The sequence below is a fragment of the Rutilus rutilus genome (assembly GCF_951802725.1).
Source record: "Rutilus rutilus genome assembly, chromosome: 18".
NCBI classification, from domain to species: Eukaryota; Metazoa; Chordata; class Actinopteri; order Cypriniformes; family Leuciscidae; genus Rutilus; species Rutilus rutilus.
In genome coordinates this window covers 23,092,063-23,163,910 of record NC_140231.1, presented here as the reverse complement: position 1 = coordinate 23,163,910, position 71,848 = coordinate 23,092,063, and the positions used below count along the sequence as shown (strand labels likewise).

Genomic DNA, 71,848 nt, shown 5'->3' with positions numbered 1-71,848 from the left:
AATTGCGTGTTATAAAGTCCGAATTCTGACTTTTTTTCTCGCAATTGCGACTTTATATCTCGCAATTCTGACTTTATAACACGCAATTGCGAGTTTATATCTCACAATTGTGAGATATAAAGTCCTTTTTTTTTTTTTTCTTAGAATAGTTTATCTCACAATTCTGATTTTATAACACGCAATTGCGACTTTATATCATGCAATTCTGACTTTATATCTCCCAATTGCGTATTATAAAGTCAGAATTGCGTGATATTAAGTCGCAATTGCGAGAAAAAAAGTCAGAATTCTGACTTTATAAGACGCAATTGGGACTTTATTTCACGCAATTCTGACTTTATATCTCGCAATTCTGACTTTATAACACGCAATTGCGACTTTATTTCACGCAATTCTGACTTTATATCTCAAAATTCTGAGAAATAAAGTCAGAATTGCGAGAAATGTTTTATTCTGTGGCGGAAACAAGCTTCCATAATATAGTACTATGAATCAAGGCAAATATATGTACTATGAATGTATTTCTTGGATCTTAAATTTATTGTGATTGGAGTTTTCACCCCTAATAGTCTAATATCCTTTTTACTTAGTTGATTAGCTACAGAAATACTGCTGGTTTAATCACTTGGGCAAAACTAAATTTTTCAGGGTAATGATATGATGATAATTTCAGGGTTTCTCCTAATCTGTAATATTATTATTAAGATTCCCTCCATCCTCTCTTGATGGATATTCCAGCAAACCTTTTCCAGATCTGACTAGTTAACTTGATAACCAGCCTTTGCAGTATGCTACTGCAGGGAAATCTGGGTTTAAACTTTATACAAAGCAGCAGCAGTCGTACAAATCCAATTGTTGTCATTTACAAGCAAAGGACAGCTTTTTCTCAAGGAACCAATCTGTTCGACGCTTGAAAAGCAGATTTTTGATCAGATCGAAAAAGTGTTGCTGGCAGGCAACGTTCTCAAGACTCATGCAGTGTGTAATTAGAGATTGTACTGACAGCAGACTAATGAGGAACATCTCAAAATTGCAGCCATGGAATGAGGCATGATACGTTCTGGAGAGCAAGCGGCATGGTGCAAATATTATTATTCTTATTAGACAGTTATAGTACACGATCACTCTTTGCATTCCTTAAAATAAAATGTGGTCTTTCAAAAGCTACTGTCTGCTGATGGATAAAGGTCACCTCCCTGAAATCTGTTCTATGAGTGAATAGGTGAGTGAGTTTAACTGTTACAGTTTCAGTGAATTTTCTGACCTTTTTAAAACACCCCATCTGCAGCTTTTCCATGCTCACACTCAGAAATCTCAAGATGAATTCAGCAGTTCATTTCCGTTCTCTTTTTTTTTCTACTAAAAAATGTCTAGCCTGTAAATGGCATCCAAAACCAAGGGTTTTGATAACAGCCTTCACCCACTTAAATTAGAGAGCTGGTTGTCCAATGATAGTTTTCAAGCTCTCATTTTGCTGAATTAAATGTAGTTGCTTTGTTATATATATCATCGGCATAATATAAATGCTGCATTTAAAAATACACATGAAATTGCTTCAATAACAGCAGCACTTGAGCTGCATAACTCCACAAGCTGAAGTAAAACCTGGTGATCATGTGATCCAGCATGAAATGAGAAGAACCAAAGAGTTTCATTCAATGGAAGCAGAACATCTAACCATCTGTACAAAGGAGTTTAACATGATTAATGTCACAAATTTGCTTATTTAATTGGTGAGAAATGGCAGAATCTTCGTATTTGTTTAAATGTTTTTCAGATTTTCAAAGTGGTCTCAGATTTCAGGCCCCCACAATGTGTGTGTTTAGCATACAACAAGATCGTTCCAAGCATCATAAAAGAGCTCATTTGTGCTTTTTCCAAGTAAAATTGACTCTAAATGCTCTGAAATCGAGGATGGTTATTAACAACAGCATGCAACAATCGCCATGCCAAAATGAATTACCCGTTTGTAGAGTCCTGTTGTGATAAAAAGTTCTCACCAGGGTTAATTCGCCAAAACAAGATGAGCATGGCCAGCTGTGATCTATACTGCAACTAAGGCTGCTGTATATGGTCTTTCAAGCTACTCCTAAAAAAAAAAGAAAAAAGTAGCATTTTAGCAGATGGCATATAAAAACCGTGCATATAAATGATGCATCTCTCTCTCTCTCTCTCTCTCTCTCTCTCTCTCTATATGTATATATATATATATATATATATATATGTATACTGTATATAAACAAAAACAGCCCACACTGATTGAGCATTTGGAAGCAGATTTCAAAACGAAGCCACTGTGATTTTGCTATATCGCTGGTTTGAAGCGGGCCATCTAGATGTATACAGTCACCTCAATAACAAAAAAACTGACAAAACCAGAGAAATATGGCTTTTCTTTTAAACAAATGACTTAAGAATCATATCTGTTTGCGTATTCCCATAGCTCCTTGTCACAGCAGCGTGTGGCCATTCAGAAAAGCACTATTTGCTTATGGAAACTGATTGCGATTCATTGCGAGCCCTACATGAGTGAAGATGGTGTTTACATTGTGAAGAAGCTTCAGGCTTGTGTGGAAGTTAAAAACCACAGACCTCTTCAAAGTCTTCAGTGACCCCAAAACTCATTGAGTCACCGACAAATAGTTTACCTCATTAAGAAATCTACCCATAAAGAAATAGGCTAAATATACTTAAAGTTTTAAAATGATGTACACTAAAAGGTATTGTCTCAACAACAAAAAATTAACGTCACAGTTTGCATGATTTTTTTTAGTTATGTCAACTTCAAACGAAATTGTGTTCAACCAACAAACTATATTGAATTTGAGGAACTTCACATGTAACATAAACACACATTTTTAAGTTGATAACCCATTGATGTCACACGTCTGTGGCTGTAAAACGCGAACGACGAAGAAGATTATTTGAAATACAGTCTTTAACCCTCATGTGGTGTTCAAAACCCTATAACACTTGTGGTGTTCCCGGTCAAAAATGACAGGCCCATAAAAAAAAGCTTATAAATCACTCATTATACCATATTTTCACCCAATCTTGGATTCAATCTTTTTGTCAACTTGTTCTCTTTCAATTAGGACTGGTTTTATATTTCTGTTTGCATCTGATTAATCATGGGCCTCATTTATCTGAGAGTAGGCATCTCATTTTTTGAGTAAAAAACAAATAATTTATGAGTAAATTTGGAAATATGGAAAAAAAAAATGAAAAAATGGCTACTGTTGATCACACTAGTCTACTCTAATATTTCACCAGGAATTTTGTTTTGAAACTTTTGTTTTGTAAAAAATATGGCACATAGTCACACTTGTGGTGTTCCCGGTCAAAAATGACCGGCCTATAAAAAATAACTTATAAATCACGCATTATACCATATTTTCACCCAATCTTGGATTCAATCTTTTTGTCCACTTGTTCTCTTTCAATTAGAACTGGTTTTATATTTATATTTGCATCTGATTATTCATAGGCCTCATTTATTTGATAGTAGGCATTTTTCTCAATATTGCCAAAATTATTAACAAATAATGCTTTTTTCACTCAAAAACTGAGGTGCATAAGCTCGGATAAATGACTCCTACAATTAAACTGTTTGAAAATTGAATACAAAACCAGTCCTAATTAAAAGAAAACAAGTTGATAAAAAGATTGAATCCAATTTTTGGGGATAATATAGCATAACGAGGGATTTATAAGCTATTTTGTGTAGGCCTGTCATTTTTGACCGGGAACACCATAAGTGTAACAAGGTGAAAAAAACAACACAAAAAAAGTACAAAAAAAAAAAAAAAAAAAAAAAATGGACAAGTTGTTATAGTCTCTGTGAACAAAGTCACTAAGTTTCAGTTCAATGCGATAACATTAACTAGTATTTTCAGGAAAAAGAAAATCTTCTCCAGTCAAAAATGACATGAACACCACATGAGGGTTAATGAAGTAGCAAACTCAAGGGAATTTAGGGAATCACAAATACATTCAACACAAACAATAATTTGTTTGTACACATAGTAAATGAGGAAACTAAACAGGAACAGCTGGAAGAAGATTAACTAATCAGAAACCATAGTAACTAAGGAGAACATATACAGACATGACAGAAAAGACTAAACAACTTGTGACACTTGAGCCCTGGATCAAATTAATCTTCTCTATTTCAGTTAAAATCAATCATTGCGCATGCTATATTTTACTTATTTACCATGTATATTTCATGAACAAGTACTCTCGTGGGATGAAGAATGCAGTCATATTAGTGTATTTAAAACCGATAAACCAATAAACATTTTTGTCTTATGGCCAAATAACACTCAACAGTAATGGCCAATATTAATTTCTATACTTACGATAAAAAAAGAAAAGAACATTTAAACACTAAAAAGTTCTTAATCGGAAAAGCACAGTAAAAAAAAAAGTAAAAAAAAAGACATTTGTAAAATAAAATGGAATAAAAAAATATTTAGTCAGTTAATGATATGAACTACAGTACAGTACTCAGTACTGCTAATAACCCATGTAGTCATGTGGCAAAGTACATTTAAGCACTCAAATTAGGAAAATACGGTTAAACAGCATTGCAAAAGAAGGCAAGAAAAGTGAAGTTTAATTTGTTTGCAGATGCCACATTTTACACTGTAAATTAACATAATTTTTAATTGCACATGAAGTGTCCAAATACTTTTATATTTGAGGCATTACAGTGTATAATTAGTGGAGAAAGAATATAAATGGTAGTTGTTTAGAGTAAAGTTGTTGCTGTGATGAGCAATTAAGCTGCAATGAGCAAGTTAAAAATCAAATGATGAATATGTTTCCATGGGAACACTCATGTTTCATGTTGTCTCCCTGTACTCCTCTTTACCACCTCTCCCTCTGGCTTTCATGAAACATGGAGACAAAGAGATTCACTAAGTAGCCTAGTTATAAAAATGTATATGCCCAATCTTTCCATTACACTACATGTCAAATCTTCCAAGTAAAGCTGCACAATTCTGGATGAATTGAGAATCACAATTCTTTTATTTCTGTTTCAAACAGAGATCGTGATTCTGAACAGACAACTAAAAACACAGCCTAAAATGTTAAATGAATCTGAATGAATTATTTTTAAAGAAATCGGTTTGAATGAATGATTCAAACACTCACTCATAAATGAGTTCAAACACTCACTCATAAAAAAGTTTTTGGAATACAATCTCTTGAATGAATGAAATCAGGCACATACAAATGTCAGGAAACACAATTCTTGACTTCTTTGGTAAGTTGTAAGGAACACTATTGAGTCCAAACTTTAGTTTAAACTGATAATCGTTTGTTTTACTAGCGTTTTCGCAGTTTCCTCCATTAAATCCAGTCATGCAACAGCTCTTTCGCCACTCAATCTGGCTGAGGGGGTGTGTTCCGGCGGGAAAGTGACGTCAGTACATACCCTCTATAACAACGTCTGACGTTTACGCGGCCTGAGAAAAGGCTTGTTTGAGATGAGCAAAATCTGCGCAGAAACGATCACCGGTGATCACCGCGAGATGCATGCCGGTTAGAAAAAGCTAATTTTTCATTCATAAATGCAAATGTATGAAGACGAAACCTTATTTTTCTGCATTTAAAGGGATAGTTCACTTTGAAATTAATTTTTGATATGTTTTAGCTTACCTCAAGGGCATCCAAGATGTAGATGTCTTTGTTTCCGCAGTAGTTTCAATTTTGATATTTTTAGGTCAAACCGTTCTTGTCTGTCAGTCATATAATGCAGGTCTATGGTCACTGGCTCAAAACACAAGCACAGAGTCCAAATTAAAACAATTCCCCATCGTCCAAATGAAACAATTCCCCATCATAAGTACACATTGATGGCCTAAGACACGAAACGAGCGGTTTGTGTGAGAAAACGAACAGTATTTATATCGTTGTTATCTCTTGAAAACAGCACACGTCCAAATGATCTGACGGCGCGGGCGGGTATAGATATATACATAGATGTCGCCTTGGCTACTGCAGTTCATTGGAACGAAACCGTAGCCAAGCGACATCTAGTGTATATATCTATACCCGCCATGTATACACTAGATGTCGCCTTCGCTACTGCAGTTCATTGGAACGAAACCGTAGCCAAGGCGACATCTATGTATATATCTATACCCGCCCGCGCCGTCAGATCATTTGGACGTGTGCTGTGTTCAAGAGATAACAACGATATAAATACTGTTCGTTTTCTCACACAAACCGCTCGTTTCGTGTCTTAGGGCATCAATGTGTACTTATGATGGGGAATTGTTTCATTTGGACGATGGGGAATTGTTTCATTTGGACTTCTCTGTGCTTGTGTTTTGAGCCAGTGACCATCGACCTGCATTATATGACTGACAGACAAGAACGGTTTGACCTAAAAATATCAAAATTGAAACTACTGCGGAAACAAAGACACCTACATCTTGGATGCCCTTGAGGTAAGCTAAAACATATCAAAAATTAATTTCAAAGTGAACTATCCCTTTAAAAGAGACTTTATTTGTAATTTCTTTCCATCGTTGGAATGTATGAAAAGTAAAAAGGCCCAGAAATTGGCTGGAATAGCCTAATAAGAGACCTTGATCTCTTAGAAGAGGAATGAAGAGACCCCTTCTTAGTGTTTTTTTTTTTTTTTTCTATCTCCAAATATATGTAATTTTCTTTTATCATTATCTATTTATTTAACTGATATATGTGTCTTGCTTAATACTCATTTATCTGTATTTACCAGTGCCATTGTAGATTATATTCTGTTTTTGTTCCGTTCTTGGTGTTCAATAAAAAAAACTTCCCTAGACATTTCCCCTCGGGGGAATCCCTGCCGCCATTTTGAAGTGCGTTCCACTTCGTGAAGTGGACGAGGGATTTTTACCGATTTGACCTTCATACAGGTATGTAGCTTCAGGCAGCTCCATATACCACAATGCAACACGATTGTGACGTCAACGTATATTGCGTTTAATTTAGGCCTACCCCACCACAAATAACTCTATTATTTATTTATTTATTAATTTAAACAACTCAAACACACCTATATACATATAGAATGCTGCCTTAAACAATTTCGTAAGAAAAAAAAATAAAAAAATCAACCCCATAGTGGATTCTAAGTGATCAAGGGCTTAGGATGTTCCAATTCAGCCTATTGCAAAGGTTTCGCCAGTAGTGGGCACTAGTGCAACGTAAGCAATGACGTATATCCGAGTGAACAAAAGGGAGGGAAGTTAGCAAGTGCAGTAACGTGCGGTGAAATCTTGTCATGGGTAGGCTGTGACCTATCAATGTGGCATATATGTTTATATATTCATTCAGTTAATGTAGCAACCCAAGTTCATATCAGGCATCATCACATCGCTGCCTGCATACAGCAAAGTCAGTCATATGTGAGGCTAATGCACAATCAAATCTAATAATCAAATTAATGGACACATCTATCTTATGACTTATACAACAAACAAATGTTTTGTGCGGGACACAGTAACGTTAAGAGAGGGAGGCGGCGCGGTGTCAGCGAACCGACAAGCAGCCTAGTCACTATTGTAGTTTGTATTAATGCCATGGTTCAACAAATAATGTAAAGGTTAAATAATAATTCACTTAGACTTTATAAGAAGCAATTGCGACTTTATTTCACACAATTCTGACTTTATATCTTGCAATTCTGACTTTATAACATGCAATTGCGACTTTATTTCACGCAATTCTGGCTTTATATCTCGCAATTCTGACTTTATAACACGCAATTGCGACTTTATTTCACGCAATTCTGAGAAATAATGACAGAATTGCGAGATGTAAACTCGCAATTGTGAGATAAAAAGTCGCAATTATCTTTTAAAATGTTTTATTCTGTGGCGGAAACAAGCTTCCATACCTCCTGGCCTCTTCCTCCCATCCATCCTCCCTGACGCGTTATGGTAGGGCCGGCCCAGCTATCGGTACGCGCCGGCGGTGCCGCGGTAGCCTACTCCTGAGAAAACGTTTTGGAAAAGACGGGCTATGGACCCAACCAACTCTATAGGAGGGGAGAACTCCCTCACATGGTACAACCCATGCAGAGGCTGCGCGCTGCGGTGTCAGAATGCGGAACGTCCGATCGTGTGTAGCCTAATGTAACTAACGTGACAAATGTGAAAAAAGAAAATCCTCGACCGGCCCAAAAGTGAAGCGGCCCACCGGGAATTCTCCCGATTACCCACCCCGGGCCTGTTGACAGCCAACGCTAGGCGCCGCTAGATCGGGAAGCGCGGATTGAGTGAGAGCGAGTGGATCACGTGACATGAAGCAAGCTCGGTCTCTGCCTCAATGTTGATAATTCAAGACAGCATGAGAACTGACTGCGCATGCGCAAACCTACGTAAACTACGTTCTATGGACCAAAGAGGCACTGCTAACCTCTGCCTCAATGGCCATGGCCTTGCATTTCCTGCATGAAACAATGGTTTTAGGAGCAAACAATGGCAAAATGAGTATATTATATGTGTATTCCTGAATTTTTTTTTTACAAAAATTTATATTTGGAATAAAATAAATGCAATTAATAATGTGGTGAATTAATAAAGTTCTTGGAATTAATAAATGTAATGTCAACATTTCCTTTGGTGAGGCACTGCCTACCCTGCCTACCCTGACCGCACGTCCCTGAGCAAGTGATGGGCATGACAATTTTGGACTGGGGATGCGTTCCAGTCCACTTTTAGACACACAGTTGCGAACTTCCCTAAGCACTTCCCCTCGGGATAATCCCTGTCGCCATTTTGAAGTGCGTTCCACTTTGTAAAGTGGACGAGGGAAGTTTATATGGACAGACCCTCGTTCCCTCGATTTTGACAGAGGGAGCAGGTCTACTTCATATGTACACTTCAGGCACCTATATGTCCCACAATGCAGTACGATTGTGATGTCACCACAGACCTCGTCTAATCACCACCACAACAAACAACTCTATGATATATTAATTATATATTTTTTAAAACAACCCAAACACACCTATTTACATTTGGATGCTGCATTAAACAAATTCTTAAAGAGGAAAAAAATAAAAGAATAATACATCAACTCCACAGCTGATTCCAAGTGATCAAGGGCTTAGGACGTTCCAATTCAGCCCATTGCAGTTTCCGCCAGTAGTTGGCACTCGTGCAACGTAAGCAATGACGTACATCCGAGTGAACGAGACCGAGGGAAGTTAGCAATTTTGGACTGGAACGCAGCCCCAAACGCAGCCCTAGTACTCTCGCATAGGCCTACATTTCAGGCGAGGCCCATCTCAAACAAGCCTTCTGTCACATAAACCAGCTGAAATCCGCAGACATGAATTTCCATTTCATGTGATTTTTTGCCAATCACACTTGCTAAATTTGATCGGATTTCAGTCGGATATGCACAAAAGTAGGATTTGGACTTACAGTCTGAACATAGCCTTTGATCGTGTCCGGCGTAGACATTAGTGTTTATTTTCGAATTATAAACTTTATCCCAGTTCTTCTGTGAGCTAGCCTATTATGAATATTTTCAACACAGAAATAATTACACTGTCATATATGACAACTGCTCTCTCTGGGTCAGCGGCAGCATTGACGCAGATTTGAATGTTCGGTGTGATTTTGTCAAAGTATTAATAGACCGACGAATAGTTACGTGGATGTTTGAATCGAGGTCGCGATCTTTTAACGATTAATCGTGCAGCTCTACTTCCAAGCTATCAGTCCATTCATATGAGTGACTAATATCATATTTGAGCCCTTCTTGATTTTTACGAATGAATTGCATATCCAGAGACTAAAAAGCATAAACAAAAATAGACCCAAACACACTCTGACTGGAAATCTTTCTGTAAACTTTGATTAATTGTGGTTAGTCAGTAACTTGGTTTTGGGTGAAGCGGTTTGTGTTCAGAGCTCAGGGAACATAATTAGTCTGGCAAGATCTAGAGATAGATTACATTTGTGTGTGTGTAAGAGAGAGAGAGAGAGAGAAAGAGAGAGAGAGAGAGAGCTGACCAAATGTGCAGAACATCCCGTTTGATAGCAGTGCTTTCTCTGTTCCTGTACAAAAGACAGATAAACATTTTTGACAGCAGAGATTCGTGTTGTATCATAGAATAATCATGTAGCCTACTTGGATGTCTGTTTGCCTGCTGTCAGGGACTTTGATACTTTGAGATGTTTAAAAAAAAATTATAAGCACTGCATTGCATCAGATCAAGGTTGCACCAAAACACTGCAGAAGAGAACTCAGAGAAGATAAAGAAGCAGAATAATTTTCGATGCCAATTAAAGTCATGGCATTTTAACATTTAAAACAAATGACAATAAATAAAATGTCAATTCTTACTGGATATTTATTATCTTAAATACCATTTTTAAAAGTACATTAAAAAAAGTGAGAATGAAATTAATGCTGACTCCAATGATATTATTATAATTTTGACCCAATATTCTTGGCACTGTTGTAATGTTCAGAGTTCTCATTTTCATAAAAATAGCATTTAAATGCACGTGCATGCTCAATGCAAACTGATTTGTGAACTCTTGAGTTTATTTGATCACAGCATATTCTGTTTAGGTGGGAGGTTACCCCTGCCGTTACAGAGTAAAGCAGAGTTCAACCTCTCTACATTTTGGCAAAATCTAACCTTTTAAAGAAGTCTTATGCTTTGTCGATCTCCAGCTGAGCATGTACCTGCGGTACAGAGAGCAGCTCTGTAAAGGTAAACCAGCAAGATATCTCACACAACCCATCAATGAGCTTTCCTACCCATACAATCATTTCCATATAGCAAACCTCCTTCAAGGCATCCTGAGGGGTAGAATCCATTTACTCGCTTACACTGTGCAACACCTGATCAGAAGTCAGAGTCAGTCCAGAGTCCTACAGAATTCACACACGCAGAAAGAACAATGAGTGGGCCTGAAAACTGGTGTGCTGCATCGAAAAAAGAAAGGGGAAAAAAGCCTGCTTCTTCTTAATCTTGGTGCTTTTTTATGTGTTGACAGCTTGAAGTTGGCATCAGAGCTGGAGTCAGTCTCTTTGATGCATGAATATACAAATTGAGAATCTGTTTAAGTGTTTCTCATGAAAACATTATTGAATCTTTTGTTCTGCTCTCGGAGGGATGATAGTCATTTTGCTCCTTTGAAATACTGGAAGTAGGTCATATGTTGGGATGAATCATGGCCATTTTATGGCCACATAAATGCACTCTGCAAAACAAAACAAAAATCAGAAGTAATGTGCTCCTGTGTCTCATCCATGATTGCTCACTTATTTGTGGATTCCAGGGCTATCAAACTTCCGTTTGGGAGAAATAACGTTAGCCTATATGTGGCTTGAACAACTGAGTGTAAACCAATAATGTAACACATTATATTTTTATTTACATTATGATATTAGCCTATTGTTATGTTCAGTTTGTCTTATGCCGAGTTCACACTGCACGATTTTCAAAGTAGTCGGTTCACTGTTGGGGTAACATTCAGTTGCTGCTGTGTGCACACTGCACGATGCATCGGCGACAGGGGGTTTCACACCGCATGGCTTTACACAAGAAAGAATCGCCGGCAACTTCTAGGTTTCACAAACAAACACACACTTTGTTAGAAGTGATAAATAACGCAAGATCACGCGTGCGTGAGAACGGAGTTCTTGTGCGAGACTGAAATTGTTATTAAAAATGATAGCCTGCAATAAGATTGCGATTCAACTGTCTGTGCGCTGATTTGCAGCGAAAAGGAGAAAAAAAAAAAAACAATATGCAGGAGGAAATGGTTGGGGAGATGCGGGGAGCAAGGTTTGTGTGTGTGTTCTGCAAAGAGAGTTGGGGGTAAATAAATAATTTTGCAATGTGCTGCTGGTCAAGCAACTGTTTGTGCTTTGTTTCTGTTTGATATAATTATAAATATATCTATTAAAATACTGATATTCTGGTCTATAATTCTTCCCCGAACTTCCCGCAGCCCTGTTTCTTGCTCTCTCGTTAGCTGTAGGCCATCGCCCATGTAGTTTTCAGTGAGAACACTCTAGGCTTGTTTTAGATGCGCTTCGCCTGAAATGTATGCGAGAGTAGGCGGCCGAGGCTGCACTGAGGGGAGGAGTGAGAAAAGTGCAGGCAAGACGGACAGTTCTCTCTTCTCGCAGTGGATCTGACACCTGCGAGATCAAAGGCGGATATCGCGGGATTCACGCTCGTGCTAAAGAACTGTATGTTGCTTTTATATGAAAATAAATATAATGAACAAGTCACCCAAAGTACTTATTATTTAGTTACATACCAAAGACGTGTTTATCAATCATTTTTACTCTAATTACAGACATGTTTTATACCATTTTTTTATAAATATGACAACAATCAATAACCCATATAGAGATCACACTGTCAGAGAGTTTGGGAATATTCACACATAATTTATACACATAAAAACATGAGATCAGAGTTTTAAAATCAAACATTTTAAAAGAGAACAATACGGTTGTTTAAAGGGATGGTTCGGAGTAATTTCAACCTAGGGTCCTTTGCACCATGACCTCGAGCCAAACACCCCCCAGAAGCTTTTTTCCCTTGGTCAAACATTATTAAAGTTATCTTATTTAGAGATATCAGCTGAATGGCTTAGTGCAGGCGCTAATGGATCCAAGGTTGTATCTCGTAAATTACCCCACTAATAATGCCCGGAATGGTACCAAACTTCAACAGTAGTACAAATAGGTTCTGTACTCATAAAACGAGGCATTGGAAAGTTTGTAAGTACATCAGGAGTTTATTTAAATAACACTTGCCTGATGGCTTATGCTACCGCTAACCCGGCCGTAGAAGTCACTTCCGTGATTTGGGAAAAGCCCGTTAAAGTCCTGGTAGAAAGCGATGCACAATGATGCAGTGTAACGACACCCAGTTCCAGGAATGCACTAATTTATTTTTTTTATGGTAGTACCTAGTACTAGTTGGTAGTTTTTCCGAAGTGTTGACAACTTATTGTTAACTAATAATTTAGATTAGTTCAGTGTGAAAAATCGTTCAGTCACAGTGTGAACTCGGCATTAGTTATCATGGTCTTTTAGTTTGTTTTCATTCATCTTATGTGTTCCTTTGTTTAATTTTTTCCGCCACTCCTTGGTTGTCATGGTTTCGGTCATGAGTTTGGTTTCAGCTGTGTTCAATTAATCATTATGTTTGAGTTCCTATTTAAGTTGTACCCTCACGTTCATTCTCTGTCTGGTCACGTTTGCGTTTGGGGTGTTTTTCCTCTGCCCTACTTTGGATTATCTTGTGGATTATTATTAAATATTACGAGTGATCTTCATCATCTGCCTCGAGTCTGTTCCTGCACACCTATTGCTGACAATTATATTGTATGCACACAAAAAGTTACACAGATTTTAATGCTGCTGTAGCCTACCCATTTTCTTGTTTTCACAAAACATTATTAATGGCTATTACAGTAATAATCAATGTTCTACAGTCAAAATTAAAATTCGTTCAAAAGAATGAAACCAAATTATAGCTTTATTAAATCAACATAAAAATATTTAAAGCACAAATAAGCTTGATACAAAATATAAAATACTTTTCTATACAACTTTTCCAATGCTTGTTATACATAGCTTCTTCATTACAGAAATAGGGGTACAGTAGGAGTCCATTTCTGTCCCCCAAGGTACAATCTACACTAACGTACCCCATAGGGCTTATTATTGGACCTCAAGGTACATATATGTACCTTTTTGAGGGTCAAAAAGCATTAAAAGGTACATATATGTACCGTTTCTTTTAAAGGTTAAGGTACAATATTGTACCCTTGAGGGTACAGCCCCAGTGACAAGCCATTGTACCCCTAAAGGTACAATTATGTACTTTATTTTCTGAGAGTGATAGTCATGGCAAAAGAATGAAACGTCTGCTTTAGACATACATTCCGATGTTCAAGCAAATATTATAGAAAAAAGTTGATATACAAATGTCCAACGGCTTCTGATGGCCATCAGTATTTGCTGTTTTGGATGCTAGTATACCACCAGTCTTCCTAACTAGCTTAAGCAAGAGCTGCAGCTCCAACAAAAAAAGACCCCGTTGGTTAACAGTTTTGCATTGAAAAAGGAGTTCATGCTGGTCAATACTGGGATTTTTCACCATCAGGTTAATTAATCGGGACTGTAATCCGACTGCATCTTATCAGGAAGAAACGACCTCACCCTGACGATACAGCAACAATCAATGAAATGAGGAAGATATGTCAACATGGATCCAAATACAGGCTTGCTCATCTGCTCCAGGGTTACAAACCACTCATGCACAGATACACATGGGCTTACTAAGCAGAGAAACCCTTCAAGCATCCTTAAAGTCTCCATGAAATAATTTTGGGGGGGGGATTTTAGTATATTTTAGAATATTTTACCCTTACTGTTATCTATTAGCTAGTGTGCACCAAAACAATGACAAAATTCGCATTTAGAAGATATAGGCCTAAGCATTCAAAACGTACAGTTTCTCACTTCCGCCAATAGGGATCAATGATTTTGATGACATCACTTCAGCTTCTCATCAGATTTTCTGTCCAATCAAATACTCTCTAGAGTCTAAAGCGTCCCGCCCCCTACATTATAAATAGAAACTGAAGCTGCAGCTAAAATCGGTCACTTGTTCACACATTTACTATTTTCCATATAGTGAATGGCACATCTTCACTATATAGGGGATAGAGAACGATGCAGCCGCCGCAGTGCGCATACAGTCTGCTCCGGTCCAGAGACACGATAGCACAGAGCGGATTATATGCGCCAGTCAGCGCATACCAAAAAAACATATCGGACCCATTTGTATTCTGCACAGAATGTTATATTTTAAAGCGATATGGAGGAGATTAGGAGGAGAAACTGTTAGAAAAAAAATGCAGTTTTACCAAGCTCAACGGCTCTGGCCTATCTGTGATATAAACTAAATGCTATAGACCCCTTTTCAGTTAGTAAACATGGTGACGTTTTTGTGGGCGGAGCTTAGGCGGTGGCAGAACGATCCTTCTGGCCGTTTCACTAATGTTAGTTTGCAAGTTTTGTTCATTTGTTTTTTAACAATGACTGGAGAAAATCCGATTTTGTCTTAATGTGCAAGGTCACTCACTGTCCAGGACCGCGATTTTTATTTGCAAAAGTTAATTTTAACGGACCGAACCAGATTGGCTGACCCGTACACGCTCAGTCAATTGATGGACGATCTGATGGACAGGATCAACGGAGCTACCTCCGGTTGAGTGGCCTGACTTCTACACCTACCCGATAGAGAAACCGAGGGTAAAGAGAAACTGAGGGCATCTAAATCTTTAGATGCCTATAACTATGTGCTAAATGGTCACGAACAAGACTTGTGTGGTACGATCCGAAGTTCTGCCTAGTCAGAGCCAAGGCCAGAAGACGACAATGTAAAGAGTGACATTACGGTGCAATTTTAATGATGTGAATATTTTCTAGAAATAAAAATTCCAGATACAGCATATTCATTTTTCATCAATTCTTGCACCCATAACACAACAAGATGACATTTAATAATAATAATTTAAGCTCCTTATTATGTAGCCGAATCTGTGCTGGTTTGTCTTGGCCGCCTCCAGTTTTCCCTTTGTTTTGCCACCAGCTAACGTCGTGACGTAACTCGCCGGCTCGAAATTGGTCTATTGGCTATTTTAAAAAAGGGAAGGAGTTGTTCGATATGTCCCATCCTGTCTTCCTGTTTCAGTGGAAATTACATCAACACATTGAATAATGCTGCGTGTTTCAAGGCACTTCAGTGGGCCATTAATGATCCTATAGTGTGATTATTTTTTTAATTACTGAGGTTTGCATGCTAATCAGCTTCAGCTAAGTAAATTCACTAACATTTCAGCAAGAAATTGACAGATCGTGAAATAAAATACTTTTCTTATGGTGAGAAAGAACAAGGATCAAGTAACTGTGTTTTAAAGATAAAAAAATAAATAAAGTTTGTGCAATTTAAATTTTAATGCGGCAGTTTTTGTGTAAATAAAAGTACTTAGAGGTCAAAAAGCTTATTGTTTGCAGCAAATGTCAGCTTCAACTTTCATGCACTCCACAGATTTGTCAATATATCACCCACTCGTGGAACGGGCAAAATATGTTCAATAGGGCCTACATCCACTGACATACTTTAACAACTATGTTTTACATTTTTCAATCAATTGGTAAAACCAGTAGGCCTAAACAAAACCATTCTGAACAATGTGTTTACAAACTATTCTGAATCGTTTTGCGCACTTCCGACTCACTTCTATGAGGGGAATCATGGCGGTTAAAAAAATGGGTCAGTAAACACATAGATATGTAGATGCCACCACAATCGACCGCTCCAGACACGTTGGCGCACCAGCCATCTTGGAATGGTTAGCGTGTCGTCACTCACAGTAGTACGAATCGATGCCACAACATTGCGCAGCTTCTGGTTGTGGAACCGCCACAGATTAAAATTTTCTGAAGAAATGGGATAACCTTGCACAGATGAGAATGCGTTTGTTTGTGTTTTTACAGGCTATGTATTACGTTTTTTCTAAGGTAGCCAACTTTTAATGTTTTTACTTTTACTATGGTAACTTTTTAATGTTGTGTTAGCTGACACCTTCGTCTTGTTGTATTGTGTTACTTTAGCAAAATCATCTGCGGACATCTATTTCACACACAGATGTTCATACATGTGTCTAACTACAATTGCAGACAGTCAACTTGATCTCGAATGTTCACGGCTTTGACCGTTCCAATATGGCGGACATGCAGCTTACTGAAACAGCCGCTAATGAGCCATCTGTCTAGTATATGTATATTCTAATCTATGAGTAAACAGAATGCAGAAAAAAACAATGCATGCCTTGAAATTGTTTTACATATTTAAAGCATATAATATTGTACGCCAATATGTCAGTGAATAGGCCTACGTTATGACGCAATCAACTCATGAAGCGACAAAAGACTGAATCGTTCTTTTGAACTGGTTTTTGAAACTAACTCAGTAGGACTTCCCATCACATCAGTTAAAACAGCAGAGTAATTTAACATTCCCTTGCAATGAAGAAAAAGTTGCCGTTTAGAGCTAGATACAGTAGAAACATCCTTGGTAACCATGGAAACAATGCATGAGGCAAATTCAATGGTGGAGCCAATGACAAAAATTGAATGAGGATTCACCTAATGTGTGTGTGGAGCAGTTACTACTAAGCCCTTTTGATTACTTTAGTTAAATTCCAGCATACCTCAAGGCCCTTTTGAGACGCATTTTTATCTGCAGAATGCAATCTCGAAATCTGTTGCAGAAATCACGGCAGTCAACACAAGCCCTGCTCTTTCATGCCTGGCTGGTTTCATTCGTGACTCAGGTGAGAGTAGAACTGGACTTGAAGCTACTTGGAGCCCGAGGACAAAACCGTCGCCAGATGGTCATCGCATGTCTGCCTTGCTGTTCTCGGTAGGTTTCCTTTCACGTCTCATCAATTCAGCATACGGTTCCGGGAAGACCGAATTCAACGGTGCACTGCTGCCGCCTATTGACAAAAGCGGCGCTTACAGTAGGGGAGACGGAGAGTATACTGTAACATTTTCGTCTCTATCTCAGTGTCTCTGGAGATATGTATCGACTTCAAGTTAAAGTTGCTTAGAAATCAGCAACTTTCTTCCTACATTGTGCAAATATCTGTCAAACACAAGGAGTGTTACAACCTACCTTACTACTGCAACTGCAACTAACGGGTGGATTGTAACACCAACAGAAAATGTGGATATTTAAAATGTCGTGCTTTAATTTAATCCTAAAAACCAAACACTTATTAAAATAAATATAAATAACAGTACTAGCTACTAATTAGGCTACTGCTGCCACTACTACTACTAATAATATTAATAATAATGACAACTATAACGATACATTTATATTATAATAATTATAATATTATTTTTAAATTAATTAATATTATTTTACACTATGAATATATTTAAAAGGTTCTGATATTTAATTCTAAAACCTAATGTACTTATTAAAACAAAATAAAAATGAATAAATAATAAATAATAATAACCACTGTATGTCACCTCAGGAAGGGGCAGTCATGAATGATAGTGACCCTGTAGTTCACTTACATCCGAAGCAGTTGTCATGGAGAGGATCTCAAAATAACTTACTAAAATAGCTTTTTGATGCTTCTTTTGTGTTACAAAAATGAGTGCAGAAGAAACCTTTAGGTCAAAACCACTGTTAGTATTATATATTTTTGATGTTTCGGAAGGTTTAAAACACTTTTGTGTTCTGACATAATCCTCAAAGAAAGAACTGAATGTATTCAAAGCCCACAGTGATGAATCTGACTGCAAGGTTGTATCATGATGTGTAACAAAAGAAAAGATTAATCAAAAGATTCATTGCCATCAAAGCAGAACGAGGTAGATATAAAATGCAACATTTCATTTTTAATATTTAATCGAAAAAACACTTGAGAGTCCTCGTGCCTGTAAGCCTGTGCCTATGACAGCCAAAGAAGCCTGTAAATGTACATTTGCAGCCATTTTTCATAACTGTCTATGTCATAGTGTCTATAAAATGCTGAAGAAATGACAGATATAGAGACAGAGCCATGTAGGTGTGAACAAACATTCTCAAAGTATCCTGCGATAGGTTGTGACTTCGAGTTCTTTTCTAAGACACTCCACATTACGTTCCCATACTTTCCGAATAGCCTACCATTTATATACCTCAAATATCACTTCATTTCGCCTTTAATCCTCTACAGTTAAAAAAAAGTCTGTCAGAATTATATTGACATTCAGTCAGTCGAGTTGTTCTTTCAGAGCCTAGTGCAGTACTTATCAAAGGCCTCAGTATGGATGGTTTCATGGGCTGAATTAATTCCCGAGCATGTCCCGGGAGCAGCCCGAGGGGGAAGATGAGGTATAATCGCTGTAATCTTTGAACTACTAACACATCTCAGAGCTAATTTGCTGCACTTCAGTTCTCTAATGCAATATATTTCTGTAACTTTCACCTTGCGTTTTGTGCCATAGCATATTTACACATTTAAGGAATATTTTTGGGTGAACTCTTCCTTCAAGACAGTGAGACCCAACCCTGTTCCTGGAGGCCCCCCAAAAGTTTGGATGTCTCCTTAATCAAACACAACTGATTCAACTCATCAGCTCATTTGGTAGAAGCACTTGAAAATGGGTGCGTCATTACAGAAGGATCCAAAATGTACTCTTGGTGGGGTTCAGAAACAGGGTTGCAATGTGTTCCTAATTTTCATGTCCATTAACAGTTTATTTTCCAATCAGTATACTTGGATGCAAGTCAAAAGGAAGGAAGCTTATCCCCTAAAGGAGGACATAGACTACTAACATACTAAAGTTGATTTAAGAGCAAATGCACTAAGAGATATATGATTGTATTTCTTGAGTGGAACATTGACGTTCTGTATTCAGCTGACACTCACTAAACCAATCAATTTCGAGCACGTCCTTTTCCTAAAGGTCTAATCTTAGACAGATATTTAAGAGGAAGGTTTTGGTCTCTAATGCCAGACACCTATTAGATCGTAGTGACACAAAGGACAATTCATGGGCAGGCATTTAACTGAACCCACCATTAGTTCCATACAATGATGAGAAAGCCATTATATTTTAAAAAGAGATCAGCAAACAATAAAAGAAAGTGTAAAATTCGTCATAATACTGACGCTGTTGACATTTCGTCTACATCAAACGCACATGGCACCCTTTATCGTCAATATGAGACGCAGATAGTAATGGGCCAGAAGGCGCCTCCTAGCGGTCTAACCCTAAACCTACCCCAGACCTAAACCTAACCATATCCGAACAAGGCTCTGTGCGTGTCATATTGACGCTAAAGGGTGCCATGTGCGTTCGATGTAGACGAAATGTCAAAAGGGTCAGTATATGACGCCCTAGGATGAGAATACGTTGAAGCATCTGAAGTGATTCTGCTAGTGTTGACAGCATACTGGAAAATACTGGGACTTCAATCCATTAGTAGCTCCTTGACATCTTCAGCATGTTGCTTTTAAATCAAAACACTTCAATTGTGCCCCAAAGACAAACAATTTATAAGCCTTCATATCTAATACACATTATTCTAGGGCCCCATAAAGAAAAGGGCCTTCATAGCAGTCATTTTGAATAAATGGGTGTCATAATGTGCAAAACATTGCAATTTCCAAAGACACAATACACTCTTAGCATTACATTTTTATATAAAGCTGTCACAGACCATCACCTGAAGTAGGAAACACAGTATAATAACCCTAATATTAAATATAGAACCAGTAGGCTTACAACTAATAAATAAATTATATTATGATGCACAATTTAGAGAGCCCTTACATTATATTAAATAGGAGTTTTACCAACGGTATAAAAGAAAGAAAAAACGAAATATCAGCAGCATTTTACAGACCGACTCCCAAAAGATTTGAAAACAATTAAATTCAGTAAAGTACGCAATATAATCGAGGAAAGTAGCCTATAGTGACAAGGACCAGAGGAGGCCAAATTTAGCAGAGGCAATAAACATCCAAGCATACAGAAAAACAGAGCACAAGGCGAACACAATTATTTCATTTGAATTAATTAATGAAAGACAGTTATGAAACAGATTACACTTAATTTCCCCGGACGTGGATGGGGCGTGTGAGTGAACTGTGAGTAGTGATGTGAAAATAAGATGTAAAGTGTTCCAAGAATAGCGGAATTCTCATATGAATAGCATGTGAAAGTGTTAAGACTGCTTGCAACCCTTGCATCAGGAAGCAGCTTATTAATTAAAGCGGCGCTATGCAGTTTTGGCAATTTCTTCGCTGTTTTCTCACTTTTTGCTCGCGGGTTTCTCTATAGAGCTCCCCCTATAGCTTCGGAATAGGTATTTTCTCTCTCTGGTCATGTGCATATGTTTTCAAAGAAGCCGGCGAACGCACGGAGCCATGTCCACTGAGGTATGATACACAGAAGGCTAGCATATAAATGTATGTGTGCACTGTGCAGTGCCGTAAAGCAATTCGTTACATCGCGAGACCTGACATCACGCGATACTTCCTGACGCTGAGGCCGGCGGCCCATCGGCCCAAAGTTGCAAGGGTGGTTTTTCCGCTCACAGGCACTAAAGGGAAGCGAGACGGCCACCATTCATCCCGAAAAAAGTCATATAACCATTCCAATGACTCCAAAGCTGTTCAGTTAAGGTAAATTAAGCTAAGAAAAAAACTAAAAATAGCTCTGATGAGCATTGTAACTGTATTGGTTGAAATTGATGATGTCATGAATCAGCTGATTGGTTAGCTTTCCATGACTGAAGTAGGCTAACTCCATCACAGACACACACACACACACACACTCAGAGGTCTAGGCCTACGCCTACACTAACGTTCAGTTTGGAGTCGGTAAGATTTTTCTTTCTTTTTTTAAATGAGTCTCTTATACTCTTCAATGCTGAAATTATTTGATCAGGAATACTGTAAAACAGTAATATTGTTACACATGTAAATGTTATTACAATTTAAAATAACTGTTTTCTATTGTAATATATTTTAAAATGCAATTTTATTTTTAAATTTCAGCAGCCATTATTCCCATCATTCTAATGGGTCAAATCATTCTAATATGTTGATTTGGTTCTCAAGAAAAATTCCTAATAGCTTATTAGGCTATTATGCTGAAAACAGTTTTGCTGCTTAATATTTTTGTGGAAATTATGATACATTTTTTCAGGATTCATTGATGAATAGGAAATTCAAAAGAATATAATTTATTCAAAATAGAAATATTTTGTAATTGTAACATCATGTCTTTACTGTCACTTCTGGTCAATTTAATGCATCCTTGCTGAATTAAAAAAAAAAAATTATAATAATTTCTTCCAATTTTTGAACTGTACAAGTGTATGTTTATGGTATATACATAAATATGTTTATGATAATAAATGTATTCTAATTTTTTTTTAATTTTTTTTTTTTATCATTCTCATTACTGTAGTATGTTTAAAAAAAAATTCTATAATTATTATTAAAATCCACATAAATCAAGGGAGTATTTTACTGGTCTCACACTGAGTTGGGAGTCAGATGAAGGTGAAACTCATGAAATTTCCAGCAAGTTCTTCATATCTTCTCCATGTCGAAATTACTGTTGCTTTTGTCACCACTGGGCACAGATCTATAATGGAATATTTGTGATTATTAAGTTGCTTACGAAAAGATTCTTTAGAAAACACAGCTACTTTTGAATGGCCATCAATGCCCCAGAAAGGTGTAATTATAACATCTACCAGCAGGGGTTACTAGACAAACCTTGACCCCTTGCATATCAGTGGTTCCCAATTCCAGTCCTCGTGACCCACTGCTCTACACATTTTGTAGGTCTCTCTTATCTGACACACTCAGTTCAGTTCATGGAGTCTCTCCTAATGAGCTGATGATCTGGTTCAGGTGTGTTAAATAAGGGAGACATACAAAATGTGCAGAGCAGTGGGTCACGAGGACTGGAATTGGGAACCACTGGCATAGATCATTAAAGAAGATGTATTTGAAGTGATTATCTGTCATGAGGCCTTCATAGAATTCCATAGGAAAAGACTTGAGCAGTAGGGCTTGTTCTATTCACCATTTATGGAAAGACAGATAAAGCAAAATTTATTAAGCACATGACATAGTGGGTTAAATACCATAGGGAAGGAAAATAAGAGCTTGTGTTTTGGGAAACATCCACAATGTCATAATGCTGGATTCAGAATGAGCTGCATAAGACTGGTGCTACAAGTCATTGTGTTTCTGGGAGAATAAAAACATAGTCCATTTAACTTTATTATGAAAATAGAATTTCAGACGTGTGACCATCATGTGGCACAAATACTTTCCAGAATAAAAAAACATCTGCCCTGTGTTTCAAACACTTGCCAAACTTCACCGCTGGTCAAATGCCCATACATTTCCACAAACCTAAAATATTCATTTAAAAAATGGAAGTTAACCATATCTGATCATGGTTCCAGCCATTGCCTGCTATGGAGCTACAATCCACTGGTGGAAACAATATAGGTTTTTGTGCACCAAAGAGGGTCGTTCAGAACCAGATTTAAGAAACATATTTAGACATATATTATATATTGGACCCAGAAGACCCCCCTCTATCCCAGTCCTCACACAAATTTATAACAGATTTAGAAAAAAAAAAGTCTGACATGAAAAAAGTACAAGAAAATTTTGTGTAAGTGAGATGGGAAGAGGGAGGGAGGGAGGGAGGCAAAAAAGTTGTAGGAATGCTGCTTTTGTTTTTTTATTGACTGAGGGCGGGACCTTCAGAAGCAAATATAGGGCCCGCACTCAGTAGGAAAAGTTGTACAAGACTTACCCAGTGCCCTTCATCCTCATCATTAAACCCCATCATCATCTTTAAATTATCCTTGGGCATTATGGGAAGACAGAAGGTGCTTCTGGAAAAGATGTCTCGGACCTTGCAGGTGCGGAACATGCTGATGCGACAGGCACTGGCAGAATGTCTTGGCACCCTCATTCTAGTGGTGAGACACTTTTGTTGGTATTTGTCATTGATGAGTTAGTGATGAGACGTATCGATTTCAGCTATGATGAAAAAACCATGTGTCCGTTTTGGATCCTTATTGTAAAGCAGTTTATTCATTTTGAGAGGAACGATTGTAAACGTTTAAAAAGTGTTACCATCCAGAATTGTGGCTATATATGATTTTCAGGTGTTGAGGTTTGGACACATTTATGTGTTTATACTCTAGTCTAGCAGCACATTTTCTATAGTTTTCTGTTTTTTATTGTACTTCAAAATATACGTATTAAATGTGTATCATGTATTTAAAAAGCTCTAATGGACGATAAATCAATCACTAATGATTCAAAGATTGATTTATTGTGTATCTTTGATGAGAGTGTGGAAGGGATACATGCATGTAAGACATCAAAAATAATCTATATGCTTTCATCTGCTGAAAAGCCTGAAATTTCAATTTAGCTACATGAAGGGAGTTTTACTTCTTTATCACTTGCCAGCTGAGTTCCTAATTTTGCAAATGTTTTGCAGAGAGATGTTTTATGTTCTCTTTTGCCCACCCTTTTATAATAATATAATAATAATAAGTATTTGTTATACTTAATACTTATACTTTATCCTACTTTTTTTTTTTATCATCTCAGATTTGGACAATAATGGTTATTAAACCATGGAATTAAATGAATGTTCAAAGCTAAAATAAGTTATAATGTTGTAACATTTTGTAGCAAAAGCAGAACTGACTGTGAGATGACATAATGGGAGTTGAATTCCAAGTCTTGCTGATAGCCAATTAGCTGCTTTACACAAGTTTTAGACACTTTATAGTGGGCCATTTCATGTCCTAGGTCCAGTTGTTGAGTTCATGTAACTATGATGCAGAACCGGATTTCACCAAGTGCAACATGTTCCTGGATCAACATCCATATCCCTACCCCTAAACCTACCCATAAGTTATCCCTAAAATCAGAGGGAAATTAATTAAATGAAGCACCTAACCCTGCTTTTAAGCCTAAACTTGACATAAAGTGTCAACTTGCCCCTCAAATCTGATTGGTTGATTGGAATGTTGTTCCAGGGTCAACAAATATGTGAAAATGTTTTATTCTGGAACAACATTTCCAGATCAGTGGTGTGTAGATCAGTATATTTCCATTAGATTCCCAGCACTCCACCTCTGGCTGGCTTTAAAGATTCAGATTGAATGCTAGAATAAAATTATCGGACAAGAATGTTGTTCCTGCATCAACAAAATATGTTGACCCATGAGCGCCTCTAATTCAGCAAAATCAGGACGTGCTAAGATACTTTTTCACTGAAATTGCTTAAACTCAAGCAAACAGGCTCTGAAAAATAAGAAGCTGTAAAAAATGATCAGTTGACAACTTAAAAAAAGCGAGGAAAAACGTTGCCTTAAAATTTAAGTAAATAAACTTCATGCATAATTGGAAAAATTAAGTTATGTGGAATTGTCAAGTTCACCTAACTTAATTTTTTCCTCACTTTTTTTAAGTAAAGTCAACTGATCACTTTTTAAAGCTTCTTATTTTTCAGAGAGAAAAATAAGCCAGGTCGGTCACAACACATTGTCAGGGCCATGACAATTAACAACATTTTACCTTAAATTCCCAGTCTAATTAAACCACTGAACACAAAACAAAACAAAAACTAGAAAATATTGTGTTTTGTTAGAATCAGACATCTCCGATTGTAGCTGTTAATTTGTTGCTCTTCTGCTAAAGCTCAAGAGAAAAGTTGTTGCTACTGAGACTAATTTTCACTTCAACAGAACAATATAATATTATGTATTTCATATCATCACCTGGTAAAACATCTCGTATTGTTGTACTTTGTGCAACTACAATGCAATTAACAGGTAAGCAAAAGCAACAAGAGTTGCACAACAGTGTCGACAATTTATTCAAGACAGCCCTTATCCGGAATAAATTTGACACAGCACTGGGGGATCACAGGTTAAACCATATCTCATCATCTGTTTTCATTTGAAAACTAAGACTCCAGAGCAGCAATATCTGTAGAAAAATAGAGCTCCCCAAGCCCATCTGTTGTTTTCTGATGGTACTGTGCGGTCTGAAACCCCCCCCCCCCCCCCCCCCCCCCCCCCCCCCCCCATTCAGAGGCTGATCATGCGACTCAATAACGGCTGGCAAAAACAGACAGGCTAGAGGGCATTACACAATGGAAGAGAGGGCAAACATACTCATACACACATTATCTATCAAATCCACATGATGCACATAACGCATTGCATTCTTCCAGCAGTCCTCGAAGAAAAACAGGTATGTGAGGCCAAGGATGTCTAGCTCTGCGGAATACGTCTTGCAATCATTCAATGATGGCTCGGACCTTGCAGGTCATTTTCATTAAATTGAGGTTTATTTGCTGAAGTTCTATTCTAATCTATAGCTTAATTAACTTTGTTAGGTATCTAGCTTAGCTTCACCATCATATGTTTGATGTGCAGTCACACACAAAAGACAAAAACTGAGCAAATGGTTAATTGGATTTCCATTTAACTTAATCTTAATGTCTCCATTTACAGATGTTTGGCTGCGGTGCTGTCGCTCAGTTGGTTTTAAGCGGAGGCTCTCACGGAATGTTTCTGACGGTGAATTTTGCATTTGGGTTTGCCGCTATGTTGGGAATCCTAGTTTGTGGGCAAGTCTCAGGTAACGTTGGTCATAAGCTTCTTAAAACTGTCAGATTTTTTTTTTTCTGGGAGAACACAGGAAATTTCAGAATTCAGATGTGACATTTCGAAGCAGTGAGTCACACACAGCTCAGAACCACATATTAAAACGTCAAGGCTTTCAGCCAAACATTCACCAGATGGATTTAAACAGGCAAAATTATACTACATTCTTTTCTACATTTAGAACATTTTATTTTCAGATATTATTGGGTGGAATCAAGGGTTGACTCATGGTTAAAGTTCACTCAGATGGATGAACTACCTGGAACATCCAGTTCCATTTTTGATTTTTGATGAAAACTTTAACATTTTAAACAAAAGTATAATGAAAAGAAATGAGTGTTTGGACTATGAAGTCTTTGACTATAAGTGAAGTCTTGAAGGAAGGAAATGGCAGACAGTTGCAAAACAAAGTTCCCAGACATAGATTAAGCCTAAAACCCATGGCTAAAAAGGTTATGAAAATGTTTAAGTTGAATTTTTGAAGTTTAATCCTGGTTTAGGCTTAATAAGCATGTACCAAACCAGCCATAAAAGTGTAAAATGAGAGTCTATAGCATTGTGTCATTGTCATTGTGTTCTGTGAAGATCTCATTTCAAATGTATCGTAAGATCGACATGTTGAAACTTTGTATTTTACAGGAGGTCACATAAACCCTACTGTGACCTTTGCCCTCTGTTTGTTGGGGAGAGAGCCCTGGAGGAAATTTCCCGTGTACTTCCTGGCCCAGACTCTGGGGGCTTTTCTTGGCTCAGGAATAATATTTGGCATGTATATTGGTGGGTTTTAGGATTGTTAAAGTATTTTGGTAGTCAATAATCCACATTTTTGTCAGTCCACATCCTTTGTCAGTCTGTTGCAGCCAACAATGAAACTGCTCAGTTTATGAAGATGTTTCTATAACTTATGCTCACATGATGCTTTGCAGATGCAATTTGGGACTTTGGACAAGGTTCTCTGACCGTTGAAGGGGACAATGCAACAGCTGGAATCTTTGCTACATACCCTTCTAAACACCTTACTTTGCTCAACGGCTTCTTCGATCAGGTAAGACCCAGAAATCAGCATTTGTTGACATTTTTTTAAAGAATGTCCCAGTGTTTGTCCATACAGTGAAAGTGCATGGGGTCCAATTATTGTTATATGGACAAAAACAGTTCAGAATATTACAATCTTCAGAATATTATCTTTTGTGTCACACAGAAGAAAGAAAGTCACTTTTGGAAAAAGATGAGGGTGAGTAAATGTTGTCAGAATTTTCATTGAGTGAACTATCCCTTGCTTTCAACACAGATAATTGGCACGGCAGCTCTGATTGTGTGTATCCTTGCCATTGTTGACCCTTACAATAACCCCATCCCACGAGGACTGGAGGCCTTTACTGTGGGCTTTGTGGTTCTGGTGATTGGTCAGTCCATGGGTTTTAACTCGGGTTATGCTGTAAACCCAGCAAGAGACTTGGGACCTCGGATCTTCACTGCAATTGCTGGATGGGGCTCAGAGGTGTTCTCGTAAGTCACATATGGTTTACCATATACATTTCTTTCCATCCATTTCACTATTGAAATCATCTCTAACACTGATATATGTTTCATTCACCACAGTGCAAACTCTTACTGGTCTTTTGTGCCAGTCTTTGCCCCATTCATTGGTGCCGTGTTCGGTGTGATGGTGTATCAGCTGATGGTGGGATGCCATGTGGAAGGAGAAGAAAGAGACAAAAGGGAAGCAGTGGAGAGGGAACAGAAGGACAGACTCAAACTCACTGCTGTTTCTGAGAAGGAGACAGCATAAGTCTGGGGTCAAATGGAGTAATGTTTTAGTTTAGCCTCTGAAAATAAATTCAGCTTTCATGACAATATAGCAGCAAAATTGTGTATTTTTGCACATTTTCGACTGGCAAGATCCACATTAAATCATAACTTTGGACATCTACTAGACGGATGTGCCCTTGTCATCATGATAAGACTCAAGTCAAGTCAAGTCACCTTCATTTATATAGCGCTTTTAACAATATGGACTGTTTCAAAGCAGCTTTACAGTGATAATAGGAAATTAAAGTAACAGAGATTGCTTTGGCTTTACAGCAGCTCTAGAATAAAGTTATTGTCCAGCTAAAGTCAGTTTCGATCGATTCACTTCTGTTGCAAAAATCATTAGTTATTAACTTAGGGGCCGCTTACACGACACCGTTCTAACAGAAAACCATTAACATGCTCCGGCCGCTCATCCGCACAACAACAGTACCTGGTGGCTCGAGAACGCAAACCTTGAAATAGGTTCCAAGGTGCAAGCCTTGAAGAAAATATATGTACTCAAACTAATTAGTCATATTTTTGTACTGCATGCACAATTAGTTGATATCCAAACAATTTAATTGGAGAATCGTAATTTACATATCACTCTAATGATCCTGATCAGAACCTTTGTGTTTTATACGTTATCCTTTTAAATTTATTCAATAAAAGCCAAATTAATGAATCCAATCTGCTAACAAGTCAGTTGTTGTCACCCGTTCATTTATCTCGAATGCTTCTATCTGTATAATGAATAATTATGAATAAGGGATATGATTTATGAAAATCTTCCCCCTTATGAATACTGCATCAAAATCATGAAAATACCTGTTTCACTACCATTCCAATTTTATTATCAGTGAATATTAATGAGTAATTATGCAGTGAGAAATTCAGTTCTGTTTACATTGTTGGGAATGTATTTGTTTTGCAAATATATATATTTTTGCATTATGTGCCTGTCTCTGGGAAAATGACAATGAGTACTCTGACTATATGCATATAATATTTTGGGCTCATTTATATTGTGCTCTTTAAAAATAAACTGCATTTTGGTAAGGAATTAAGATTCCAATGGATCTGTATTATTTATAAATGAGAAACATCACGCAAAGATTTTATTTTTGAAATGATCTGGCCATTTAACTGCAAGCGATGCCTTTGATGTCCATTCATGTAGTTGCTCAGTATATATTAGCATCATTCAGTCCAGTAAAACATCAGGATTTCTAAAGGAGAATCAAGGTTCCTTTGTCATTGAATAACATTGCAGAATAATGCAAATATGTGATATATACAGTATATACATGATTTACAGGATATATACAGTACAAATTCATGTCTGCTGTGACATTTTGTAACAAATCGAGAAGTGTCTGTTGACAAACAGGATTAAGAATTGAGTAGGCAGGTTGAAGTCAATTGTCACAAACCACTGCTTATGGCTAGCCTGGCTAACGTCAGACCACTTTCTCTTTGAGACGTGGTCTGGGAACTACATGTTCATTTTCTCGTATTTGAGGCGTGGTTTACGAATGCCCAGAGCCGTTTATTGGGCGCTACAAATGTCTATCAAATGCGCCTGTACGTAGCTCATAGCCAATCGTTTCAATTATACCAGATGACGTATGTAGAGCGACAGATATTCAACGAAGAAGACGACGATGGGTCAGAGATTTATGTGTACACCAGAGTCCTGCACGGGTCCGATTTTGTAAATCCGCACCCGCCCGTACCCGCAGTGCTTAAAACAGCACCCGACCAGTTTTCCGACAGCAGCACTAATTAAAATCTTCACCCGACCCGCTTAAAATAGAACCGACACCCGACCCGCACCCGAAATAAAATCAGTTTAGAGGGAGCGATTTGACCGCTGATTTTGGCTAACGTATATAGACTCGCTGTTTTTGCTGATGCTGAATCGTCTTTAGCATACAATAAATTCATTACAAATGTAACTTTAAGTTAAACGTGGTGTGTTTAAACCACACCTGGGGAAACTCACTTCACCTTCAGAGGCTCTGTCAGGGCAGGGGCAGCTCAGTCTAGTCGGGTTGCAGGACCACCTTGCAGACTTGCTGTGTTTGTGAGCCAGACTGAGCGAACGCCGCTCTGCATGTTTGAATCAGGGACGCAAGTATTTGAGGGGCAGGGGGGAGGGGCGAATAATACATTTAAAATTAAAAATTAAATTGTTCACTTTTGGTAAATGTATTGGACATAGTGGTGGGTTGTTTTTGTAAGTACAGTTTTTGTATCACCAAAGTTAGGGGGGCAGCTGGGGGGGCAAGGCTCTAGAGTGGGGGGGCACCTGCCCCCCCTTGCCCCCCTGTAGATCCGCCCATGGTTTAGACCAGTGATTCTCAACCGGTGGGCCGCGGCCCTCTGGTGGGCCTCGGAGCGTCATCTGGTGGGCCGTGTAGTCAGTGGTAGACTACCCCCAAATTATTATTTTTTTATTTACAAATCTTGTTATTTTCTAATTATCTAATTGTTCTTGTGAATTTATATGATCAAAAAAACTCAAGTCAAGTCAAAATGCATTATCTAAAAGCAAATTTAGGTTTAAATATCACAACACCAGTCATGTCAGATCGGATCAGACGCAGTAACATTACGTTACTGTAATATCGTTAATCGTTTTCTGAAAAGAAAAGCAGATGTGGGAGACAGACCTGTGCAGGGAAAAGCTTCGAAGTGTGTGGTGAGAAAATACGACGCTGAATACATTAAATTTGGTTTTATAAGGGCAGGTACTGAGGGAGTCGCACACGGACGAGAAGCGCAGCGCTGCGTCTACAACTCGAGGTATCGAACACGCGCACTTTCTCAGTTTATGGCCAGCAATATTGTTATGTTTAAGGACATTACGAAATTAAGATAATGTCTGTACTATGTTATGATTGCAATTCAGTTTTCAATTAAAATTAAATACAATCGTTGCTGAGTCTGCAGTCTGAACACTTTACCTCAGGACGTACATTAACTGAATTAATTGAGAATCTCACCTGAAAATCCGGTCATTTTCATCCACGCAGCTGATTTCTGTAAATTTGAATATAAAACTAAATGTATCTTGCAGCACATGGTGAAGTCAGTATATAGGTTACATTAATGACGCTTTACAAATATAATGTAGTAAATTTAATATAAAACTATGTAAATGGCGCTCAGTGGCGCGACAGGTTTTTGAACAGAATATTGAGGCATATAGCTGACGCTGCGGAGAGACGCCGCCGGTGTGTGTACTGTACACTCATAGAAAATAATGTGTTCGAATTTTAAAGACGTGCCGCTGCGCTTCTCGTCCGGTGCGCGACCCCCTTAAGTCGAAGGCGCGTGTGGAGAAATGTTGTTGAATGTGGATTCAGGTGTTGAATGTGGAGAAATGTTGTCAAATGAGGCGCTAAAACCATCAAAGCTTCAGAGACATTTGAACAAAACTGGGCTGTTTAATATTGTTTTAAACAGTCAAGTTCATATCACTAACTGTATTTGATAAATTACACTTACAGTATAGGCTATGTAAATTGGGGTGAATGAACTTTGTTGAACATTTTTGTATCTATACCACGAATGTTAGGCCTATTTCTCGTGCCATTTATACGGCAAAATATTTTGGCGTGCATATGATATGCAGTTTTCGCGTGCATATGATACGCACTGTATGGCGTGTAATACGCACGCACTTCCCACCCCTAATCCTAATTATATGCACGCAAAAAAAAAACAAAAAAAAAAACATTTTTGGCGTATAAATGGCACGAGAAATAACATTTGTGTTATAGTGATCGTGTTGCAGCGAATAGAGAGAATCCCCTCTTGTGTGTCTGACCTGTTGTTACAGGTATGTTAGCCTGTTATTGTTACAGGAATGGTTACTGAGTAAACCTGCAAAGTCTTTTTGATACAAGGACAGTTTTCATCTATATAGCTGACTCTGCTACAGTGGCATAACAGATTAACAGCAGAGTATATATCATTGTACTTTTAGAATTTTCTGTTATTCTGTGTTCATACTATCATATGTGGAAAGGTGGTCCTCGGAATGTTTTTAAACACTCATTGGTGGGCCATGAGTTGCAAAAGGTTGAGAACCCCTGGTTTAGACAATCACATTATAGACACACTTACAAAAATGTTTATTGCCAGGTCATACAGAAGTTATTACACGACAATTAACACAAGGACAACTTGTAACAGACGCGGCTACAACACTATATCTGCCACGCAATTTCGTCTAGCCTACATCTGACAATTCTGGGTTCAAACACGCCCTGCACACCACACATACTTAACAGTGTTAAATATGAAAAATACTGTTCGATAGAACTGCTTTGTTACCACAGTTTCTGCGTGCTTCCTCAGGGATGAAGTTCCACATTTGCGGCTATCCAACACGAAAATGTTTGCAGCAAAGCCTTTCACAATATTTTCTTCAGATAACTCCAAATTTCTCCCACACACTGGACTTGATTTTTGATGACGTATTGTCGACAACTTTACAATCTCCACTAGCTATTCTTTTCTTCAACTCCTCAGCATCCATCTCGACGACTGCAAGCAGATCGCGCGCGCGCAGTTATGATGAATTTTTAAAAGTGAAAGTAGCCTAGGTAACGTTATAGATGCTGGGAGGGCGTGGTAAATAATAAACTGATGTGGATTTTAAATTATTTTATCAACTTGAAATACAGGCATATTTTTGTAGATGTGTTCCTAAAAATATGCATATATTTTTACGTCTGTCATGTTGGAGCCATAGATATAAACAAACTGCTTCGGTGTGTCGCATAGATGTCGTCATCGTCTTGCTGCTCCCTCCCCGTTCTGTGATTGGTTCCCTAGCTGAGGGGAAAATCTGGTCCATGGTATCCAGACTGCCTAGCAGCGTGAATAAAATCGCGCTGCGCTCAAGGCAGCATGGGGAAACCCAGGCTAGCTTATGGCAATAAACACAAAAGAGCTGTAATTTAATTCAAAACTGCAGACACAATTTATACTTGCTTGAAATAAAATGATCACGGTGTAACCAAACAAACCAACAAACTTTAAATATGACTTACTGGCATTGCAGCGCATAAAACCTATGAAGCTTATGAAGCTCTTTCAAATAAATAAGATTCAAGTTTTCCCAATTGGGGAAAGAAGAGAAATATATCAAATCTTCATGCACAATGAATCAAATCTGTTTTTTAAGCCTGCAGAGGGGATCTGTCATATCTCTTAATTACATTTAACTGAACGAATACTAATTTGATCAAAACTTAATTTAAGCATTCAATATGAGTGATATAAGTGTTTTTGATATCTGCCGACCTCACTGGTGTAAACTGTAGTGGATGTTGCGATTATTTCTGACACAAATAAAAGTTAGGCCTATACGTTCTTAGGTAGCCTATATCACGTAAAAGAATGCAAATTGTAAAATCTTATATGCATTGATCACAACTCACTCTCATGTAAATCTTCCAAATGGAAAGGAAAGATTGCAGTGTCTGTTTAGCTCAGTGAAGGGGAAAATAGAGAATGAAAAAAAGAGACGTGTTTATTGGCATGAGATGGACGGAGATAACCCAGACCATGAATCTTGAATCAATGAGCACTCGCAGAGTCGTTTCGTAGGTTTGCAGAAAATGAAAGCAGTCATTAAGAAGAATGTTTGTGGAATTGGGTTTGGGAGTTTGTGATGAGATTTGAGGCAAGCTAATCGAGGCTTTTGAAACCATTAAACCAATTTTCTTGTCGTCTTTGGATTTCAGCATGGTTCAGAACAGCAATAGGCTCCATCCACAAATGTACCAAATTCTTGAGGTTTATTCAGATGTTTTAAAGCACAACATAAAATGCAAGTAATTTTTCCTCATACCACACATATACATTTGACCACACTTCGTAAATAGTGAAATGTCCACCATGTGGGAATTTAATAAATATGATTTTGTTTAGACTAGCATTTGTCAGTCCCTGCTGATTTTTGTTTTTATCTATCAAAACACATGAAGCCTCTCTGACTATTATCTTTCTTAAGATCGAGTGAGGTTCCCATGACAACTGTTGTTGCTGCTGATTGCATTACTCGTCCATGTCAAGTACACTAGACAAGAGTCAGCATCATGAAAGAAAACAGATACAAAATTGCTTGTTATGCCCTCAAGCCCGAAATGGAAAATGACTGACAGTAAATATCTCAAACTGTTTCTCAGATCTGCACTTAAAATGGAACGGTGCTTTTTGAAGCACACCATCTTTCTGCTTTAAATAACAATTTAAAAAGAGGAGTCTAATATGAGCTTAGTCTGGGATTATTATGAATTATTATTAAAACTCAAACTCTGAGGATCATATTATGCCTGGTTCTTGATTCATTTATAGTCAGACAAGACCAGTTTGTTAAAGTCACGATGATATAGTAAATTACAGATGTTTTCTTCCATATGGACCCTTTTCACATTTACAGGGTTCTCAGAAGAGGAAGTCGTCATAGTTGGGTAAAGTTCTAGTATTACATTTAGTTCCCATTTTCACCAATAGCAAAAGAAGAGAAAAAAAATGCAATAGGATTTCTATAACTTTCCAAAAGAGAGAAAAAATATGGAGAGATTGATTATGTTGGGAAGATGGAAAGATACACTTACGCAACAGTGTTAACCAGTTCTATCCATTGGTTGTTGACAGAGGCGGCCTTACCTATGTTTCACCCGTTTCAATTGAAACAGGCCCCGCCCTCCAAGGGGGGCCCCCAAGAGACCAGCAAAATCCCATTCATTTTCTCCGTAGAATATTGATTTTCAGCCAAAATGAGCTACGAGGTTGTGAAACGAAAGTTTCTGCTCATCAACCTTGTTATTTGCGATCTTTTGGAGAAATACTACACTACCCATAATTCTAAGCAAAACACTGACGTCTCTGATTGGTCGAACTCGAGTCGCGCCGCGGTTACCATGTTACGCGCCCCCGCGAACGGTGATCTGAAGTAAATTTAATACCGGTAGTTTGTGTTTATACTTTGCCTTTTTTGCCTTAAGGTTAAAACGTTTTTTTTTTTTTTTTTGCAGGAAAATAATTTGAATAGGAAATGAAACGTACATATGCCAGTGGTGCTGAAAAACGAATTATATATCAGACAACAAAAGAAAAGCTTTATTCAGTCTTCCAAAAGTTACCTCTTTCTTTGGTCCAGCATCATCCATGGATTAATAAACCGTACCCACGAGTTTCTATTCCGCGCTCTCAGACTTGTAAACCGTCTTTTTCTGCTCTATTATGTTTATGTTTTATGTGGGTAGGGCCCCATATTAGTTATTGAAACGGGCCCCCAGATGCTTAAGGCCGCCCCTGGTTGTTGATTGGATGGAGGCAAGTCTGATTACAAGCTTGCAGTCAATTGTAAGAAAGGGGTGATGTTTAAGCAGACTAAATGATTGGAGAAGTCCAGCATATGTCACCCGAGAAGTCTAATGATTCACTGGAAGAAATGAAAAAAGTAAGTAATTACAGGTATACAGGTCCAGGTAAATATTTGTTATATTTATGTATATAATATTAACTATATATAAGATACCTTGCACTAAAGTCTCAAATTTCTACATTTTATGTCGCTTCAATAATTACTACCACAGTATAGTGTTGTTTTCACCAGTTTGACACATATACAAAGTTCTGTCATGAAACATTAGGTGGCGCAGGCTGATAGGTCCTTAACTCAGTCTGCTTGTAATCACATCATTCTCTATACTATAGGGCACAGCTGATTGGTTCCTGCTGCAACCTTCAAATCCTTAGTAAGCACCTTCCCCAGCTCCATCACGGGTAATTCATGAATACTCTTTTTTTGTACAGCAACAGCATGTCTTACTCGCTTACAGCAGCGTATCACATATGTATTGGCAGTAGCAGCAATAACCAACAGCAGCAGCGTAGCAGAACTATTCCTCTAGGACCAAACTTATCTACTTTGTCATATCCATTTCCATGCCAAACACTCTGAGTTGTCATGACAGAATTTTGTTGTTGTTTTTTGCAAAAATTACCCCATGCTGCGGATATAAGGAATGTTATGAAGGAACATTAAGTGCAATTTCAGACACAATGATATTTTGAGGTGTAAAATCCAGGAACATTCTGATCATGTTAGAAAATATCTCATGCACAGTGTTTCAGAAGTTCTTGGTTTTGACTAACAGTTTTATGTCATCCACTTAAGCAATCAGGAAACTACTTGTGGGTGCTTAGCTCTGACGATAGATTTGGGGGGGGGATTGAAACCACAAATTTAAAAATATATCTATCTACTATTTCATCCATATTGTAAATCCTTCACAACCACCGTTTGTCAGAATCGTTTCTATTCTTTCACCACAAACAGCTGTGTTGAAAAAAAATCTCTCAGAGATTTGAACTAAATGTCGGTGGTGACATAAATTGTCGCTGAGAAACTGCTTTTCTGCTCCCCACCCACTGCTCAAACTACAGAGTGTGCTTGACATTTGGAATTCCTAAATGACATGGCCTTTCAGCAACGTGGATTCCCAAACAGATCTAATGTCAGTCAAACTCCCAGCATCCTAGACCCCCAACAATGGCATTCTGAAAGGGTATATGAGGCATGGATGTAGCTGTCAATAAGGCAGACATTAAAAAATAATTGCAGATCAATCCTTATATGTAAATTAATTCATGCTGAACTGTGACCTGTAAAGCAGTGACGACCTCTTGTACCACAGGGGGTATATAGATTTAGATTTTGCATGATTAAACATACACAGCAAAAATTATAGCTTATTAAATAATAAGACAAAAGATTAAAAATAGATTAGCCAATCGTGATTGATGTTTTTTCAGTTCCTTTTTAAAGGTACACTATGTAACTTTTGTCTAAAGCGGTTAAAAAAACAAAACTGCATGCATTTTGCGAAAGAACGTTGTTTTGGTTGTGCTTCGGCTCTGCATGACTGTCTGTGCGGATGAATATGGTTATCCTTCTGCTCATAAAGCATTCATTAGTAGGCTTAAAGGGATAGTTCGGCCAAAAATGATATTTCACCCATGATTTACTCACCCTCAAGCCGTTCGAGATGCATATGTCAATCTTTTTTCAGACGAACACATTTTCAGTTATTTTAGAAAATGTCTTAGATCTTTCAGTGGTTATAATGTGAAGCTATGGGGTCCACCTCCTTCAAGTCCCAAAATGTGCATGCATCCTTCACAAAAGTAATCCATCCGGCTCCAGGGGGATAAACGAAGGTCTTCTGAGGGTAATCCGTGCGGTTTTGTCGTAAAAATATACATATTTAAAACTTTATAAACGAAAATAACTGGCTTCCGGTAGCGGTCGACGCGCGTTCACGGAGATGGATGCTGGCGTATGACGTAGGACGTAGCGTAGGAAGCGCCGTGACGTAGAACGAACGTAGAGTTTTGTTTTGCTCTGCTCTCTGGCTGCGCTGTCACGTTCGTTCTACGTCACGACGCTTCCTACGCTACGTCCTACGTCATACGCCAGCGTCCATACGCATTCACGATTACTTTTGTGAAGGATGCATGCACATTTTGGGACTTGAAGGAGGTGGACCCCATAGCTTCACATTATAACCACTGAAAGATCTAAGACATTTTCTAAAATAACTGAAAATGTGTTCGTCTGAAAAAAGATTGACATATACATCTCGAACGGCTTGAGGGTGAGTAAATCATGGGTTAAATATCATTTTTGGCCAAACTATCCCTTTAAGAGAGTTTAGATGGAAAGTATCTCAAGCTGAATAGCTGAAGATGTTATACTGTCGCTATACCCACATAGTACTTTCTTGAAAATAAATTCCAACACAGTGCTACAACAACCATAATGAAATGACCCTTCACAATAGAAAATGCTTTACTGTGTGTAGCGACAATTTACCATCTTGTCCCTTAGAGGTGTTTGTAGGGCTATCTGACGCGTGGTTCCAAACATATACACTTCCAGTCCAATACTGCATTTATCTTCTTTATTTTGGTTCAGTTCTGATGCTCAAACACATTGTAATCAACAGTTAGCATGTCCTTACATGATTCATGATCCTCACGGTCAAAAATGGTTTGCTTCCCCATTACACCTGCCCTCTCTTGCTCTCTGATTACATATATACCCTAAACCCATACTCCATCCAGTGTTCTCCAGTGGAACTACAACAGACATTTAAAATAGAGCATAATGGCTCTTACACTGTGAATTCTATTACAGACCTACATATTGCAATTTATCTGTTCAATAAAATAAAATAAAATAATATTTGAGTAATACAAACACTCTGTTGCTTTTACAACATTTCAAATCCCTCACTTCTCACAATTTCCAAAAAGCCAAGCCAATGTTGATTCTTGTTTTATTACGAGCGTTTTTTAAAAATGTGTGATTCCCTGAAGGTTCGATATTTAGCATGCTCCATGTCAACCTTTCTTGCTTGTTGTGACAACTAACCTAAGGATTTATTGACTCATTGTTTACATTTTGTACATTTTGAACAAAAATAGGTACATAGTGTATCTTTAAGGGAATATAATACATCGAATGGAGAAGTTTACCCAAAAATAAACACTTTATCATCATTTACTTAAATTTTTATTGAATAATATGGTATTTTGGTCACACAAAGCTTTTGTATGAATTATGAAGAATTTAAATGTAGCTCACAAGTCATATGGACTACTTTTATGGTATGTTTCATCCTTGAAAGCACCAAGGTAAGTAAGTCTCCATTCATTTGTCAAAACTAGACTTTTTCTAAAAATCATTTGTGCTTGAGGGCAAAAAATAACAACTTTTCAGAGGAATACATTTTAGAGACTGCACAAAAGAGACTTTTTCCCTGCAAAAAAATTAAATAAAAAAATACAGCAGGAGGTTGACAGTGATCTGTAAGAGACATCTAAGTAAATGTTAATAAATATGTATGCTGAGGCAAATAGGGGGTCACATGTCAGTCAACGTCAAAGACATGGTGGGCTCAAACAAAATCTGAGAACTTTGAATAAAAAAAGGCAACATCATATTCATATCACAAAACTAAACATCCCAAAACTGCCGTACCGCTTAAAAGATTATCCTGATAAAAAAAACAGAAGCTTTTGTGATGTTTTTGTCATGAAGCCTCAAACATACAGGGCCACACACAATAAATCCATTTAGAAATCAGAGCTATACCAAGTTTTATATTTACCAAGACATTTAAAAGATGTTATAAAGGAGTGAGACAAACCCATCTTCTTCTCCTTTTTTTTCCTTGAGCAAACAGTGACACTATGAGGTCAAAAGAGTGAATAACTAGAAAGAGCAAGACACATCGGTAAAAGTTTTAAACATAATAATTTCTTAATAAAGTTTTTCATCAAAAAATAATATTGATAATTAAAGCTTGCATATAAATTGTACATAATATATTATTGCATAAGTGTTTTTTGCAGAGATTTTGTTACTCTCCAAACTAATTTATATTCTGTTATTTTTTATGCCAACCTTGGTTCACACTGTTCTGTTCTAGTCGTTTACCACCTGTGGTCTTCAGGCTACAACATCAGTCCAAGAGTTTTTGGATCTCATGGGGTCCCTGCTCCTCACCACAGGCCCAAACTATGGTTGATGAGTCAGTGTTTTGATGCCGAGAGACCCAAATGAATCTCTTTTTTCCCCTCCTAAGGGAATTAGGGCTAAAGGGGCTTGGCAAGCAATGGAGGCAATTATGCCCTGAGAGCATGAGAGTTTTGAGTTCCTTTGCTTATGTGTGGGGTTTTGAAGAAGTCAGACTTTCTTCGGTTCGAATAATTCAGTAGCATCCCTCTTAGTTACCCTTGGTAAATAAAAAAACAAATAAGACCAAAATAAATTTGCATTGTTAATACTTTGGGCTTTTATTTAAAAAATTCACATACATTTCATTAAATAATAAATCACTTACTTTCTAATCAGTAACTAGATTTAAAAAACTTAAAACAATAGACATTTAAGTATTTTTGAGTCCAGTCTCTCTTTTTTTCTCTCTCTCTCTCTCTCTCTCTCTCTCTCTTTTTCTCCCGAAATTGCTACTGATTCATTCCGAAAACGTATTAAAACTTATCCCAAGAGTTATCCTACTTGAACCTAGCTTCATATGATGCAATTTCCACCATTGAAAAGGTATAACATGTTTAGAAAGCCAGGATGGTTGTTCGAAATGTTAAAGTGAGAGAAACTTCACTGGCCCGAACCCAAACCGTCGACACCCCACCTTTTCTTACCTGCAATAAAGCATTGTGTTATTCCTGACAGCATGCAACACAGGCACTCATCCCACAGCCTAACAATCAAACGCACAAGGATAAGGTTCTGGGTCTTCTTGCCAAAAAACTTCATGTTCTGGATCACCCCCCTCATCTCTAATCAGGAAAAGATATTCAAGCGTCTCCGGGTTATTTCGTGCCCACCAAACTGAGAAGGGTTTGTTCAGGTCAGGGAGTTTGTGTATCATTTAAATTTCTGCCTCATAAAACTTTTTCATTGTAGCTATTCATATAAGCCTGTTGTCTGGATGATTATTCTTTTGATACCCTATAACTTATATGTGGTAGAACTTATCCTATGGATAAATAAAAGAGCCAAAACTAACCATGAAATATCAAAGGCAGCAGTGAATTATATAAGGGAATTTTTGCAAAGCAAATCCTATATGAATAGACATATTAAAGGGGACCTATAATGCAAAATTCATTTTTACATGGTGTTCAAACATAAATGTGAGTTAGCAATGTGTACACAACCAACCAATAATGGTAAAAATCCACCCATTCCTTTTTTTAATACCCTTAAATCATAAGCAGTGTCTCAGAACAAGCGTTTACATATTCTGAATCTATGCAATGTGACATCACATTTCCCCGCCCACGACTTCTGGCGGACCCTATTAGCATAGAACCCGCCCTGAGTGAGTTGTACACAGTCCACCATGTATATCTCCTCAACAGAGCATTTAACAGTAGCAATTAAGAAATATATTCTTATTAAAGCTACTAAAGTTGTTCAGTCAAGAACAGTGAGTGATTATCTGTTTTTCTTTTGTCGTTTGATTCATATTACCAGCATATATAGCAGTAGGTGCTATATATTACACTGCTTTAACTTTAATACACAGATCTTGATGTTTTTCCATCTACTCAAAAATGGAGATATAAAGATGGTATAATAAATTATCTGTGTGGTATTTTAAGGTGAAATGTCATATACACATTCTGGGGACACCTAGGACTTATATTCCCTAATAGGTCCCCTTTAACACAAATTTTCTGTTCAAAAAGGTTCAGTCACTGGTTTTTACAAAACCACATGTTTTTACCAAAATTGCCCCCTAGTTAAAGGTACAATATGTACGATTTTTGTAATGATATTTCCAAAAATCACTTGCACAGGTATATTTCCTGCAGTTGTGTACTTACAATATCCCAAAAGTTCTCGTTAATCTTTAATTTCAGAGAAATTCCAATTTTAAAAAATGGCTCGTCCCTGGTCATTGTCGCCTGTCAATGACGTAATATCCGCGTTATCCTTGGTTTCCGCTCGTACTGACATATGGCGACAGATGTGGACAACTGCGTTACGTCTAGCTGTTGTTGTTTCGTTCAAACATTATGGACCATGGCAAGCAGACTTTGGGACAAAAGGACAACTAAAACGAGGATCAATATCAGCGTGGCATTTTCGAGATGCTGAGAGATCCACGTCTGTGACAAACTTCGACTTGACAGAGACGTGCAAATGTAGAGGTGAGCAAATGTACATAGAACTAATCAATGTTATATAGCTCAACCTGATGAAATGTTAGAATATGATCAGTATGTTATTCTAATGTTGATCTAGCTTACTGCTTGTCACATACAGACAAACTAACACATAGAATAACATTATAACTTTCAACACACTCAAATGCAGTTTAGTGTGATAGTGCAGACCAAGTGAAACAGCGCTTCGTTACCTCACAAGTTTCGACCTGTCATCTGTGTGAGTAGTAATTTTGCACTTGCGGGTAGTTCAGTAGACTCAAATGTCCTTATTCCTTTATATCCACGGGACTCGCGTGTGGCGCTGATATCTGTCTCTTATTAGCAATCGTGACCTGCTTCATACCACAGTCATGTTAAAAACATCAATGTATTCACTCATCCATAAACATTATTAGATCCTTCGGCATGATGGCAAGTTCCATAATTCCGCTTATGCGTCATCAACCTATGCCTTTGTTATTGTAAGAGGTTAGCGACCCCTAGCGCGAAAAAAGGTTACATATTGTAGCTTTAAAATTTGAATACCATTGTATTTTATACATTGCCTGGTGACAACTTACCCCAATATAGCCAACCTGTTACCTGAATATTTTCAGCTAAAATTTGTAGCAGATGATTTTACAGTGGTTTGAATATATTGAGTTTTAGACTAATTGTCAAGAATGATCATGAACTGTGTTCACACTTGGTTCAAGTTCACTTATCAATCTACAGAAATGGTTATTATACAACCCCGTTTCCAGAATTTGGGACATTTTGTAAAATGCAATAATATCAAGAATCTGTGATTTGTTAATTCTCTTTAACCTTTATTTAACTGACAAATGTACCAAGAAAATATTTCCAATGTTTTCACTGACCAACTTAATTTTATTTTGTACATAATAAACAAGTTTTGATTTTGATGGCTGTTACACACTCAAAAAAAGTTAGGCATGTTTACCTCTGTGTCACATCACCTTTCCTTTTAATTACACTTTTTAATCATTTGGGAATTGAGGATACTAATTGTTGAAGTGTTGCAAGTGGAATATTTGCCCAATCTTGTCTGATACAAGACATCTGCTCAACAGTCTGTGGTCATCACTGTCTGATTCTCCTTTTCATTAAATTGCCCTGCATTTTCAATAAGAGACAGATATGGACTGCAGGCAGGCACATCTCTTCTATGGTGCAGTGTCAAGAAACCACTCAGTTTTAGCATGTGCCGAATGAGACCTGGCATTGTCTTGCTTCCCAGGAAAGATGTCATCTTGATGACAGTTTATGTCTCCGTATAATCCAAATATATGCCTCCATTGTCAGTGGTACCTTCACACAAATGCAAGTCACCCATACCGCTTGCACTGATGCACCCCAATACCAGGACAGATGTTCGCTTTTGCACCTGTCGCTGATGGATATCTTCATGGTCCCTTTTGTCTTTGGGACTGAGAACTCAATGTCTTTTTTTCCCCAAAACAAGCTGAAACATGGACTCATCTGACCACCAGGGACGTGCACAGGGGGGTTGCTCAGGTTGCCCGGGCAACTGCCCATATGCCCTTCTCGACTCACTTTGCCCTTCCGAGAGGGGGGAAAATAAATAAATAAAAAGTACAATGGAGGCAGAATTTCACGTAGGCCTAGATAAAATTTTTTTTTTTTTTAAACCGCAAAGCCTCATTCACTTCCATTCGGGCACCGAAAGTGAAAGTCAGTAGGGGAAGGGCAAACTCTGTTTACGTGGCTGCAGCGCTGCACGCGACCGGCACATGAGCTGAGCCTGCATGAGCGGACCTAGAAGGAGATTGTCGCGGTTGTCAGACGACTCAACGTTGTCGGAAAAGGTGAGTTTGTGATGTATAACAAACGAACGATCATCATCAGGGTTCCAGACTGCGACCATTTTTTGAGAATGTGCGAGTTAAAATTTGATGTGGTCGCATTTGTGCAAGTGCATGGTCATGCATGTAGGCTACTACTCAGTTAAATTCACGCATGCATTTTCCTGCATTGAACTTGTTTTAGCGCCCGCCAAATTGATTTTTTGTCCCGCCAAAGTCTTATTTGATCGGTGAGTAATGTAGATGAACTGCTGCGCTTGTGACAGGAACAAGCAGAGAGAGAGAGAGAGAGAGAAAGAGAGAGAGAGAGAGAGAGAGAGAGAGACACCCGGTCGCGCGCGCGCACTCTCTCTCTTCGGAGACAGGCGAAAGTGTAAACAAGACACCGTCTCCAAACTAAGCGCTGTCTTGCTCTCTCTCCCTCGCACATATTAATCAAAATAAATCGACACGGTGGTAAAAGGTCGGAAGACCAAAAGTTTCATGTGGGGCATTTTTTTCCTGAAATACCGCTGGGTGTGAATTGTGCTAAATAAGTTGCCTTATCTTCTCTGAAAAGCGTTCCGGACATTCAGCTGGCATAAAACAACACTTTAATAAAACGAAAAAAAAAAAAAAAAAAACTATCCAGTGATGAAATGTTTTCTGTGTTGACAGAAATCTTGGATGTCCATGTCCTAACTGCTGGGATAATCACACAACGCGCATGACACGTCCAATACGCGAACTAATGACTCCATTGAACCGATTTATTTTAATGAATAGTTAAAACAACTGATCTTTCCAACAGTGAACTCAGTAGACGTCTGAATCGGTGTATAACTAATCAGTAACACTTTACAATAAGGTTCTATTTATTACATAAATAACATAAAAAGTACAGTTAGCTTACTCAAGCTTAAGCTTTAAAATAAATAAAACCACTTGTTTTTTTGAAAAGCATATTACTACATTTTTCCACACAGTGCTATCAAGAAGAATCGTTAAAGAATCGGATCAATAATCAGAATCGTTAGTGGCATTATATTGATAAAATCTGTGTTATTATTAGTAGTAGGCTAGTTAAGGTGATTGATTAGATTAGATTAGATTCAACTTTATTGTCATTACACAAGTACAGGTACAAGGCAACGAAATGCAGTTTAGGTCTAACCAGAAGTGCAATAGCAGCAAGTGCAGGATATACAGTGGTTCATAAGTGCAGAACATGGATATGTACTGAATAAATATAGAGTTGAATACTATTATAAACAAAAATGTACAGATAGATTGTCCTATGAATATAATATACAGATAACTATTACTGTGAACAGAATTTACAGCTAGATATGTACTGAATATAATAAGATGGCTATTACTATAAACAGAATGTTTACAGATAGATATGTACTGAATATAATATACAGATGGCTGTTACTATAAACATAATTTTACAGATAGATATGTACTATGAATATATATACAGATGGCTGTTACTATAAACAGAATGTGAGCATAATATACAGATGGCTATTACTATAAACAGAATTTTTTAAATAGATATATGTATAAGTTAGGCTAATGAGCAGTATAACAATGGATTTAAAGTAGTGCAAATAAAGTTTGGACAGAAGCTATCCGAGTGAGTGCAGTGGAAAGTAATTGCATATTACAGTTAAGGTACGATATTGCAATGTATATATAACAGTCGGTACTGTAAATAAACAGTCGGCAGTGCAAATGAGCATATTCCAGTCAAGGTAGTAGTGCAAGATGCATATGTAAACAGTTGTTACTGTAATAACAGTCAGCAGTGCAAATGAACATTATAGTATTGCAAATAACAAAATGGAGGCAGGTGTGAGGAGGGAGAGGAGAGTCAATCAGTATATGAGGGGAGTGGGATCAATGAGGGTTAGAGTTTAATAAAGAGACAGCTCTGGGGAAAAAACTGTTCTTTAGTCTGCTGGTCCTGGTCCGGAGGCACCTGAAACGCCTGCCGGAAGGCAGGAGAGAAAACAGTCTGTGGGCTGGGTGAGAGGAGTCCTTAAGGATGCTGCGAGCTCGATGCAGACAGCGTTTCCTCTGGATGTGCTCGATGGCAGGTAGTGGAGTCCCAGTGATGCGCTGGGCGGTTTTCACCACCCGCTGCAGTGCCTTGCGCTCTGCAACAGAACAGCTCCCATATTGCGTGCTGTATTTCAGTGTTTTACTTCTTTGTGTATATATATTGTAATAAAGACCCTGTTATTCTCAGTCCTTCATATAGCCTGTGAGTTTTTTCAGGGGTGCCCTTTTTTCAGGTCAGAGCAACTGCCCCTCAAAATTCCTGTGCACGTCCCTGCTGACCACAGCACACATTTCCACTGTCTTATAGACCATCTGAGATGATCTCGGGCCCAGAGAACTCGACAGCATCTCTGCTTAGAACTGTTATAGCTTTCTCCTTGCGTAACAGAGATTCAGGTGGCATTTCCTGATGCAGCATCAGACAAAACGTTTTTTTCCAAAGTTCTCCCGAGCTCATGTGGCTCATGTGGTTCTCCCGAGCTCATGTGGCTCATGTGTAGTTCTCCCGAGCTCATGTGGACTTCAGGAGAAACACCCCAGCACTCCCCCCTCTCACCATCATGAACAGCACTGTGGAAGCAGTGGAGTCATTCAGGTTCCTGGGCTCTACCATCTCCCAGGACCTGAAGTGGGCAAATCACATTGACTCCATTGTGAAAAAGGCCCAGCAGAGACTGTACTTCCTTCGCCAGCTGAAGAAGTTCAATCTGCCACAGGAGCTGCTGATCCAGTTCTACTCAGCCGTCATTGAGTCTGTTTTAAGCACTTCCATCACTGTCTGGTTTGGTTCAGCTACCAAATCGGACATCAGGAGACTACAACGGACAGTCCGGACTGCAGAGAGGATTATTGGTGCCCCCCTGCCAACCCTCCAGGACCTGTACTCTTCCAGAGTGAGGAAGAGAGCAGGTAAAATCATCACGGACTCCACTCACCCTGGACACCCCCTGTTTGAACTGTTACCGTCAGGACGGCGACACAGATCACTGGCCACAAGAACATCCAGGCACAGGAACAGTTTCTTTCCACAGGCCATTTCCCTTCTGAACACTTAACATGCCCCCCAAAGCATATGCCTGTAAGTGCAATACTCCCACTGTCTAGTGCAATAAACTCAGGTGATATTTATATCTATATTATTCATACTACTCAAAATACTGTAAATATGTTTATAATCTGTAACATGCGCTAGACTCCCACTGTCTAGTGTAATATAATTCAGGTGATATTTATATTTATATTATTCATACTACTCAAAATACTGTAAATATGTTCATAATCTGTAAATGTTTATTAAGACTAAACCCAACTGTGACCCTACTTTTTTACTTTTATACTATTTTTATTTATTTTTTATATATTTTTATTCTTAGAATTTGTATTACTATGTTCTTGTTGTATTTGTATTTGTATATGTGCACTGGAAGCTTCAGTACCAAGAAAAATTCCTTGTGGGTGCAAGCACACTTGGCAATAAAGCTCTTTCTGATTCTGATTCTGATTCTGATTCTGATTTATTTAACCGAGTAACATGATGGTTTCTCATGCAATGCCATCTGAGGGCTCAAAGGTCACGCACATTCAACAGAGGTCTCCTGCCTTGCCCTACACAGACTGAGATTTCTCTGGATTCCCTGAATCTTTTCACAATATTATGTATGGAAGATGGTGAAAGACATAAATTCTTTGCAATCTTGCATTGAGACATGTGACTATTGAATTGTTTGACAATTCTCTCATGATATTTGGCACAAAGTGATGAGCCATGACCCATCTTTGCTTACAAAGACTGAGAAGCTCTTTTACACTCAATCACGATACCCTCACCTATTGCCAATTCACCTGCTCATTGTGGACTGTTTCAAAAGAGTTGGATAATCTAACTTGGATAATCTTTCCACTTTTTGTTTTGCCTCTGTCCCAACTTTTTTGTAGTGTGTTGCTGCCATCGTTTATATTGACAAAATACAATTATGTTGTTCAGTGAAAACATTGGAAAACTTTTCTTAAAAAAAAAAAAAAAGGTTCAAGAGAATTAAGAAATCCCAGATTGTGAATTTTATCACAATTTATGACTTATTTAACTTTTCTGGAAATAGGGTTGTAAAAAATATCACTATAGTTCAAAGTCTGTAGGCTATGTAAAAAGGACAGTGTTCACTCAAAAATAAATATTCACAATTTCCTCACCCTTGTCTTTTAATTCGCTTTCTTCTTTGGAACACAAAAAGAGTTAGAGGATATGGCAGAATGCCCAAACTGCTCGTGTATTCAACAAAGTGAATGGAGACCATGGCTGTTAAGCTAGATTTTAAAAGGCAAGTGAATAACAACATAAAAAATCACTCTGTTCCTTACATAAAGGATTAGTTATGTGGCTTCGGAAGACTTTGACTACTTTTATGATGCTTTCATGCTATAATGCTTTTTTAATCGGAACTTGAAAGCCCACCCACTTTCATGATGTTCAGGACAAGCATCAATATTCTACTTTTGTAGAAGTTAGGTGAGTCATGGCAGTTTTACACTCAATTTAAAAAAAAGCATACAAATAACTTCTGAACATCTTGAGGTAAATATATATCCGCCAGATGGCGCTGTGGTGCTTTCGCCTTGTTGAAGTGTGTTGCCAGGTGCGAGTTTTATAAGCGAATTTAGGCTTTTTTACCATTTGCTTATTTCTCTTGCGCGATCTGGCAACATTGAGTTTCTGGCCTTACCAGTCAACATCAGCTTCCTGAGCTCTGTTTCAAACACGCAGCTGGACAAAATGGTACGTGTTTATTTACCAGAGTACATTTCTTTATCAGAAGATACTCGTACTCTTTGGTTTCCTTTTAAAACCATACGTCCGAGTATATATTTAGGCTGTTTTCCCAAAAACCTGGTATTTTAGCGCTGAAGGGTCACATGACAGCAGCGAGCTAGCGCTGCTTGAGTGATTCAACCCAACAGTATCGAGTCAGAATGTAGTCAGCCTCTTTTAAATTGATTAAATCACTGACACTTGAAGTATATTCTTCGCTATATAAACTAATTATGCGTTTCATTGTAGCAATACTTAGTATAGTGTGTTAATGCTGAATGCTGAGTCCAGTAACAGAATGCTAGCCTACAGTGGCTAACATAAAACTGTTCTTCTAGTATCTTATATATAATGAGGTTGACATGTTGTGTACAAAATTAAAGTCAATGTAGACAAAGCATTTTTTTTAAAAAACGTTTACTTTGTTTTCAGCTTACATTGTATTTTTGTTAGACGTATAAAACTGAAGAGAAACATTTTAAAAATGTATTTGCGCATCAGTAAATATCGTTCCAAAGCAGTTTTACAGAAATTAGTGCTTTCAAATCGAACCGTTGTCATTGAAGTTCTAGAGTCTGTGTTCTTATGGGAAGCGTCAGCAGCTTTTACCCCAATTTTCATACTAACACACTAACACTTCTGTGTGTCCTCCATTCATCAACCACAATCAGCTAACATTCAATCTAATTTATGTTGACTTTTCCAGTCGATATTATTTATCCACTTAGTTTCAGTTTTCCTTCTGTCTCACATCACCTTTAATCTTTTGTATGTTGTTTTTTGTCATGATCATGCATCCTCTTCCTCAAATCCTCCCTCACCCACTGTTCCCCTTCCTGACATCTGCATCGTATTCAGGCTGGTCACAGAGTAAGTGCATCTCCAGACCTCTCGTGCGTGCTCCTGGTTTTCTGAATTTTAGAGTACTGCTGCTGCTGGATCTGTCACCATTCCTCTCACCTTCAGTCTTATTTCTGTTTAGACTGCTCTGGGTTTATGATGTTCTTTTTTTCTAGAAAGCTTGCAATTGAAATGAATTTGTCTGTGAGAAATAAAATAGCTAGTAATCTAATTATCAGCTTGCAGAATACGTATCAATCTAGGCACGTTGAACATATAGCCTATCATCCTGTTTCTAAGCATTACAGCAACACATTTTGTGGTTTGCATATTTTATGAACATTTGGATGTATATTTTAAACACAGGCTAATTAGAGTATCAGTCTCATGGGAGTAATGAGTTATGTTTGGAATGGGATACTTGAGTACTGCTTACAGCACGGTATAATACTGCCTATTTTATATTTCAAGCACATGAAACAGTATGCAACTATGAACATTTCAATCAGAAGTATGCTATTGCTGTATGTGTCATTTACTCTCTTCAAATTTATTCAGTGTTTTATTTAGTTATCATATTAGAAATAAAAACATTAGTTTGCATTATAATCATAAAGTTTTGTGTTCAGATGTCTTAACATTCGATCAAATAATGAAAGATTGCATACGTTATAGGGTATGTTTCCATTCTACACATCATAAAGCTACATACTGCAGAAATAGTAAGGCTGCATCCAAAATCGCATACTCTCTTGAGTAGGTACTTATTTTGAGTAAGTACTTGAATTAAAAGTATGTTCAAAATAGCATGAATGCGTGTAGTATGATTTTTATTGTCGTGTGACCTACCACTTCCCTGCCATTCACAAATCCTCTCCCGTAGCCTCATTGGATGCCCATTTCAGAACCTTGCTGGAAGTTAGAAGTCGTCCAGGAACTTTTCACCTGCTGTTTAATTAATGCTTTGAATTCTGACATTTTCACCTACTATATAGTTTGGAAATATGCCATTTGGATGCAGCCACAGTGTAGGATGTCAGTATTCTATGTCAAAGTTTTGTCGAGTAAAATTTTTTATTTAGGCTTGTATGTGAACGGTTTGATCTCAGCCTGTTTTAGGTTCAACAAAGCTAACAGTCTTAGAAGCCGCTCTCTTGCTCAGCTTTGACTTGATTGTTGTCTGAAGAAAATTTGCTCTCATTTTAAATGACTACATAAATGCTAATTCTTTCCAAAAATATTGAATTAAGATTTTATTCAGACAGCAATGCATTGCTTGCTTTCCTTCACTCTTGAGTGTCCAACAACTAACCATTGAAGAACGCTAACAAGATGTCTTTTGCCATTAGCTGGTGCTTGTGTTAGGTGATCTGCACATTCCCCACCGATGCAACACCCTGCCTCCCAAATTCAAAAAGTTGCTGGTGCCTGGCAAGATTCAGCACATCCTCTGCACGGGAAACCTCTGTACAAAGGAGAGCTATGATTACCTGAAAACACTCGCTGGAGACGTGCACATTGTCAGAGGAGACTTTGATGAGGTTGACTTTTATTACCTATTTCTGTTTTTCCAAGTTGTTTATGCACTTTTTAACCATCCACATTTCTTGTTTCTAAATGACAGAACTTGAATTACCCAGAGCAGAAGGTGGTGACGGTGGGGCAGTTTAAAATCGGTCTGATCCACGGACACCAAGTGATCCCATGGGGTGACATGGCGAGCTTGGCGCTCCTTCAAAGGCAACTGGATGTGGATATTCTCATATCTGGCCACACACACAAATTTGAGGCTTTTGAGAATGAGAATAAATTTTATATAAACCCTGGATCTGCCACAGGGGCCTATAGTGCACTGGAAAGGTATAACATTTACTTTTATCTTCTTCAGATCACGTTTAATCAAACGTTATACGCAATGTTACGTGGATGATTTGTGATTGAATTGTCTCTTTACAGCAACATCACACCATCATTTGTTTTGATGGACATTCAAGCATCCACAGTGGTAACGTATGTCTATCAGCTCATTGGAGACGACGTCAAGGTCGAGAGAATCGAATACAAGAAGTCGTAAAGATGCTGTCAGACGCCTTCTTTCAGGATGCTAATCTCGTCATTCCCTCTCACCTGAACGCCACCATCGTACAAATGCTGTATCATAACATTACACTATATTTCAATGTAATATATAATACTGTTTATATGTCACCAGAATGTCATCAATTTGTGGTTTCAGCAAATGGTTGTTGAAAATGCAATAATGCTGCATTATTTGCATAATTTTAGTCTGAATTAGTCTTATAAATATGTTATGTCCCTTATTAATTTTTCAAGGCCTGTGTTAAGTCATCTTTCATAAAATAAAACCCCACATCACATGAGCAGTGTAAGTATTTTTTTTATGAAAACAGAACACATTTGACACAATATTATTAAAATATTTTGAAATGTCTTGGACATCTGGATTGTTTATGTCTAGGATATGTTTTAAGAATGATTTTGTTAGATATTTTTCATAAATGACAAAAACCTAGATTGATGCGTTAGGTAAGAAATATAAAGTCCTCTTCATCTTCTTCCGATTCATTAAAAGACAGACCACTCATCTGTCCGGCAAGATAAGAATCTGTTTCAGCCGCCTCCCATTCGAAGTCAGCTTCCCGTGGCCGTGATCCTGGAAATGTTAGGTCCGTTAACTCCATTTAATGTTAAAAACTGGAACCTAAAGTGTTCAAAGGATCCAAACCTACCCCGTGAAGAAGCATGCTTTGCAATGGTAGCCCTCCTTTTTCTTGGCTGTCCCATATTCGATTTTGCAAATCCAGAAGACACTCTGTGTAGTTAAATTTTAAGTTTACAGCTAAGCCTCTGAAAAGTTTTGCAGGTGGCATCACATATTTACCTTTGATGATTGACGATTTTAGGTAAAGTTGTTTTCTTGGCTTTCTCTGAAGTCGAAGATCTCTTTCCACTTTTTGTTTTCTTGTTTATAGATGTACTCTGAGAGTTTGCCATGTGTTCTACTTCTGGGGTGTACGTTGACATCTGCAGTTTCACATTTACATTCACATGATGCGCATCCGGCACTAAATATGGAGTATAAGAAGTTGTAACATGTCAAATATTTAATTGTATTAAAAGTTCTTGCTAATACAGGCATAAGTCCCATGCTCATATTATATGATGTGATGGTTCACCTGTCCGGATACACCGGTGTAATACGTTCATATAATGTTGACATATTAGCTGCCGCATGTGCTCTTTGCTGTAGGCCTCTGCGATACTGGACAGAAAACGCTTCTGTCCTGGTGTCAGGCCTGGATGCTGAAAACCAGTGTTTATTTAAATGTGAATTTTGAGTTACATGGCAGAAGGTTCTTATGGCTGCTGAATCAGATATTGTCACCAAATTTTCTGCAGACATATAAAAGGTACTCCAACATTTACAAAATGAGACTAAGTGTCTGAGTAAAGAGATGTAAAAGTAACTGAAAAGTTCAAATAAGGACATTTTCATATATATATTTTTTTATCATTTTGCCTGCGTTAATGCCAACTGCATACATTTTGTCAGAAGTTTGTATTTTTATTGGAATTTTATTTCATCTTCATTTCCTTTAATAAATCTATTTTACACAAGGTACACAAAATAGTTACACTCAGGACTGTCCCCACTGAAACCCATTAAAACTGAAATTATTAAGAGGGGCCATTTGAATATAAAATGATGCCGTCTTTGTTAAAAGGCCTTCATTCTGCTGGCAATCTAAAGCTTATATGTATGGCTTTGATTTTCTAACAGTTTTTGAGTTTTCTAAAATATATGTTTTATAGGCTATAAAAATTGTTCATACATAATTTTCATAAACTTAAACCTCTATAACTTTTTGTTTTACTTTTTTAAATTAATTTTAACAGTAATCTGCCATGGGTCTTTAAATATTTATGACCGTTTTTTTATATTTTTGTCCTCTACGGACCTCAGAGTAACTTTTTTTTTTTTAAATTGACGCACAAGATATACATTTTCATGAAATACCTGTAAAAATGGAGCAGCAGTCATGGTCTTGGGGATATGAATAGTTTTAATGTCCCGATTTTGTTCTGGCTCTTGTACAGTTGCAGGTTGTATTTTATGTCCAAATACTGAGTTTGTTTTTCCTGGATAAGGAGAGAATTTAAGTACTTTAAATAAATATTTAGTTACAATTCACAAAGTCATTAAAGTAAAAACTCCAAGATCATGGTTTACTACACATATGACAGCTGTTTGGCTTTAGGATTTTTTTTTTCTTTCAACTCAATTGGGTCAGAGACTCTGGTTACTCTTGGTTACTCTGTCCAAATTATACAGGTGTAATGTTTCTGTAATTTACACAGATTAAGTTTGCTACTCTGTAGCCGTATGGAAAAAAACTGCCAGGCTGCTGGGGAGATAAAATGGTTGAATTTTGAGTTCAAATTTACTATACATGCTATTGCAGATGTATACTGCATTTACAGATGTATGCAGCAAAAGAGGTACTATAAAAATGAAGTGATGTGATTCAGGAACTATTAGGCTACAACATGCAAAATAATGCTCTAAAGTTATGTAAATTGTACAAAATTAAAGCAACACGTTCTTAAATAGGACAATAAAATAGTTGTAAACAGAAAATTATCTGACATTATTATGATTTTAACTGGGACACACTGCTTTTGAGATGACTAGGAAAAGTGTCCCAATTAACATGAATTAGCCATTAATTGCTAATCTGGCCAATTAATAATTATTTATGGAACAAACTTACCAGTTTGCACATGGTTGAGACCAGATGGCCTGTCAAAACAGTATACAGGAAACACATAATGTGTATGTGACAAAAACGCAATAAACTTAAAGTAATTTTCATATCTATGTTATGATATTCTCTGGCTTACCTTAAAGGCAAAAACGACTTTTTTTGATGCAGACGGCTTTTATCGGTGCTGTTTTCAAGGAATTTCACGTGCTTTTTCATGCCGGAGCGTTACCTGAACTGTGAGATCTGTGGCATATACAAGTGATATAAGACGACCTGAAATCCCATCCGACAACGCGCGTGTGTGCGTTTCCAGTGTTTTGACTCTAGCGGGCTTCCGTACTAGGTGACGAAAAAACAGCATGGCTACTGTACGAATTGTAAGTGGAACACACCGAGGAGACAAATAACGTTTTTCTGTGCGTCAAGACAAAACGACATAACATCTCGTGCTTTTGGAGCCGGAGAATTGACAATGCCGCGATACGCGCAACTAGTGATGGGTCCTGCCGGAAGTGGAAAGGTAATTAAGCACCAGTATGACTAGTTGGGCTAACATACTATATGATTCGAAATAATTATGATTTTGTTGTTTTATTGTGCGTATATCTGTGCTGAAGTGAAATCCTAAACACCAGACTGGTCTGCATTGCGCGTGATTATAAGTACAGTGCATGAACCAGTGTAGGCCTATATTGTTGCTTAATAAATCAGAGTTATTTTTTCCTTTTTTTTAGAGTACTTACTGTGCCACAATGATAGATCATTGCCAGGCCCTCAACCGATCTGTACAGGTGGTGAATCTGGATCCAGCTGCAGAACATTTTGAGTATCCTGTCATGGCAGGTGAGGAACCGGTACATAGATACACATCTCGCAGATCTTTTTTGTTTTTATTTTGAACATATGTTCATATCAAACATTTTTTTACGGTTCATGAGAAACAAATTCTGTCAAATGTTTTCAAGCTTTTCTCTGGTACAGTAATGTGCAGACAGTAGTATCATTACATTATTCACTTTTAGTAAAACAACTTCAAAGTGTTAAAACCTTCAATGATAATGCCTTTAAAACAAACAGGCACTATCATTGTTTAACACATCCACAATAAATCCAAGCAGCACACACTAAAAGAGAAAAAAGTAAACAAATATATTTTAATAAATGAATAATAAGGAAGCTATTACTCACAAATAATAAATACCACAATAAAAGTAAATTATATTATATGACATTACATGGAGGCGTTCACAGTAAGATCGATTAACATTCATTTATTAAACAGATAGGATGAATTTTCATTTAATTGATTATTTTAATTTTACTGCATTATAATTGTTTAAAATTAAATTAGTTAACTCCTTTTTGCTAAAATAAATTGAATAGTCCCAAACAGTCTTTAAAATAGATATTCGAGTGATGTAATATTCATTGCATATTGTAAACATTCAAAAGAAAACATCTAGGTAAAGAACAATTTTACCTGCAATCATCAGTCGAACATGAAATACAATTTGTATTTCAGAATTAGTGGTGCAAATGACAACAAAAAACACAAATACTGTAAAAAAAAAAGAGTCATTTTTATACAGTGATTTGATTAACACATTATTAAAATTGTAAAAATACATACAATTTGTGGAAACACTTTACAATAAGGTTTCATTAGTTAACTACTTTAGTTAACAAGAACTACGAATGAACAATACTTCTACGCCTTTTATTAATCTTAGTTCATGTGAATTTCAACATTTACTCATACATTATTAAAAATCAAATTTTGTCAACATCAATCAGTATTTAACGTTAGGTAATTCACCGTGATCTAACACGAACAAACAATGAACGACTGTATTTTTATTAACTAATATTAACAAAGATAAATAAATACTTTAACAAATCCATTGCTTGTTGTTAGTTAATGTATTAACTAATGTTACCATCTGAGAAAGTGTTACCCAATTTGTATTTTATAACTAGTGTTGCAACTGCCCTTGTTTTAGCATATATCATTTGTCATTTATGTTAACTTCAATACACCATCATAGAGAGAAAACTGCATATAGGTCTACATTTTTTCATTTTCTAGGCAGAGAAAGAACTCTGTGGAGCTTGTGCTCAATAGTGTCGTTTCTGTAAGTAGTTTGTGTTTATAGACAGCTAGTGTGTTCTTATACAATTGCACTTGTATGCAGATATTCGAGAACTGATCCAAGTAGATGACGTCATGGAGGATGACTCCCTGAGATTCGGCCCCAATGGAGGACTGATCTTCTGTATGGAGTATTTCGCCAACAACTTTGACTGGCTGGAAGAGAGTCTTGGTCATGTGGAGGATGACTATATACTGTTTGATTGCCCTGGTAAGAGGTGATGTGGTTCGACGGTATGGTGCTTGTTTGAGGACTGGCGTGGAACAGTAAAGAGCATTGTGTCCTCTTGACTGCAGGTCAGATCGAGCTGTACACGCATCTGCCTGTTATGAAGCATCTTGTGGAGCAGCTACATCAGTGGGAGTTCCGCGTGTGTGGCGTCTTCCTGGTTGACTCTCAGTTCATGGTCGAGACCTTCAAGGTAATGCTTGTCACACGGCAATGACAAATAATGTAAAAAACAGTGTTACTATGAAGTGGAAGTGTGTTTCAGCAACTGTGGGCTGGATTTTCTTTTAGTAATTTTGATTAAGAAATGATTGAAATTGTAAAAACCTACATTTTAATTTTGTTGTTATTCATTTTCTAGTTTATCTCTGGAGTTATGGCCGCCTTGAGTGCTATGGTGTTGCTAGAAATCCCACAAGTCAACATAATGACTAAAATGGATCTACTCAATCCAAAGGCTAAGAAGGAAATAGAGAAGTATGTTTCGAGAGATCTTGAAATAAGATCACTTTTTAAACCTACATTTAAGTGTCATAACAGTGTGTTTTTTGTTGTTCTGTTATATTTGCAGGTATCTAGACCCGGACATGTACTCCGTGATGGAGGACAACTCTGTTGCTTTGAGAAGCAAGAAATTCAGAAAATTAACCAAGGCCATTTGTGGTTTGGTAAGTTACAGTTACAATGATTCTTCCTCGAGTCGAGGATTTGATAAATACTGGTATATGTGCAATTCAAGTGCATCATCTAGGGCTGAACAATTTTGAGGAAAAATTAAAAAGCTTCAGGTTTGCTGTACTTGTTTGTTGGGCTGCAAAATTTGACCAAAAATCATTGTTGATTATATATAAATATGACTATCAAATGATGAGGATAATAATAATTATTATTAATTAATTAAATTGTATTAACCAAAATAAGATATATATATTTCTATTGTAATAATATTACTTCATTGTACACATTGAGTATTTAATAATTATTTTATTTTCAGTACAACTGTAAAAACACAATTCTAATATTTGTTTTAATTACTTCAATTTCTTTTTCCTTTTCAGTATGACTAAAAAGATCATTATTATCATTAAAAAAAGAAATCTATTTAATAATACTACTTCCCTGTACACAAATTGAGTATTTGTTCATAATAATATTACAGTAATTACAACTGTAATATTTATGTCTTAATTTCTTTATTTTTCTTTATTTCTTTTTTCATTTTTGCAGAAAACCCGAAATAAACAAAAAATACTTTGTTGGCTACAGGTTTATAAACTATTCTTATTACAAACAAATCTGTTGAAGCTCTTTACTGAAGTCTCACACTCTGTATTTATTTAATTAAATCACAGCATTTGCAGTTTGATAATCGCATGGCCCTATCACTATTTCGATTTTATTTCGATTAATCGTTCAGCCTTAGCATCTTCACGCTGATATTATCTGGTGGTAAAACTTTGCACTGTTTTCTTTAGATTGATGATTACAGTATGGTTCGATTCCTGCCCTTTGATCGCACTGATGAGGAGGGCATCAACATTGTCCTGCAGCACATTGATTTCTCCATACAGTATGGTGAAGACCTGGAGTTTAAAGAGCCCAAGGTTTGCGCATAAGGCTACTTTCAACTACTGTACACATTTTTTTATTTAAAAAAAAAGATGTTTTAGATCAAATTACAACCAAATTGTAAATTTAAACATTAAACTGATCAACTTTTCTTCTCTTTTCTCTAGGAATTGAATGAGGAACCCAGTAACACGAATTTTGATGAGTTCTTTCAAGGCACAGCAGATTCTTGAAGAAATCCCACATGAAGCCAGACTACATTTATATGTGTTCCACTAAATAAGAGTTTCATTTATTTAAACAATATTTTGTCATGTTCATAATATCATTGGTTGGAGGGTGCAACCGAAACCTGTGCTGTGTCTCAATCTTCTTAGCAGAGTTTTATAAAATGTAATCAGTTTTTTAGAATTGTCTATTTATTTTTGCAATAAAAATATGGAAATGACAATGTGGTTTTATTTATTTTTTTATTTGTATTCAGTCGTTACATATGTCTCAACGTTACAACCTTAGGGAAACGTTAATGGAGACATGCCCTATGCAGAAGAGTGGTTTATCATTATGTGTGTTGTTCAATAGTGGGATGTTAACCTTTTATATTTGGCCATCCAGTCTTGATTACATCCTTGTTAAAACCTAATGCACTTACGTTGTCTAGATAAGCAGCCCGCTTGGTTTTGACAGCCGAGACGTCAAAATGGGTTGGACATCTTTTAATGGCACACATATTTAAGATTTTCAAAGAAATTTTCTGGTGGAAAAAAGTGAAGCAGCGATGCTGCTGTTCTTCGGCGCCCCCTAGTGGTTATGACGGGATACTGTACTGGAAACTTCCTGTATCTGTGTAGGGTGGGACAGCGGAAGCGGCGGGTTTGCAGCTCTGACATTTTCATTTTTGCCTGCTAGGTTTGGGACATATCGTACCAAAATGCCGGTAAGAAATTATTAATCGTTATGATTTAAACGATGTTCGCAACTGTTTGCTTTGTGAGCAGCCGCTGTGCCACGTTTTAGAGCTGGAGCGAACAAGAAATATATTATTTTAGCATTATTAGCCACAGCGCTAACCTATACATCATCTTACTCTGGTAATTTTTCTACAGATGTAACAGTTTTACAAAGAAATTATGTTTTGGTCTTTATGCTTTATTGCCCACTATGCATGTGGAAGTATCAGAAATATGTTGCGGAAACAGATTTGTTGCATTTGTCCATGATGCAAACAACTGGATTTCCTCATTTGCATTCAGTGCAATGAAAACTGACTGATTCTCTTCAAATATCGGTTATTTAAAATAAATAAATAAATATCAAATGTGCTATGTTACAGAAATAATTATGTTTGCCTTTGACTCAAGCTTGCATTTTTCTTCCTTTCTTCAGGCTTACCACTCAAGCCTGATGGACTCAGACACCAAACTGGTGGGGAATATGGCGTTATTGCCCCTTAAAACACAGTTTAAGGGTCCTGCTTCTAAAGAAAGTAAGAAAGTTTGCTTGATTCTAGGCTGTACTGTGAGATCTAAGATGTGTGAGATTCTTCCTTAAATGGCCATCATTAGTAAAGCGTCTTTGACAAATCAGCTGTTCGTTCCTCTTTCCATATTCAGCCAAAGACACAGATATTATCGATGAGGCCATCTACTACTTCAAAGCCAATGTTTTCTTCAAGAACTATGAAATTAAGGTAAGGAGTGAATGTCTGTACAGGAGCCTAGAAAAATGTACTTGGCGTGCCTTAACACGAATTCATAGTTCTGTCCTGAGAGAAGAATAAAGGTCCTCCTTGTATACACATATTTTTGAGTCTTGACTTTACCTCAAACACTCATGTTTAATAGCAGATTTTGATTAGGGTTTTTTATTTATTTCAGACTCTTATATGCACTTTAAAATCGGCATTAAATGGAAGTTGCAATACTCTTTACTTCCCTGTTGTGACGTGTATCTGAGTGAAACTGCTTCTCGAGCAAGAATTTAGGGCGGGATTTGATTTTGTCCATCGGGAATTGATTGTACTAGTGCAAAATACCCGTGAAAAATCTGTTTTTGTGTGTGTTTTTAGTAATTGTTGGTTTGGTGTGTTTGAGTGCTCATTGTTACAATTACACAGCAAAAGTTCAGTGACAATTTTATTTGTGCATGGTAGAAAGCACACAGTGAACTCTGAGAAAACGCTATGCTTGAGCAAACAGTTTGTGAATAGGCTACTACAAATGATGCCCGTGTAAGAGACTGAACGCACTGAATAGGATATGTTTAGTTGGTGAATAGCATAGGCTACTATTACACAGTATAGCGATAACGTTAAGCGCACCTGAATGAAATATAATATTCAGAAGTAAACAGCATAGCTGACTTATAGATTCAGTTAACATCCACAAATGAATAAGCGCGTCGATTCAGGGAGCAGTGCAAAGTGCCCGTGCAAAATCAGTTTTTGTGAGCTGATCGCCGTCAAAAAAGTTCAGGAGATATTTCTTAGCGATGGCTGATTCCAACAGTTTCAATATGATAAAAAATAACTTTTATATTGATTATATAAAAAAAAAAAAAGTGTTATGAATTTATTGCATTTTTTGGGGAAAAAAAGATTTGAATTTGTTATGTTATTATAACCTAAAGATGCTATGTGAAAGTTTGAAACAGAAAATAGTGGTTTTCATCTTGCCACTTTCTTGAAGAAAGAAAGAAAACACATTTTTACTCAAATTAATCAAAATGGATTTATCACATTCTGGAACCAAACTATAATATTCAGAAGTAAACAGTGTAGCTGACTGAGTGTTTATGTCAGAATGTTTATTTTTAAACCACAACCTTCTTGGGGCTTCTTTGACCGATACAACCCTCTAATGTCCGAATGTTTATTTTTAAACCACAACCTTATAAAAATGATATATTTAACGATATCTTTTGCATTTCTCATCCAAACAACATCAAACTTGGCACTGCACTTACTCGTGCCCGTAGCGAGACATCTGTCAAGTTTGAAATCCATCGGACTAACGGTTCGAGAGATATGTGGTTAACACAGACACACACACAGACAGACAGACGTTTCTATAATTTATAGATAGATGGTTGTGGTTTGCTATTGGTGATGTCATGTGAGTGACAGGTTGTCCCGCCCTCGCGCCGGTAATTACTTCATCAGAGAAATGAGGTCACTGCAAACAGGAGGGGGAAGTTATTTTGATTAAAGATTACGAGTGCATGTATTTAAAAAAAAAAAGAAAGAATGGTCTGCACAGATAAATAATTTAAAACACACTGAATTGAATTTGTTTTATAATTCATGAACTTTGCAACCACTGTGATTGAACTGAATAATGACACTATTGTCTTCTGTAGAGCAGTTTTATATCTGAAATTGAATGTTTCATAATTGATGTACTGCAACATTAACTGTTATTTTCCAGTTTATTGCTGTGAAGTTGCTTTGACAATATCTGTAGTGCATAAAGCGGCTTATATACAGTATATAAATACATAAAATATTTATTTCTTTAATTTTGATAGAATGAGGCTGATCGGACTTTGATCTACATCACTCTTTACATCTCTGAGTGCCTCAAGAAGCTCCAAAAGGTAACTATTGTAAAAAAAAAAAATATATATATATATATATATGAAGACTTCAGATGCAAAAGCCTCTAAGTGCCATCTGAAATTTTCTTCTAAAATGAGCATTGTTTTCAAGCTCGTATGTTTAAGTTCAGTAATTTCACTTTAATGAAAATGAATAGGTCATTTTCATTGCCATTAAAGTGAAATAACTGAACATAAACATACAAGCTTGATAAAAATGATCATTCTAGAAGAAAATTTCAGATGGCACTTAGAGGCTTTTGCATCTGAAGTCTTCATACATATATATATATATATATACACACCTACTATTTCATGGTGTAATCCAAATGTTCTGTGATTAATCGTTTGTCAGGTGTTGCTTTTCCTCCTAGCTAATGCTTCATAAGTATTTAACTACAATCTTATAAATGATTTCTAGTGCAGTTCAAGGGGCCAAGGAGAGAAGGAGATGTACACGCTGGGGATTACCAATTTCCCCATCCCTGGAGAACCTGGCTTCCCTCTGAATGCAATGTATGCTAAACCTTCCAGCAAACAGGAGGAAGGTATGGCACAACAAAGTCGAAACGTTACTGAGTCTGATTAATTTGCACATCCACTAAGACCTTCTCTATGATCAGTTTATTCTAAGAGTTATCGCCGAATTGATCTAGATACCATCTTTTCCCCCTGGACAGAAACGATGAGGGCTTACCTGCAGCAAATCCGACAGGAGACGGGACTGAGATTGTGTGACCGTGTGTTCGACCCTCAGACAGACAAACCAAGCAAGGTGAGACTATATTTAATATTATCAGTCAAACCAAACTTTTTTTTTTTTTTTTTGCATTATGACAATTATTTGTTACTTAAATGCAAAATAAAGAAAAATGTATATTATATAAAGTATTTTATTTATTATATATACTTTATCTATTAATTTATCCATTTTCTTGGATGTTTGAAATGCATGTTATTTAATTTTTTAATGAAGTGATGATGATAATCATTCACATGTCTTTGGTCTTCAGTGGTGGGTGTGCTTTGTGAAGAAACAGTTCATGAACAAAAGTCTGTCTGCACCTGGCCAGTAACACCACTCAGGATCTCTCTGGGTACTTCTGCGTGGGATGTGGATGGATACATTTTTTTTTTCTTTAATGTGTATGCGAGCGTGTTTACTCTGATTCTGTTGGAGATTTTTTTACTTGTGATTCCTGCCTGTCATGTAAAGCAGGAGCCGATCAAATAAAAATATATTAAAGAGAAACGGCATCTCTTGTCATTGAATGAGGACGTACTGCTAATACACTTGGTGCCCGACTGCCAGTGTTATTTTTTTTGTAATATTTACATTAGTATTAGTGCTATAATATTATATATTATATTAGTGCTGTCAATCCGATTAATCGCATCCAACAAAAGTTTATAAATATATATATATATATATACACACATATAGTTCCAAACATTGCAACACAGCAATGTTTTGTTCCTGAATGAATCAGCATTTTTGAATGAATCAAGTCTAATGAATGACTTAACTTTTTATAGTATTTAATATTTTAAAATGGAGTTCTCATTTGTTTTTAGCACTTTTGTTATGTGCCTCTGTCATTTTTATATATTTCTATAGTTTTAACTTTTCAATTCAGTTTTAATCATTATAGTACTTCGAAATATTTGTTAGTTGCCAAGGCAACATTTCTAATTTCTGTTCAAGTTTTCATCTAATATTTATATTTTATTTCAATTGACAAAAAAACATTTTTATTTTAGTATTATATATTAAAGTATTTATTCATATTTTGAAATAGCTTTTTTTTTTTTTCAGTTTTCATTTAATAATTTTTCTTAGTTTATTTTAACATTTCTATTAAGTTTTACATTTTAGTACTTCAACTTACATTTATTCCAGTTATCAAGATAAATTTCTAATTTATGCTAAAGTTTTTCCATCTAATATTTAGATTTTATGTTTATTAATGAAAACTACTTTTAATAGTTTTAGTTAAAAACAACACTGCTTGGTGTGTAGTGAGTTCATAATAATGGTTTTATTTATCTGAACTTAAAGAACAAAAATGATTGCTCCAGAAAGAAATGACATTCATATAGTGGTCAAAAATCAATATGCCACCAAGGACCATACAAACTGGAGTAAAGCTGTGGCGTTTCACACCACTGATTCAAATCAAAACGTGACAGAGACCAACTGAAAATGTAGCACTTATTGCTTAATAATGTTTTCTGTCTTTTGAATAATAAAAATGACATTTGCATTAATACACAACACCAAACAAATCTCACTGTGATAAGATGTGTTGCCAAGAATCTTATGCACCCTTAGAAGTTATTGAGGTAACTGCTTTTTACACGACTGACATAAGACATAAACAACAGGACAAAGGTAAGACTGAGAATAAAACTTAAGGACAAACAGAAGATAAGACAAATGCTACATTTTAATGAGCAATTACATGATGGGGCCTTCGGGAACAGAAGAGTGAACAGGATACAGTCATAAATGAGGTTACAAAACTACATGTGTGGGGGTGGGGACGACATCACAAACAAATGACTGATAGAGCTATGGTACAATACATCATATTTACATACACAAAAAATACAGCTTTTGAGCTCACCATTTATACAAAAAATATTATCTGTCTCATGCAAATCTGTAACTTTTTGGTTTGTCCAAAAGAGGATTCCAGCTCAAATACTGAATAGACGTTGAGACGGACTTGACATCACTGAATACAATTTTCCTTATTGATAGGAGAACAACTTAAGGCAGCAGAGAAAGAGATGGCCCTTTGAGAGACATCTGCGGTACTGGTTTTTTTTTTTTTTAAGGGAACAGGGCTGTCCCGACATGTCAGTGAGGAGGGAAATCAGCATCGATTCGGACCATCAGCCTCTACTAGTACCATAAACGCACAGAACACGCCAGAATTGCATAAAAGACTGTTCAAAATTGATGGCTCAGTGGCAGATAAAAAAGCGAGTCAAAACACAAGTGTCATGCAGTACATTTCATCATAATTAAGATAATAAATAATTCAGACACACTAGAGGGTGAAAAAAAAAGAAATTTTTTTTTTTCGACATTAACAAAACGTGCTATAACTCACACATTCAGATAAAAATAAAATAATAAAAATAAACTAATTATCCAACGGTGGCTTTGCTCTGATATCCCTAACTGGTGCTACCCCAAATAACTGGTGAATAAAATAAAGGTGATCCCCTATTAAGGTTTGTAATTGCCATATCTAGGGGGGCTGGTTAGAATTCAATTTATGTGAATGAAGCATTGTGATGAAAAATGTGATCCAACACATAAGTTAAACCTATTAAATTGATATGAGCTTGTAATGGGTTTTTAAAATCAATGCAGAAATAAATCCTGAAACGTCTGTCTCTGACCTCAAGATATGGAGATGGGAACTGATAATAATATATGTACTAACAAAAGTAACGTGATGGGGCGTCTAGTCGAATGCCATCTCTTGGCTTTTCCTCACGCAGCGGGCGACTTTCCTCTTGAACTCACCGTTGGGATCCTCTCTCCATTCTTTCTGCAAGCCGGACACAAATGAGAAGGTTTTAATTATTGTTTCAGAAGAACCAAAACATGAATCGGCATTCACTGCCCATTTTACTTAGAGTGACATTTCAGAGTGAAAACAAGATTTTCCACTGTCATTTTTTTTTTTTTTTTTGTCAGGACGAGGAATCTTAAATGGGAATGCTTCTTTTTCAAATCCATCCTTTTGTGCTATTAAATGGATAGTTCAAAATGACTTAATCACTTACCCTCAAGTTGTTTCAAACCTGTAGAAGTTTCTTCTGCTGAACACAAAAGATGATATTTTTAAGAATATTGGAAATCAAACAGTTGTCGGTGGCCATTGACTTTCATGGGTGTTAATGGGTGGCGTCAACTGTCTGGTTACCACATTCTTTAAAATATCATCTTTTGTGTTCAACAGAAGAATCTGATACAGGTTTGAAACAACTTAAGGGTGAGTAAATGATGACGAAACGTTCCTTTTTGGGTGAACTATCCCTTTAATAGAGAGCCCAAGTCCCTCCCCTTCCGGTGGAACACCATGGGACCTTAATTCGGAAAAATATTGTATGGTAGTCAATTAGCCTGGGTGCCAGCCCGAACCCCGCCCACAACATTTTTTGGTCGGGAAGTTCGGTCTGGACTCGATCCATTGAGGAGTAATTATGCTCGGCTCCTAGAAGGCCGAGCCAATCAAATTGCCAGGGCGGGCTTTAATCGATGATGGACAGATGGTCTGCGGTTACGTCACCAAAGAGCGCTTGATTTGAGTTAGTTTACAACAAAGACGACTGCAGCTGGAGAATTGAGATTTCACGAGTTCACATTTACAAATAAGTCAGATAGAATAAATGCGTAGGCTATATGAGATGTCATGAGTTCACACAAATAAGTAAGATAGAATAAATGCGTATATGACGTGCTGTCCGAGAGGGCTGTGGGCTCGGTAGCCATACTCCCCCCGTGTTCCTGGTTGTGAGAGAACAAGACAAGAGTGAGGATTCGGGGTGGTGGAGGGACCGAGGGATGCTGAAAAACTGTCAAGGAGTGTTAGGTAAGTTGACAGAGTGAATATGCTTCCGCGGTAACGTTAGACATGGTATTGTTTGATGACAAGTTGATATTGGATTGAGTACGTGCTCCTCCCGAACTTTGTTTATGAAACATCATGTGTAGATTCCGCCATCGCGTCTGTTATAAAAGATATCGACAGCGCATTCATTTTAAAAGAGGAACAGAGAGCCGCGCCCGCAACATTTTGTTGGTTGAAAATATGAATGAAGGACATGCGTCATTTACTCCGTTGCTCTGATTGGTTGTAGGTCTATCCAATTGAGTGCAGAGGTTTTTTTTTTCCTAGTTCGGTTGAGACACGCCCCATAATCAAATCTCTATGGAGCGGTATCAGACTCACATTCTGACTAGAATATGAGTATGACGAAGTCAGGCTAGTAGTCAATGGCGAGAGACAACAAATATTTTGATCTCGTTTGAATTGTGCCCTGAATTACACATATGATGTTTGTCAATTTAAAAGATACATTTTAAAGTCAAGAAAGTCGCAGTTTGATGTAAAATTGTTGAGGTACAAAGACTACAAACCCAAAAGGCGCACATGTGACGTTATACCTTTTCTCTCAATGAATGAAGCTAACTTTACTGAAGCTAAAGTCTGTCATTTTTTCTATAGTCTTACGTTATAATCGTAACGCCGTCATGCCTGAGTGTTTTGTACCAGACTGCACACATACGAGCAACGGTGACGTACATAGTGCGAGACGAGAGATGTAGTTCATTGAGCGATTTTCACATAAAACTAAATGTTACTCTTCTGTTTTATGACAAACTGCACCTTTCTTGACTTTCATAATTATCTTTTAAATTGACAAACATCATATGTGTAATTCAGGGCACAGTTCAGACGGAATAAAAAAATAAGTTGTCCCTCGCCATTGACTACCATACACATTTTTTCCGAAATAAGGTCCCATGAGCCGGAAGCGGAGGGGAGGGACTTAGGCTCTCTATGCTGTATCCATGAATACATTTGTGTCAATTTTTTTTTTTATGTATTATCTATTTGCCGTTTTAGAAACCTACAAAAAAATCTGATAAAGAAAGTCATGTTAACACTTTACAATAAGGTTTCATTTGTTAACATTAATTAGGCTAACTACATTAGTTAACATGAACTAACCATGAACACTGCTTCTCCATCATTTATTATTGTTGATAAAAAGTTTAAATGACCATAATTCAAAATTGTCAATTCTTATTTTTTACAGAATTTCTGTTTTAATGCAGGGGTGGACAGTAACAAAGTATTCCTACTTTGTTACTGTACTTAAGTTCATTTTTTTAAGTATCTGTACTTAAGAGTATTTTGATTTTGGAAAACTTTTACTTCACTATATTCCAAAGCATAAAATCATACTTTTTACTCGACTAGGTTCCATAAAAAAACACATAGTTCCTCATTATTACGAACTGAAGAAATCACCACCTCCTCTATGTCAGATTCATGAACGAGTTCATTCTTTACAATGATCCTGCTGAATTGGTTCACAAATAACACTGAACAATTCATTAGTGAATCGGACGGATCCAATTGCAGCTGTTCTTGAGCCAACAAATCACTTTCACAATTATCCAGTAAAAAAAGAGCCATGCTTGAAATGTGCGTGCAACTGATAAAGGAAGTTACTAATTAATTTTACCCCTGGTTTCAAAGACAATACTTAAGTTCCTTGCACACTGAGTCCGAAATTAGCGTCCGAAATGTTCGCACGTTAAAGAATAAATACGACCTCGTGTTTTGTCAATCACTGCCTCCGAAACTTTTGTCCGTCATAAAAAAATTCAGATTGGGTTCGATTTTCTGCGTATTTCACATCCGTAGCAAGCATTCTGAATGGTGTTTTGACAATTCAGAGCCACCGAATGACAAATACGAAAAAAAACATACAAAAAGGACCTTTAAGCCTAGTCCCAGGCTAAAATTCATGTTTGAGCTGTTTTAACTGCTATTAGCAGCTATTTCTGCTATTTTTTTATCCGTTTAAAAAAGCAAGTCATTTCACAATACTATGCATAATAGGCTGAGCAAGTTAATACATTTTCATGAAATGTGAATAATTTTGATTAAAAACAAACCATTTTTCCCTCTAGAATAATATGCTGTGATGAATTGCATAATAATACCAGTAATGTTTATTATATCAAGGAAGTAAAAAGGGTAAATTTTGATTTCATGGTGACTGCTATTATAAAACATGAGTCAGTTATCATCAAAAATCACTAAACTTACAGCTGCGTCCACATTGGCTGGCGAGTCACCATTAGGGTCAGCTAACATGGAGATCACACTAATCATGATGGTCTCTACGGTGTGGATGGGCAGCCAACGCTCCTCGGGTTTCTCGTAGCCAAATTTGTCCTCTCCTGGCTCGTGTAGGATTGAAATGCACACATCTCCGTTCTTCGCAACTGATTAGAGATGAAGAATAATATCAGTGTCAGCCGCTACAGGTGTTTTCACCAAAACTGACATGCACTCACCATTAGGATGCCAAATCTCCGTAATAAACTTCATCTTCGGTGGTCGAAGTGGGTAATCGTGAGGGAAATTGAGATGCGCCTTAAAAAATCCACCTTCGCTATAAATCAAAAACAGAAAAAGTGAGTATACGGTTTTGTTGGAAGAGATTTCAGGAGACTGGATTTGTCAACTGGCCATTCTCACAACTAAACCAAAGCACAGGATTGGTTACTCACAATAATGTGTCTTGAGGGCCGATCACGACAACCTCCCACTGATAGATATCATCATCATCAATCAGACCAGCAGAAAAACCTTCCACTGGGTTTTTGTTGAGCTCTGTAAGATATCGGCCAATACTGAATATTAGATTACATTTTCAGTCATCTAATGCTGACTTAAAGTTAACCTTTAAGAACACTAATAATCTTGCAAATACCATAATGTCTAGTTTTCATACTGTACCTTATGTTGTGATCACTTGAAGCATTAAAAACGATTGATTTTAATATGTAGGAATAAAGATGTAAAGATTGATCTAAATCTAAATGTAATTGTATTTAATAAGACCAAAACCTAAATGTGTTGGTATTGTTTCCTACTTGGCAGGCCAATCATTTGTATACTGCATACTAACACGTGTCAACTGATACTATGACATGCTACAACTTATTTTTTTACCATCCATTACCATTCTTTTAAAATATATAAAATTCCATGTTTATAACTAGATTATTTTCTTTAATACAGGCAGGGTATAAGCTTTGTGATCAACCTCACCAACTTATTCAGCTAGCATGCTAGCCAAACCTTCTGACCTTATTACTTCACAAGTAGAAATATGAAGCCCATAAGCTCTTACATAAACACTGTCACAGTGGTCTCCGTTAAACACTGTGTCATTTTGTTAAAAAGTACACATAGTGTGGAAAAGAAATAGTTAGAATGACATAACAAAGATGACTTGTACTATTCACGCTAACAGTTAGCCACCTACCTGCTAGCTGTTTTCGCAGAAGCAGGGCCGATTGCTCAGTCATTTTATTTCAACTAATGTTAACAAAATAAATAGTTTCTCCAACGAAAAAAGGACGAAGTAAAGTCCCCGAAATCAACGCTGGAAGTCAAAGTTGTTCGACACGCAGCTCTTGGACAGTGTGTGTGTATTTGAGATCTACTTCACATGCGCCGGGAACTGAACTGATACATGTTATACTGGCACTGACCTCAAGGATGTGTGTAACTATGTATCTGCTTACTACAGCAGTATTAGGCATCTCTTTGGGAGCGTTCTGAGTTATCATGGCAAAAAATGCTGCACGCACCCATGACGCCCAAAATCGCTGTCTAAGTAGGTAGCTCACTAGGTTTTGAGACACAGCCCAAGCAAAAGGGTCCTAACAGACACACTTTTGTCGATTAAAAATGTGATATATTTTCTTATAAACAGACACTGATCTATCACGACTATCGAATGTTTTGATTTTAACAATACAAGCTAGAAACAGATTTTTTTCTTATTTATTAATATTTTGTTGTAGTGGCAGTCCATACAACAAATGGTACAAGTGTACATCCTCAGTGCATTTTCCATTTTGAAAAAGTTATTTTAAAGTAGGTTTCTTTGCGATTTTAAACATTATACAGATTAAAAATCTATGTTAATAAAATGCAGTGGACTGAAATAAAATGCTTCTCTAAATAATTTTAACAGTTTTTTTATTTCTTACCTTTAAAATGGTTTTGATTTCCTTTTAAAATGTCGACAAGGTGAGCAGTGTTGTTATTGTTAACTAAAACTATTAAAAAATCGTTTTCTGTAATTATAATAAATTTGAAATCAAATAAATATATGAAAAACGTTTTTAAAAAGTATTAGAATTATTAGAATTATAAATGTTGTGCAATGTTATTTTTATATTGTATTATATCATATTGTATTATTGTAAAAAAAAAAAAATGTTTCATTTATTTATTGTAAGAAAAAATGCTTAGAAAAAAGGAAAAGGTACTTGTAATTTTCTGCAAGTAGGCCTACACATAATCTGTTTACGAACATTTCCAATCAATCACACTCAATCACAACGCAATGCAATGCAGAGGTCTTTTTTTTTTTTTTTTTTTTACAGATTTTAGAGTGTAGACTATACATGTCGACTATGTACATACTTTTAAACAAGTGGTGATTGTTGATTTATTGACGTGTAGTGCAATTACAAATAAAATACACTAGATGGCAGTGCCCGCTTACATTAAATTTCTCCTTAAACGTTCCTTTATGTAAGAAACAATTAGTAAAAGACATTTTGTGGTTTAGTTTGGCTGGAATTTAGTCACTAATAAATAATAAAGTTATAATATGTGCTTATTTATTTGATCAAATGATTAATATGTCAGAACCAAGCTTTAACTTCAGATCAGCCTGAATCCAGTAAATCTGAGTGGATTCACAAAGCCTGCCCATCCAGTATCTTGAGAGCTTTACAATCCTCCTGACATGCCAGAATCTTACATTTGATTTTTTACAGAACCATAAAAGGCAAACATTTGGCTCCCAGCCCAGGGACTGATACCAAACATAGACTGAATATGGGAAAGAGTTGTTAGCAAATACAGTACATTCCACATCTGTGAAACTCAAACAAGGGGATGGTTTTCTGAATAAACAACCATGCTCAGGTGACAAAAGGCGACTTTGTGTATTCTTCCTGCCGCGTCTTCTCAGATGACACACACTTTGAGGAACGGTTTGCCTCAGATCTGTGTCGCACTTCACTAAAGATTTGTCATGTGCCTTAGCTTTTGTTGATATGTTTAGCCCCATGTATTACACAGAGAAAAGACGGTACACTGAACACAGCGTAATCTTTACGGAAACATCTGACTCTTCTCATGAACTGTGGGATGCCTTATTACTGATTCAAACAATCCAACTCATCTTTCACACCCAACAACTGAAGCCACTTATATGCTAATAGTTATAATTTTAAGATACTTTTAGCTAAT

At 37.0% G+C, this 71,848-nt stretch overlaps 6 protein-coding genes across 7 annotated transcripts; 4 read left to right on the top strand and 2 right to left on the bottom strand.

The window, feature by feature from the left end:
* The first annotated feature begins 23,417 nt into the window (after positions 1-23,417).
* On the top strand, positions 23,418-29,162 carry aqp3b (aquaporin 3b). Of its 2 annotated transcripts, none has more exons than XM_084387978.1 (6): positions 23,418-23,593; positions 26,156-26,282; positions 26,948-27,085; positions 27,235-27,353; positions 27,600-27,817; positions 27,911-29,162. In XM_084387978.1, the coding sequence occupies exons 1-6, from the start codon at positions 23,486-23,488 to the stop codon at positions 28,098-28,100; spliced, it is 900 nt and encodes a 299-aa protein (XP_084244104.1). In that variant the 5' UTR covers positions 23,418-23,485; the 3' UTR covers positions 28,101-29,162. The 2 variants fall into 2 exon arrangements, with proteins under 2 accessions (XP_084244104.1, XP_084244105.1); XM_084387979.1 differs by lacking the exon at positions 23,418-23,593 and adding an exon at positions 25,725-25,892 and having other exon boundaries at positions 27,911-29,158.
* Positions 29,163-48,451: 19,289 nt separating this feature from the next.
* Positions 48,452-51,798, top strand: vps29 (VPS29 retromer complex component). Its single transcript, XM_084386672.1, has 4 exons — positions 48,452-48,544; positions 50,767-50,958; positions 51,042-51,277; positions 51,374-51,798. Exons 1-4 carry the CDS (start codon positions 48,542-48,544, stop codon positions 51,489-51,491), a joined length of 549 nt encoding a protein of 182 aa, XP_084242798.1. The 5' UTR covers positions 48,452-48,541; the 3' UTR covers positions 51,492-51,798.
* fam216a (family with sequence similarity 216 member A) lies at positions 51,798-54,497 on the bottom strand. Its single transcript, XM_084386671.1, has 7 exons — positions 54,341-54,497; positions 54,211-54,239; positions 53,457-53,578; positions 52,615-52,741; positions 52,320-52,503; positions 52,168-52,250; positions 51,798-52,091 (listed from the first exon to the last, which is right to left on the bottom strand). Exons 1-7 carry the CDS (start codon positions 54,418-54,420, stop codon positions 51,961-51,963), a joined length of 756 nt encoding a protein of 251 aa, XP_084242797.1. The 5' UTR covers positions 54,421-54,497; the 3' UTR covers positions 51,798-51,960.
* gpn3 (GPN-loop GTPase 3) lies at positions 54,229-58,602 on the top strand. The gene is made up of 8 exons (XM_084386670.1): positions 54,229-54,724; positions 54,939-55,047; positions 56,397-56,564; positions 56,651-56,775; positions 56,944-57,059; positions 57,154-57,250; positions 58,058-58,186; positions 58,319-58,602. Exons 1-8 carry the CDS (start codon positions 54,677-54,679, stop codon positions 58,382-58,384), a joined length of 858 nt encoding a protein of 285 aa, XP_084242796.1. The 5' UTR covers positions 54,229-54,676; the 3' UTR covers positions 58,385-58,602.
* A 360-nt stretch (positions 58,603-58,962) lies between these two features.
* On the top strand, positions 58,963-62,997 carry arpc3 (actin related protein 2/3 complex, subunit 3). Its single transcript, XM_084387008.1, has 7 exons — positions 58,963-59,088; positions 59,538-59,637; positions 59,765-59,841; positions 61,677-61,745; positions 62,167-62,293; positions 62,426-62,520; positions 62,759-62,997. The coding sequence occupies exons 1-7, from the start codon at positions 59,083-59,085 to the stop codon at positions 62,819-62,821; spliced, it is 537 nt and encodes a 178-aa protein (XP_084243134.1). The 5' UTR covers positions 58,963-59,082; the 3' UTR covers positions 62,822-62,997.
* Positions 62,998-64,174: 1,177 nt separating this feature from the next.
* On the bottom strand, positions 64,175-70,097 carry ube2g1b (ubiquitin-conjugating enzyme E2G 1b). The gene is made up of 5 exons (XM_084388193.1): positions 69,840-70,097; positions 69,079-69,181; positions 68,863-68,960; positions 68,612-68,790; positions 64,175-65,311 (listed from the first exon to the last, which is right to left on the bottom strand). Exons 1-5 carry the CDS (start codon positions 69,880-69,882, stop codon positions 65,225-65,227), a joined length of 510 nt encoding a protein of 169 aa, XP_084244319.1. The 5' UTR covers positions 69,883-70,097; the 3' UTR covers positions 64,175-65,224.
* Between the last annotated feature and the right edge of the window lie 1,751 nt (positions 70,098-71,848).

Coding starts and splice junctions, on each gene's coding strand:
- aqp3b (XM_084387978.1), top strand. CDS start 23,486: ATGGGAAGACAGAAGGTGCTTCTGGAAAAGATGTCTCGGACCTTGCAG. Junction 23,594..26,155: donor TTGGCACCCTCATTCTAGTG/GTGAGACACTTT, acceptor CTCCATTTACAG/ATGTTTGGCTGCGGTGCTGT. Junction 27,086..27,234: donor AATATTTGGCATGTATATTG/GTGGGTTTTAGG, acceptor GATGCTTTGCAG/ATGCAATTTGGGACTTTGGA.
- vps29 (XM_084386672.1), top strand. Junction 50,959..51,041: donor TCAGAGGAGACTTTGATGAG/GTTGACTTTTAT, acceptor TCTAAATGACAG/AACTTGAATTACCCAGAGCA. Junction 51,278..51,373: donor GCCTATAGTGCACTGGAAAG/GTATAACATTTA, acceptor GTCTCTTTACAG/CAACATCACACCATCATTTG.
- fam216a (XM_084386671.1), bottom strand. CDS start 54,420: ATGAAAAAGCACGTGAAATTCCTTGAAAACAGCACCGATAAAAGCCGT. Junction 52,742..53,456: donor CTGCTGCTCCATTTTTACAG/GTATTTCATGAA, acceptor ACTGGTTTTCAG/CATCCAGGCCTGACACCAGG. Junction 52,251..52,319: donor AAAATCGTCAATCATCAAAG/GTAAATATGTGA, acceptor TTAACTACACAG/AGTGTCTTCTGGATTTGCAA.
- gpn3 (XM_084386670.1), top strand. CDS start 54,677: ATGCCGCGATACGCGCAACTAGTGATGGGTCCTGCCGGAAGTGGAAAG. Junction 56,776..56,943: donor TCATGGTCGAGACCTTCAAG/GTAATGCTTGTC, acceptor TTCATTTTCTAG/TTTATCTCTGGAGTTATGGC. Junction 58,187..58,318: donor TGGAGTTTAAAGAGCCCAAG/GTTTGCGCATAA, acceptor TCTTTTCTCTAG/GAATTGAATGAGGAACCCAG.
- arpc3 (XM_084387008.1), top strand. Junction 59,638..59,764: donor GGGTCCTGCTTCTAAAGAAA/GTAAGAAAGTTT, acceptor TTCCATATTCAG/CCAAAGACACAGATATTATC. Junction 59,842..61,676: donor TCAAGAACTATGAAATTAAG/GTAAGGAGTGAA, acceptor TAATTTTGATAG/AATGAGGCTGATCGGACTTT.
- ube2g1b (XM_084388193.1), bottom strand. CDS start 69,882: ATGACTGAGCAATCGGCCCTGCTTCTGCGAAAACAGCTAGCAG. Junction 69,182..69,839: donor TCTGCGAAAACAGCTAGCAG/GTAGGTGGCTAA, acceptor GATATCTTACAG/AGCTCAACAAAAACCCAGTG. Junction 68,961..69,078: donor GGCCCTCAAGACACATTATT/GTGAGTAACCAA, acceptor TTTGATTTATAG/CGAAGGTGGATTTTTTAAGG.